At 36.2% G+C, this 72089-nt stretch overlaps 2 protein-coding genes across 2 annotated transcripts; both read left to right on the top strand.

Moving 5' to 3' along the window:
• The first annotated feature begins 16560 nt into the window (after positions 1–16560).
• Positions 16561–36715, top strand: LOC141288468 (synaptopodin). Its single transcript, XM_073820623.1, has 3 exons — positions 16561–17720; positions 27049–28949; positions 32733–36715. Exons 1-3 carry the CDS (start codon positions 17525–17527, stop codon positions 33474–33476), a joined length of 2841 nt encoding a protein of 946 aa, XP_073676724.1. The 5' UTR covers positions 16561–17524; the 3' UTR covers positions 33477–36715.
• Positions 36716–39219: 2504 nt separating this feature from the next.
• Positions 39220–67860, top strand: tspan17 (tetraspanin 17). Its single transcript, XM_073820556.1, has 8 exons — positions 39220–39642; positions 51928–51978; positions 53076–53222; positions 53463–53633; positions 53822–53947; positions 59301–59348; positions 60473–60589; positions 63003–67860. The coding sequence occupies exons 1-8, from the start codon at positions 39556–39558 to the stop codon at positions 63066–63068; spliced, it is 813 nt and encodes a 270-aa protein (XP_073676657.1). The 5' UTR covers positions 39220–39555; the 3' UTR covers positions 63069–67860.
• Positions 67861–72089: the final 4229 nt, after the last annotated feature.

The following is a 72089-nucleotide window of genomic DNA, read 5'->3' as shown; positions in this document are numbered from 1 at the left end:
CAGTGCAATCTGATTCCCAAATGAATGATTCTAATAAGTCATTTTTAGTGAATCAAAAACATACATAATCAGTGTTTATTGAAACCCAAACAAATGAATGATTCTAGTGAGTCATTTCTTTTTTTGTGATGAATCACAAAATAACTAATGCACAACCAAAGTTTGCAAAGTCTGATTCCTGAACGAGTCCAATGAGTTGGATATTTTTAGTGAATTATATACAATTGAAGTCAAAATTTTACATACACCTTGAAGAATCTGCAAAATGTCATTTGTTACAAAAATAAGAGGGAGCATACAAAATATATGTTAATTTTTATTTAGTACTGATCTAAATAAGATATTTCACATAAAAGCATTTACATATAGTCCACAAGAGAAAATAATAGTTGAAGTTATAAAAATGACACCGTTCAAAAGTTTACATACACTTGATTCTTAATACTGTATTGTTACTTGAATGATCCACATTGGTTGTGTTTTTTTTGTTTACTGATAGTTGTTTGCGGTTCTTCAGAATAATCCTTCAGGTTTTTCAGCATTTTTTGTGTATTTGAACCCTTTCCAACGATGCCTGTATGATTTTGAGATCCATCTTTTCACACTGAGGACAACTGAGGGACTCATATGCAACTATTACAGAAGGTTCAAACACTCACTGATGCTCCAGAAGGAAACACGATGTATAAGAGCCAGAGGGTGACAACTTTTTAAATTTGAAGATCAGGGTAACTTTAACTTATTGTTTATTCTGGGGAATATGTATCTTCTGTAGCTTTTGAAGGGCAGTACTAAATTATATTTAGGCAATATAATATTTAGGCAAAATAAGAAAAATCTACACATCCTCATTCTGTTCAAAAGTTTTCACCCCCGACTCTTAATGCATCATTTTTTCTTCTGAAGCATCAGTGAGCATATGAACCTTCTGTAATAGTTGTCCTCAGTGTGAAAAGATAGATCTCAAAATCATGCAGTCATTGTTGGAAAGGGTTCAAATACACAAAAATGCAGAAAAACCAAAGAATCTGTGAAACCTGAAGGACTTTTCTGAAGAACAGCAGGCAGTTTAACTGTTCAGGACAAACAAGGGACTCATGAACAGCTATCACTAAACAAATAACAGCTGTGGATCATTCAGGTAACAACACAGTATTTTCACAGTAAAATCAACTATTATTTTCTCTTGTGGAGTATATGTAAACGGCTTTTATGTGAAATATTTTATTCAGCTTAGTAAAAACTAAAAAATAACATGAATTGTGTATGATCTCTTATTTTGGTAAAATAATTCACATTTTGCAGATTCTTCAAGGTGTATGTAAACTTTTGAGTTCAACTGTATATACTTTTTCCAAATCAGTGCTGCAACAACTTATCATGAAGAAAAATTAGAACCAGCACTGTTAAATTCTTTACTATTTCTCAATGCTTTGTATTACAGACTGAGGGGAATTTGCTAAGAATAAATTAATCTTGAAAGCTTTGTTTATTTACAGTCACTGTCTTCTTGTTTTAACTCCTGATTCACTAAAGGCATTATGCAAATAGCATAACCACATAAAACACCCATATAATATGCTCATCCTGTATTGCAGGCGCTTAGTGAATAAGATACAGAGTAAAATATGGTATGCAAATGTTTAGTGAATTCACCCCAGGTCTCTGAGCTCAAATTCAATAAGGCAAAGCCAGCTTGTTCCTGAGAAATTTTGTTTATTTGCATCTTGGAATGATTTTGATTACAATCTAGGGAAAAGGGATCAAAACAGACTGAGAGGCAAATACTGTCCCACTCTGGTTCTCATCTGTGCTTTAGTTCTTTCCAAGGCCATGTTCAAAAACAACCCATCATTTTTCTGTTTGTTTCAGTTCATCTAGACATTTCTGCTTATTCTGTGGCTAAACACCATCATCTAGACATGTACAAAAATTAAAACAGGTGTATATGACTCCAGTATATTTAAAAAAATGCATTCTAATACCCGAAAGTATTTTGTAATGTATGAGGATGTATGAGCAGTATGCAGTCACTGGTTACTTAATGGTGATTTATGCCACGTCAATGTGAGTGTTACACCGGGAATTCTGAGGTGTCTGTGCCATTCTGAGGAAAAGCTCCCACCCATTTCCTGTCATTCTTTCTTGTATTAGCATCATTAAGATGTGTAACAGTGCAGGCAGCCATTCTTCAGTGCCCTGTAATGCTGTATCTGGGTGGAATTGCTGTATGACTATTGAATGCACAGTAATCTACCATTCCATAAATCAGATGTGTAATCGCCTTATAATGCAAGACAGTATTATGTGTTCATTGTAGTAGTTTTGATCATCATGTCCTGCCTGAATATTTTCTTGGCTTCTCAAGGAAAATTGGAAAAAAAAAAAAAACAGTCATCAGGAGTGCACACTGTCTTGATTAGCCAGAGACCAGTCAGCCAATGAAATAGCGAAAGAACACAGGATGGGTTGCAGCTTTTCCACAATCACCATCTTATTCATATTTCAAGTCTCTTTTAGGTTCTTTTTCTCATTCTGTGCAACATTCAGTTTTAAATCTGTCTTGCTCATTTTTGTCACTTTTTCAGGAATCTACTTTCTTGTTACTTTGTGGATGTGCACTTTGTAGAAATTCATTTTGCTTGCTAAATGTCATATAAAGCAAGTGTGAACTGAAGTCTTATGGATTTGTAATGATAGAATTTTCATTTTGGGGTGAACTGTCCGTTTATAAGTTAAATTGTACAGTAGGCTCAATTTTTTATTTTATTTTAAACTTACCATTAAATGTAACATATTGACATAAAAAAGTAAAGAGTAAAAGTAAATTTTTTGAAATCAACATCATAAAATTCATAAATGAACATTACATTACAGTACATAAGTACGTGTTTCACAGCTACTTATCACCAGTGCTTAGAAAATTGCATAATTCTTTCTCTAAATTATTGGTTTGCACTTTGCAGATTTATTTAAATGGCATTTGTGAATATAGTTCAAGCTAATTTGTATGACACAGTAAGGCTTTTAGAAAATTTAAAAGAGAAAAAAGAAGATTTAAGGAGAATTAATCATGTAATGTGATGTCATCCATAAAAAGTAACTGTAATATAATTATGAGCATTTTAAAATGTAATATACTGTAATATAGATTACAAACCCAGCAGGCACATAATGTCATAAGACGCTGATATTTGGTTAAATTTCAGTTTCGACAAAATGTCAGTTCAACTTTGATGTCCAATAATATTTGATGTCCAATAAGAGTTGACGGTGACATTTTGTTGCTTTTAGGTTGTGTAACTAAAATACAATGTTAAGTCAACGTCAAATTAGTCTCAGCCTCAGACGTCACGCCCACAGAACGTTGGCCGAACGTCTGATGCATATGGTACACTTAACTGGAAACACTTCAGGACTGTCGAAGTCGTCATCTGATTAGTTGAATTTGATCGGATTTCCGGGAGACGCAAGTGTCGCGTTTATTTTCGGTCCGCCGGGAAACAAAGTGCAGACTGATTTACTCAGCGTTTTGCTAAAATGTGCTTATGCAGACGCCATAGTTGTTATACACATTTGTGACATTTGCGAACAAATTACTGACTTACTGCTTGTTCTCCCTCTTCTTATTTAACTTTCAATGCTGCTCAAGTGCCTATGTCAAAACTTTAATATGCATCTGTATACTGGATCCAGCGTAGTGAGCAACAGCTAATGCAACATAGGGAAAGAGCACAGGATGGGTTGAAACATTTCCCCAACCACCTTCTTATACATATCTTAAGTCTCTTTTAGGTTCTTTTTCCTCATTCTGTGCAAAATTCAGAGTAAAATCAACTCTTTTTTTTTGGCACTAAAAACACTATCATATGTTTTTTACATTTACAGGCAAACATTCTGAAATTGTTTACTTATGCTTTGCGATGTACCAGCTGTCAGATCCAATACAGTTGCTTCATCCTTCAACAGATGTTTCTTTGCAAATTCTCTATTATACTGCGCCTTGGTTACAAAACAGTCTGCAGCCAAATGCTCTGAACAAACATGTCGGGATGCCATTAAAAATACAATATTCACTTGAGGTCTGTGCAACAAGATGTTTAAACAGGACGCGTCAAAGCGCCTTTACTTTTCCATTTGTCCTGTTGTCAGCTCAGAAATTGAACATGCATCTGTATACTGTATCCAGTTTAGACAGCGCCAGTAATTATAATGGGCTTCGTTTGCTTTTGCGCAACACAGATGTTAGCCATTAAGCAACTGAATGGCAGTGGGTGGGGCCTATGGTGTGATGATGTAAAACTATTCTTCAATGTCTTGCTCTAAAAATAAAGGTTCTTTGTTGCCATTGATGGTTCCATGAACACCCATGGAAACTTTCAAATGCAGAAAACGTTCTTAACTTCAGATTTTTAAAATGTTCTTCAAAATGGTTATTTTAAGAACTGTTCACTGAAAGGTTCTTTGTGGAACCAAAAATGGTTCTAACTTACACAATGTTTTAATGGTACAAATATCTCTCATATGATTAAGGGAATGTCATGACCCCTTTAAATGTCTGCTTAGTTAGGAGAATAAGTTCATCCATTCTGGATGTTGAATTTGAAAGCTGTACATGGACAAGGAATCTATCTGTGGTTGGGAGTGCAACTTTAGTTTAAAAGCCTGGATTGACTTCAAAGGTAGATCTTTGTGTCATGGAGATTTATCGATTAGTGGGAGGATGGGAGGAAGTGTTCGATATGAGATGTTTCAGTTTCCAGGTGCTGACTCAAAAGTGTGGTGGAAAAATCTCTCTAGAGCATTAACACCATCTCTTTTCATGTGCATTCGCCTGGAGACTGGTAAACACACCTGAGATTGGTGAGATGTCTGGAATAACATTGCTGCACCCATAGAAGGCCCGACTCTCAGTCTCCATTTATTGCGCAAACAATTTCATGGCCATATCTGCCGTTTGTTTGCGTTGGCCCGTGTAAAATCATATCTTATGTAGTGATGGATTACACAATGGAGCCAGTATGTGTCATATTAAGCGAGTTATCAAAACAGCACTAGGTAAGAAACCAAATAGCAGAGATTGTTTCCAAGTGTGTCTTATGATTAATCCAGACTTGTAATGCTGATTCATATCTTTTAGGGGTTTCTCTCACTTTGCTGGCAGAACCAGCACCAACCGCTCTCACCTCTGGGTTTGTTTGCGGTCTGGTTGGATACTCATCAATGCAGGAGCCCTGTAGGCGAAAGAGGGATTGGGCTTGATTTGTACTTCCCTCTTGACAAATGACATAAATACACATTAAGCAGTGAAAGCGTTTGTTTTAGGAACTCTTTAAAACACCTCCAGAGGCCAAGAAATGCTCCATAAAACAAAGACGTTGCAGTGCGTTTTAAGCTGGGATGGGGAGTGGGGTGCAGAGGCATGGAGTCTGGTTGAGGTTTTGGATGAGAGTCGAGGAACTCTGGCCACATGAAGACGCCCAGTCGCTTGCTCTCAGAGATTCTGACTTTGTGATTTCTCACGTCATTGCTCAATCGCACACCCACACCCTTCACCGCGTTGGGGCACGCCGTATGATACGCGCTTTGCTCTAGACCGCAGCTCAGCGGGCCCTGCAGGGTCTGCGGCGCTAGTCGCTCTCTGGCATAAATCAACACAAGCCATTCTAATGAAGATATAGTGGGAAAAGGCCTTGTGAAAGAAGAGAGGCTGTAAAAGCCCTGGATTCTGGAATCTGTCTTTAATTAAAACAGCTTTTCATTTGAAATTTCTGGTCTCAAAAACTCAAAAAATTCAAATGAGAGGAAATAAGTCCATATAATTAAAACAGATTTTAATACAAAAAAAGTAAATTCTCATCTGGATATATACTGAAAAATATGTATTTTTTTATTATTTTTTTATTTCAGGGTCTCAATGATCTTAGCTTCAGATGTCACACCCTTGAACTGGCAAGAGTATGTTTGATTTTGATGATTGTCTGATAATTACTGCGTACCAGAAAGCATTTATTGATCTGGTAACCTGTAATGTAATTTTTCAGAATGTGTGTGTGTTTTTTTTTTTTTTGGCTTTGAGAATGACAAATCACCATATTTCTTATTGTTTGCCAAGTTAGTGTTATCAAATCTTTGAAAATACAGTGTATGGAATATTTATTTTAAGTTTTGTTCAGGCACTGGAGTTAACCAGATATATAAACAGAAAAGTATATTCCACTTTGTCTTGTCTGTAAAAAGTTTTTTTTTTTAGTTTTTGTTATAATCTTTTTCATATGGAAACTCATTTCTGCCACTGAATAAAAAGGTTATTGTGACTTTCTCAGAATTGTGTGATATAAACTCACAATTCTAAATTTTTTTCTTGCTGAGTTTGTATCTTGCAATTCAGACATTTTTTCTTGCAATTGCGAGTTTGTATTTCACATTTCTGAGTCTTTTTCTCACAATTACGAGATATAAACACAATTCTGAGAAAAAGTCATAACTGTGATTTATTACTCTCAGTTGTGAGTTTATATCGCACAATTCTGAGAAAAAAGTCAGATTTGCAAGTTTGTATTTTACAATTCCGACTTTTTTCTCACAAATACGAGTTTGTATCTCGCAATTCTGACTTTATTTTCTCGCACTTGCGGGTTTGTATCCTGCAATTCTGACTTTTTTCTCGCAATTGCGAGTTTGTATCTCACATTTCTGAGTATTTTTTTCACAATTATGAGTTTATATACACCCAATTGCGTTAGAAAAACAGAATTGCAAGATATAAATACAATTCTGAGAAAAAAAAGTCATAATTGTGATTTATAACTCTGTTGTGAGTTTATATTGCACAATTCTGAAGTTTGTATCTTGCAGTTCTGACTTTTTCTCACAAATATGAGTTTTTATCTCGCAATGCTGTCTTTTTTCTCAGAATTGTGATACAAACTCATAATTTTGACTGTTTTTCTCAGAATTGCGTGATATAAACTCGCAATTCTGATGCTTTTTTCTCGCAAATGTGAGTTTGTATCTCACAATTCTGACTTTATTTTCTCACACTTGTGGGTTTGTATCTAGCAATTCTGACTTTATTTTCTCACACTTGTGGGTTTGTATCTAGCAATTCTGACTTTTTTCTTGCAATTGCAAGTTTGCATCTCGCATTCATTACTCCTTTCTCGCAAATGCGAGTTCATATCTCGCATTTCTGACTCTTTTTCTTGCAATTGCGAGTTCATATACACCTAATTGCGTTAGAACTGTCAGAACTGCAAGATATAAACACAATTCTAAGAAAAGTCATAACTGCGATTTACAACTCTCAGTTGTGTTTATATCACACAATTCAGAGAAAAAAGTCAGATTTACAAGTTTGTATCTTGCAATTCTGACTTTTTTCTCGCAAATGCACGTTTGTATCTCACAATTCTGTCTTTTTTCTCAGAATTGTGATACAAACTCGTAATTTTTCCATAGTTCCATAGTTTCAGATCTCAGAATCAACTAATCGCCCCCCCCCCCCCAAAAAAAAAAACAAAAAGCACTGAAATATGAAGGTTGTCACTTCACATGCTGGTCAGATGGTCTCTTCCTGTTTAAATTTGCAGTTTTTGGCCGTAACCTGGAATGCGGACTAGAACTTTTGCTGTTTAGTCACGTAGTCTGGCTGTGTGGGTCTAGGATATCTGGATAACATTGTTGTCATTGACCTCCTTGAAGTCCTGGACACCCGTGGGGCTTTTGCAATTGCCGGTGGAGCATAATCAAACATTTTTTAACTCCGTTGGATTTAGTTTCATCTCTCAACAGGGTTTTGGTGGTCTCCAGGAAGAGGGAGGACATAGTGGTTCACTTACAGGCTATGTTTGACTCCAATCAAATGAATACTCTGCTATAGCCTTCTCTCAGAAACAGACAGACTGAAAAGAGGAGAATGTAAACCAGAACACTTAGGAAATTCCACACACTCTTCAGAAGAAAAGCCCAGATTTGATGGAATGTGTTCTAACATTTCCTCCACTGGTCCGTTCAGCCACACATGGATACTGATGCTACAGCGAGACGTGCACACACACATCTAGACGTACGCAGACACAGCTGTATTTTCAGAAAGTCACGCTAGACTGGTGAAAGAAGAAACGCAATGACAGGCTGACCAGCTGTAAAGAGGGCGTTGGGAAAAAACAAATATGTTTGCAGAGACGGGAGGGATAGAATGAAGGAGTCAAAGAGAGAGAAAAGAAGAAAAATGGCCTGTTTTACACTGGGGAGTTGGCATTCTTGCTCTCTGTCTTTGCATCAACAAATGCATAATTTGAAAATCATTAGCAAACTATTTTAATGTGTGATGATGTAGGTTAGAAATATTGCAGAGTATGCAAACTAACATTGTTCATAGGATTTGCAGGAATTTACTTGGATTGGATAGGATTTGCATTCCACTTGTTGTGTAACAAATTAATTGCCGTCATTAATATATTTTAATTTTTACATTTTTAATTTATATATGTATATATAGTTGAGGTCAAAAGTTTACATACACCTTATCTGCAAAATGTTAATTATTTTACCAAAATAAGAGTGATCATACAAAATGTATGCTAATTTTAATTTAGATTTTTAGTATTTTTAATATTTACATATAGTCCACAAGAGAAAATAACAGCTGAATTTATAAAAATTACTCCGTTCAAAAGTTTACATACACTTGATTCTTAATAATGTGTTGTTACCTGAATGATTCACAGCTGTTATTTTTTATTTTTTTCATTTTATTTTTGTTTAGTGATAGTTTTTCATGAGTTCCTTGTTTGTCCTGAACAGTTAAACTGCTCACTGTTCTTCAGAAAAATCCTTCAGGTTCCACAAATTCTTAGTTTTTTTTTTTAGCATTTTTGTGTATTTTAACCCTTTCCAACAATGACTGTATGATTTTGAGATCCATCTCAACTACCAACTACCTCACCTACTCATAGACAGTTACAAGACTGCTCTGACACTTTTATACATTAGAAGCTCTGTTGCACTATATTGGTTACATGTTTACATGGTTTGCACTCTCTACCATGTGCCCTTACTTGTATATTGTGTTTTTCATTTTATATATTATGTTTATTTGTATTTATTCATATTTTTTTAAATTCTAACTTTGTATTTAATGTTACTGTTTGTATTTAATGTTACTGTTTGTATTTAATGTTACTTGTATGCACCATGTGTCTGAGAGTAACGCAATTTCAATTCTCTGTATGTCCTGTACATGTGGCAGAATTGACAATAAAGTTGACTTTGACTTTGATCTTTTCATACTGATGACAACTGAGGGACTCATATGCAACTATTACAGAAGGTTCAAACACTTACTGATGCTTTAGAAGGAAACACAATGCATTAATTTGAAGATTAGGGTAAAATAACTTATTATTATGGAAAACATGTAAGTGTCTTTTGTAGCTTCTGAAGGGTGGTACTAAATGATAAGAAATATATAAGAAAAAATAAGAAAAATGTATTCTGTTCAAAAGTTTTCACCCTTGGCTCTTAATGCATTGCTTTTCCTTTTGGAGCATAAGTGAGTGTTTGAACCTTCTGTAATAGTTGCATATGAGTCCCTCAGTTGTCCTCAGTTTGAAAAGATGGATCTCAAAATCATACAGTCATTGTTAGAAAGGGTTCAAATACACAAAAATGCTGAAAAACCAAAGAATTTGTGGGATTTCAATCATTTGAATAGTTTCAAATAATTGTATTATTATTAACATTTTATTAATAATATTATTATTTAATTCCACTAAGTTAACAAGTGAAATAACCATGAACTTGTTCTCTGACCCTTCTCATCATAGGTCTGACCCAGTTTTTCCTTACAAACGCCTTTATTCTGGATACGACCGAGACGGTGGTCTGAATATGGCCGACAGCCTCAAATATCACCCAGGTATGACATTTCAAAACAGAAGCAAATATTTGATGGCTTTACAAAGAAGCTCAAAGTTTCAGACAAGAACGACTTGCAGTGAGTGTTATTTCAACTGTGAGAAAGCACTTAGAGACGATACAGATCAGAGCTTAGTTTACACAGTTGCATACAACACTGAGATATCATAAAGATCGTTTTCACTAAAATAACCTTTAAACATGCTCAGAAGTCTGTAATCTAACCATAGTATTTGTCCCACGACAGATACCTTGTTTTCCATCTCACATGTCTGTTCTCAGACAGGCAGACATCTCTGTCGGGAGATCAGCGGGCTTTAGATCCCATCCCATTGAGGCTTTAAGTGTCTTACTTTGCTTCAACACACAGCTCAAGAATCATTCGTGTCTGTGAAACCAATCTGCAAAGCTCTTTTGTGTTACACTTTATTCTTCTCAAGAGAAAACACACGACACTGGTTACTTTTTATAACTCACAGCAAGCAGAAACAAGCACATATTGGCAGTTTTAGTGCATGCATGTGCTGCATACGTTGTATTCCCCTGCCCAGTGTAAAAATTTGAGCGGGACAAAGAGCAAAGTGCACTCAGATTCTCAAACACCCCTACTTTAAATATGAAAATATATAATGGTATAATGTGTTCAGTATGCATGCTTGAAGGAAACCATATGAAGAAGGCAGGCAGACAAAGAACTCTCTGTGTTCCAACTCCTGTTCGTCCACACCCCCTTTTCCCTTCTTTCAGTCTGCGAGAGAGAAAGAGAGAGCGAGAACGACAGCGTAGCTCCATGTGAGACAAAGGGGGAGGTGAACGCAAGGAGGACCTGAAAAGGGGCTGTACAAACTAGCCATCACATACACACCGAAGCATTTGGGAGTACAGGTGAGTCTACCATCAGCTCAAGACTTTTGCTGAGTTTGGGTTATCAACGAACAGCTTTATCACCTGTTGAATCTCAAACTGCATCTTTGAAGAACCTACTTTGTGAGGTAGCCAGCTGCAACTGGGAGGAATGCTTCTGAAGTCGATCTTTCTAAATATTTGGGTTGAATAATTGAGGATGTTAACTTCATTCTCCTCCCGGTGGAAGGATAATCTCACTGGCGATGGGCTTCATATGTTCCCTGTTTGGCTGTCCTTTGTCCTGCCTGCGTGTGGTTCTTATGATGATAAATTTGAGCTGCATGCAGTAACTGTAGAACGAATATCCGGTGCTGGAGTTTCTTAGCGACAGTAATGACTTATACATTAGGCAGGGGTTCTGTTTAGAGGAGACGTCATGCTGAGCATCTGTCACTGACCTTTATCTGATCTCAACTTTTATTGGGTGGCATAATTTGCAAGACTTGTTAAGTCGCAGCTTTTTAATGGTGATAAAGTTTTATCTGCTGTTTGGATTTGCTAGATAAGTTTAGTATTAGATTTATTGCTTTGTCAGAGTCCATAAAAGCTAGTTTTTCTTTTTTATGTGTGTTTATGCCTCTTTAATAAGCCATTTAAAATGAATTAAAGCAGTTACTGTATTTTCACTTTATCCCAAAGCACCTGGTAGCCTATTGTTATTTTTATCTTCTCTGATACTCTGCAGACTTTGTCAAGTCACCTTTATATAGTGTTACATTCAGTTGAGGTCAAAAGTTAACATCCCACTTTAACCTGAATAAGATATTTCACAAAAAGATTGTAATATTAGTTGAATAGTCATAATGAACTCAAAATGTGATTGCTTTTCCATCTCCGACCTGCATGTTACTCTGTAGTTCAGTTTCAGTTATTTCATTTTTGTCATATCCATTTCATTTACATATAGTCCACAAGAGAAAATAGTAGTGAATTTATAAAAATAACCCTGTTCAAAAGTTTACATCTCCTTGATTCTGAATACTGTGTTCTTATCTGAATGATATACAGCTGTGTTTTTTTGTTAAGTGATAGTTGTTCATGAGTTCCTTGTTTGCTGAACGGTTAAACTGCCTGATGTTCTTCAGAAAAATTCTTTTAGGTCCTACAAATTCTTTGGTTTTTCAGCATTTTTGTGTATTTGAGCGCTTTTCAACAATCACTGTGTGATTTTGAGATCTATTGACACTGAGGACAACTGAGGGCTCATATGCAACTATTACAGAAGGTTCAAACGCTCACCAATGCTTAAGAAGGAAAAATTATGCATTAAGAGCTGGGGGTGAAAACTTTTGAACAGATCTTCAAATTCAAAAAGTTTCACCCTGGGCGAAAAATGTCATTTTTATAAATTCAACAGTTATTTTCTCTTGGACTATGTAAACATCTTTTATGTGAAATATCTTATTCAGGTCAGTACTAAATAAACAATAACATGCATTTCGTACGATCCCTCTTATTTAGCTAAAATAACATTTTGTCGATTCTGAAAGGGGGTGTAAACTTTTGCCCTCAACTGCACAATACAGAACACACAGTAGTGTCATTATTCAACTTGCTATTGAACGCACAACCCAGTGAGACCTTGCACATCTCTGATTTCTCTTTTTTCTCTATAATTCATATATGTGCCCGCCATATACTTAGTACCCTTACCAAGCAAGCACCATGTCTCTGAGCCTCATTGAAGTTTCTAACTAATGGTGTTTTTGCTGTCTGTCACCAGCCTGTGCAAGCCAAGGCATGCTGGCTATCTGCTGAGAATTACTCTCAAAGAATGCCAAATGTAGAGTGCAACCCCCAAATTATTTTTCAGGCCACTTAAAGTTGCTTCAATAAGCCTTTGTGAGTAAGAAGCCGAGTTGAAGAGCAGGTCTCTGCATTGTGCCGTGGCGTAAGGTTGAAGGATCTGGCCCTGGAGGGCTGTAATGGATCTGGGAGATTAGAGAGACCTGTCGGGCCCCGGAGGTCTATCAAAACGCTGTGTCAGACACCGTTACGTACACTATTACTGCTCGTATTATGCACTGTAACGGATACAGCCCAAAACACACACAAATACTATCTCCCAGTACCTGCATCCGGTGCCTCGGGACTGATAACATATGGAATTTGATGGGTAGAGCTCAATGCGGCTCATTAGATTAGTGTATGAGCGCAAGTATGCCCTCATTGGATTGGAATGACTCATAAATCAAATGATGGCAAATCGTTAGAGATATGTGAGGGAGCTGTGCAGGTAGGCTGGTAAGTTGATGCTGTAATGTAAATACCAGGAAAGTGAAATCAGATAAGATAAGCATACTTTGACACTTTAAGACACTTAAAGATTTATCATTAATACTGATTTTTTACATTGGATTTGCCCTGTTCCTGTAAATTGACTCATCCCCATGTCATCCAAGATGTTAATGTCTTTCTTTCTCCAGTCGAAAGAATGAAAGGTTTTTGATGTAAACATTCCACGATTTTCCTCCATATAGTGGACTTCAATGGGAGCCAATGGGCTGAAGGTCCAAATTTGTAGTGTCAATGCAGCTTCAAAGGCCTCTACACGATCCCAGCTGAGGAGTAAGGGTCTTATCTAACAAAATGATTGATCATTGAACATTTCTATACTTTTTTAGCCACAAATGCTCATCTTGCATCTACCATTTTGTGCATTATGTACTCACGTTGGACGTCTACCTGACCTGATGAAAACAGAAGCGACTGTGGGCACTCGCAATGTGTTGTTGCATTCGGTATGGCTATAAAGGTCACACAAAATGATATTCAAACTCACATTAGACACATTTAACTATCACTGTTATTGGTTTAAATGTTGTTCTAGCCGTGACGTCACAGAAAAAGAAACAGTTTCTAAAATAGAAATTTTGGGTGTTGCCGTTGTGGCTAGTTAGGACAAAATCTCGGATTAACATGGAAAAGATACCTTTTATCATGTTGCGTGTAGTTAGGACATGGTGTTAGAGTTATAGTGCCACTCAATGGATATTTAAAGTCAGAACTGTGTTAACAGACAAAACCAGCATTACATAAAACATACTATGGCCCGGTTTCACAGACAGGGCTTAGACTAAGCCAGGATTAGCAGATAGTTCAATTAGGATATTTAAGTAATTTTTTATAAACATGCTTAGAAAAAAACATTACTGGTGTGCATCTTGGGACAAAACAAAGACACCGATATATTTTAAGATCAGTCAGTGCAAGTTTCTTTCAGTTCAAACAGCTCAGACTTACATTTTAGTCTAGGACTAGGCTTAAGCCTTGTCTGTGAAACCGGGCCTTTATGTATATTAATCTGTTCTGGGGGGGAAAAAAAACACTCATTTACAGTAGGCCCCCTTCAGTGGATATTTCTGTTGAAAACTACATTGATATGTACTTATTGGTACATATTTCACGTCTCACGTAAAAATTCTCACAGGTACATTTTTGTCATGAGATCAGGTTGACTACGGTTCAAAACTCTATCTTATTTTTTTCTTCCAACTTCAAAATCGTCTGACATAGTTTTACCTTTTTTCGTAAAGGGTGTTTGATTTTCTTTGCACGGTCGCTTTGTAAACACTGGGTCGGTACTTCCACTTAATGCATGAGGCTAGTGCAAGATGAGCATTTGTGGTTAAAAAGTATATAAAACATTTTTTTTTTTTTAGAAAATGACTTATCGTTTCACTAGATAGGCCCTTATTTCTTGCCTGGGATTATGTAGAGCTCTTTGATGCTGCATTTAAACTGCATTTTGGACCTTCAACCGGTTAATCCCCATTAAAGTCCACCATATGGAGAAAAATCCTGGAATGTTTTCCTCAAAAACCTTAATTTCAATTCAACTGAAGAAAGAAAGCATTAACATCTTGGATTACATGGGTTTGTGTTTGTTTTCATCAGAGCGTCGTCAAAGGTCACATTACTCGAAAGCATTACAAAACAAAGCAACCTCTCTTTATCTTTCGTCCAAAGCAGAGAAAGGCAGAGAGCCTGTGAGAGGCTTTTGTGGGTGAGAGTGTTTGTTTTGTTGAGTTGATTGTCTTTATTTGTGGAGGATGGCATGGAGGGCATGAACAGTGGGTGTTGTTTTTGCGGCCACTTTGAGTTGACTGTTGCAGTGGGCGGGACGTAAACTCCCAAACGTAAACGCACAGGGGTCGAGCTAATCACTGAAAGAGTGAAACAGACCGCTCATTTGTCATAGGTGTTATTAGTTAAAACAGTGTTTGAAAGGAGGTGATGAAGACTAATGGGGTCTTATTACCTCATGTGACCCGCGGCCTTGTTGCAGCCTACAGGATGTGAGAGAGACGACACTCAGCTGACAGGGTGATTCAGTGCTATTGAGACTAGACTGTGTTATTTGTACAATTGCCAATTAACACACTGTTCGTGTTTCAGCGTGTAGCTGAAACAGTCAAAGCCTTTTCTAATTGATGAGATATTTAGCTATGACATTGCAAAAAGCCTTGTCTCCACCCTTAAATCTTTACAAATCATGAGGGATAGTTTACCAAAAATTTTTACTTTAAGATTTTAGAGGTGATTCTTATGCTAGGCAAGGTTTTTAGGTGGTCCAAGTGAAATCTGTAAACTAAAAAAAACTGCAGTAAAAGTGAATTGTAAACTACATAAATGTATAAAATAGTGTTAAATAGCTTGGAGTGCTACAATAAATGTGACCCTGGGCCAGAAAACCAGTCGTTAATAGCAGGGGTATATTTGTAGCAATAGCCAAAAATACATGGTATGGGTCAAAAGTATTGATTTTTCTTTCATGCCAAAAATCATTAGGATATTAAGTAAAGATCATGTTCCATGAAGATATTTTGTACATTTCTTACCGTAAATATATCAAAACTTAATTTTTGATTACTAATATGCATTGCTAAAAACTTAATTTGGCAACTTTTTTTTTGCGATTTTCTCAATATTTTGAATTTTTTGCACCTTCAGATATGAGATTTTCAAATAGTTGTATCTCGGCCAAATATTATCCTATCCTAACAAACCATACATCAATGGAAAGCTTATTTATTTAAAACGTCCAAATGTCATTGACCCTTATGACTGGTTTTGTGGTCCAGGGTCACAAATGATTTAAAACATATATATTAAAAAAAAAATACTCAGCCAAAATTTAATTTTTGATTAGTAATATGCATTGCTAAGGACTTCATTTTCTCAGTATTTAGATTTTTTGCACACTCCGATTCCAGATTTTCAAATAGAAATTCGAATAGAAAATGATTTTGTGGTCCAGGGTCACATATATAATAAAACCTGTCTTTCTGCTTGGTTTTGTGGCACAGATTTCACATATTCCAGCTTCAAAAAATATTGACCTTCCTTCCTTTACAGTCTGTTTTATAAAATAAAAACTAATTGGGCAACACCTGTTCCTTTCATTATTTTGTCTCCTTGATATTAGTCAGGAGGAAAACGAGATCTGTATTGTTTCAACTTCACATGTAGGAAATGCAGTTCATTCCTCCCACTGATTTGACAATGGGTGGGGTGTCATTTTCACAAATAATATCAAGTGCGCAGTGCCAGAGGAAATACCCCTCCTTCATACAGTATAATAAAAAACAGAGGATTATTTCCTTCATGTGGTTTTCCCACCTCATCTAGTTCAGATTTAAAAAGTTGAGATATTTTGTGAAATATAATGCATTAGCATAGTATATGTTGACTGACAGTCTGCATCTTTTATGTTTCAGGAAGTAGCAGTCGAGAGGAAGATCACTGATTTTATGTACCCTGGCAGGAGTGGAGGTTCATCCAGTGGCCTTTCATTTCAACTACACAACTAGAGGTTAAGACATTAAGCCCTGTCTGGATATACCATATACTTGTCCGAGGAGCCTAATCTGAAACAAGCAAGTAAACTCTATGTCTGCTGTTGATGGTGGGATTTGGATTTTAAAACTACAATTTAAAATCCAAACATATGGATTGAGCACAATAAGGCTTTGCTTGAAAGTTCAGCGATTACAATAGCCGCAGTCAGAGCGTTTGGACGACCTTTCGGCTGAATGTGTTTTTTCATGTGCTAATGAAACGACAGGAAAGCACCAAGCACTGCCCTTCATCTTGACATTGTTGAAACATTTTGTAAGCAAAAGCTACGCGTGCCTTTAAAGAAACAGGGAGATTGTGATAAACTCGAGGGACATGTTTTGGTGACTTTGACTCAAAAAGAAAGACAAATATCTGGATAAGAGATCGAAAACAGACGAAAATAGAAGAGTCCTTCAGCCGTTGCTGCATTTGCAAAAGAGCATATCCCAGTTGTGAAATTTTCTTGGCACTTTTCCATGGGAACCGATCCAGGGTACATCGAAAAGTACCTCCAGGGAGGTCTTGTTAGAGTTTGAATAATATTGTGTGGATTGAAAGCAAAAGTACATTTCTCAGCTCATCTCTGGGTGGTAGCGCTTCTACTCCAAAGGATTACCGTGAAGAAAACGTCCAGCAAAATGTAGAGCTTTGATCCTGCTTTTGATCCTAGATTCTTCACAAGTTTGGAGGCATAAAACATTCACGGGATCCCAAAACCACCTCTTACAAGCCAAACGTACGCCCCAGCTGACAAAAAACAAAGCTTTTGTCACACCCAGGCAAGCGTGCCGGCTAAAAGAGGGATCAGCGAAAGAAGAGAGTCTCTTAAGCAAGGACGAAAGTGAAGTGGACTGGGATGGAGTACAAGCATGAGCCTGCTAGAAGAGGGGACAGCTGGGGTGGGCCTACCACTACAACATCCTCCACCCTCAACAAGCCTGGAGCAAACACATCCCTGGAGAGGCACAGCACTAACATCTTGGAGAAAGATGACCACTTCGGGGTCAAAGCAAAGCCAGGCTTGACGTCTTGCCAGATGGAGCGGAAAACAAGTAAATATTTTCTTCCATATCTTGTTTACAGCTTTGAATCTGATATATTACAGCATACTTTTATCCCTTGGGTGTATAATATGTAAGGAATAATTTACAAAAAAATAATTGGGACCCTGACATGGCTGCTTAGTAAATAAATATATAAATGCAAACAAAATTACCTCAGGGTTTGCCAAACTGGGGTTTTTAAGTAGATGAAAAGCTGAAATTCAGTTCACACTTTGTTTTTAAAAGTATAAAGTTAAAAAGCTAATAATTACAACAAACTAAAAAAACATTAAAGCAATTCATGTTAAACAGTAGCCAACTAAGATGCAATTTTATTTGTTACTTGCATGTTATGTAACTTTAAACCAGTATCAGAGAACTGTGAGAATATGAAAGTGTTTTTAAACTATTTTAATATTTGCTTAAAATTGCAGTGAAGGGTTCAACTGACAAAAAAGTTTGGGAATACCTCAGGGGATTTTCCTCTGAGAAAGCAAGGGAGACAGTGTCTCTCTCTCCAAAAATAAAACAAAGCAAATACTACAAAATATGACAGAAAAAGTGTATAAATCACTCGTTTTTCGCCTCCCATGAGTTTTAACAGCCCCCCTAAAGCTTGCAGCGAGTTTGGTGGGGGGTAATTGAGAATGAATGGGGGAAAGTCATGTGAGAGGATGCAATGCCTCCATCGCAATATGATTGGATATGACTGATTATGATTGGCTGGGATTGGTTCTTGCGATAAATCCCGCCTCTTGTGTTCATGCGCGTTTGCGAATCAGTCTGAATGAAAAGTATTATGGCGTTAATGGGAGGACTAATAAAAAATATGTAAACAACTCATACGCTTAGATATAACCACTTTATGTCAAAATCAAACTATAAAAATGTGATGGAGCGGAAAACAAGTAAATATTTTCTTCCATATCTTGTTTACAGCTTTAAATCTGATATATTACAGCATACTTTTATCCCTTGGGTGTATAATGTGTAATGAATAATGTACAAAAAAACTGATCAGGACATGGCTGCTTACTAAATAAAAAACTAAATGCAAACTCTGAGTTTATTTATTTTATTTTTTTATCATATCTGGGTTTCCTAAACTGGGGTTTTTGAGTTGATGAAAAGCTAATAATTAAAACAAACAAACAAAAAACAACAACAACAAAAAAGACTCCAGAATGTGTGATTAAGTCAGTTTAGACGTAAATGTTTTTAAAAGTATAAAGTAAAAAATCTGCAATTAAAGATGCAATTTTATTAGTTTACCTGGATGTCATCTTAGCATATAAACCAACAGCAGATAGGCCGTGAGAATGCAAAAGTGTTGTTAAATTATTTAAATATAATTTGCTTAAAATCTCATTAGGAGGGTTGAACTGACAAAAAAGGTGAATACCGCAAGGGCGTTTTCTCTAAGAAAACAAGTGAGCCAGTGCCTACAAAAGTAAAAAAAAGCAAATACTACAAAATATGACATTAAAAATAGCTTGAAAACATGATCTGTGTTTTTTTTTAGTGAGCAATCAGCTTGTTAAAATTAAAAGTACATCTCCATGTCTGTGACCTGATTTTACCAAGCTCTGGCGACTGATGATCTGAAAATAAGTTTAATATTAAAAAGAACAGCTGAATATCAGTTCATAAATAAAATATAGAATTGTTTAAATAAAATATATTGTTTAAATTGTTACAGGCTTGAGTTATAATTTAGGAATAAATGTAAAATGCTTAAAAACACTAACCTGTTTAAATTTATGCTTGGTCTTAATAAGTAGAATAGCCTATTAATTGCACTGTTAATGTACAAATACAAAATAGTAAATAGTAAAAGTAAATCATTTTTAGTCCAGTAGAAAGTTTATATAACCAAGAAAATGTGACTGGGACATGAATTTACATGTAATTAAAAAAATATATTTAAAGGACTTTGCCTGCTCATTTCAGATTAGCGCTGCACGCCACTGCTGTGTTATGACACGAAACTAGCAAAACTATGTGGAAAATGTGTTGCAAATTACAACAATGGTTAATTATACAGTTAAGTGTCATTAGTGTCTTAATACTGCAATGGATAAAGAATGTTGTGATTAAGCAATCGGAGTTAAGTCATATAATATATTTAAATAGATACGTGAGTCAAAACGAATTTATTCTTTAAAAGTGAATTGCTACAGACAGAGAGACGTAAAAACCATACTGACGTAACATGCTGCTATTCCCTAACTGTTTAGACATCAGTTCTTACTAAACCCTCAGTGACACATTTGTTTCCTCAAAGACGCAGATGAGCTGTACAGTAATAGCTCTTCGCTTCATACCCACTGACCATAATGCTCAAGCTGTGGGTAATGTTATATGGAAAGAATGCATAATAAGGTTTGCAGATGACCAGGCACCCACTGCAAGTGCAGTAGGAGGCAGTTCACACCAGTGACTCTGTGACAGAAAGGTTTTACAGCCCCGCTGATGAGAATTCAGACCAATTTCAGACTGTTTTTGCAGAATTCAAGAGGTTGCTGTCATGTTGTTGTAAAATGGCGAGAGGGGAGGATGTGGAAAGGCTGAGACGGAATAGCTAATTCAGACACTTTATATTGGTTTCATACCGCTCCTAGGAAGAGACGCTGAAGTAAACGTCAGCATTTTCTCTCTCTTTTTCTTTCTTTCGCTCTCTCCTTGTATGGGATTAATGTCTCCACACAGCATCATGATTTGATGAGATGCAGAATGTTTTGCTTTTCTTTCTTGCATCTCCAGATGCTGATAGCATGAATTTGGAAAATACAATAAACACATACAGTGTGGTCCAAAAGTGTGAGAGCACATTTTTGTTCCTCAGTAAGTTTTAGTACAATTTTAATAATGAACATTAATAGGAAATTTTCTCTATGTATAGTTATGGCCACAGCTGTAGGTTTCATAATAATATAGCAGGTCAATTAAAAGGCATTTTTCTGCATCACTGATCTGTAGATGCTATCCTGTGAACATCGTCCTACTTGAGAGTCAGGAAGCACAGTGAGAAGCATCTCCTCGTACAGGTTTTGTAGACAGTGATGAGTAATTGCACATTCATGGTTTTAAAGTTCTTAAACCTTTCAGATCTCATCACTCCACACTTGAACACATTTCCCAGAGGAACGCTGTCATTTTATCCCATCCTCCCAGCGCACCATAACATCCGACAGGGAAATCTGACCTTTGATATACAACCCTAGGCCTGCCAGGTCCCCAAATCCTCAAGCTGTGAGGGAGTTTCCCTCATCTGTCCAAATGAGAGCCCACATATCATACGCAGCTCAGTGCCAAGGAAATAGGCGCATTATTTCTTTCCCTGAATTCCTACAGCTTCTTTTTAGGTTTGAGGAAGTTCCTGTTTCATGTTAATGATAAGTTAAGCATGCGGGTTATGATTCAGGTACGATGGATCAGCTAAGCAAGCAAACCTCTGCGGTCTAAACTGAGCTCCACCCTTGAGGCTCAGGTGTCCATCTGCCCAGGCAAGCGTGTTTGCTGGATGGTTCTCTTCACTGACATCCAATCCTCTGAAAGAGCTGACACAGAGATTCTATACATGACACTGAAGAAATGTGTCCACTTAATTTGGCGTGGAACAGAATGTGCATACTTACAGATTCTGTATGTGATTATTTAAGTACAGTCAATTTAAATCGTTCCTACACTCTAAAAAATGCTGGGTTAAAAGCAACCATTTCTGGGTTATTTGGCAACCCAATGCTGGGTAAATATTGAACATTGGATTTGTAAGTTAACAGATTTGCTGGATTGTTTTTTGACATAGTGCTGGGTCAGTTAACTTATTGAAGTTTTTCATTTGAAATAAAAATGTACTCTAAAATCCGATTTACATATATAGAACAGTTCATATACAATATTTATTTAATGTCAAGTCTTTAACATTCATAAACTCCTCAGAAACATTGACAGAAGCAGCAAAAGCAGCCAATGGGAATCTGTGTTCCAGTTCATTAAATGGCATATTCATGACTTCTTATATTCATGTTTGTAATGTTACATAAAAAAACAGCTTTACATTGTGCTGTCTTGTCTGTCAGAATTCCAACTCCTCAAATGCATTGAGCTACAACAATGGCTGTAACAGTGAAGTCGCGTCGTGTTTTAGCCCTTGTATCGTTTGGCGGGAGGTGAAACTTCCTTGGTGGCACCAGCGCGTCATTCACTTTGAGTGTAGATCCGGTGGATGTTACTACTTAGCACCTGGGTAAAAAATATCAAAAATAACCCAATAAAATGACCGAACGAAGCTGAACCAAGCATTTGGGTTAAAACAAAACTCAGAATTTTTAGCATCCAGTAAAACTACCCAACACCTGAGTAAAAAATATTAAAAATAACCCAATAAAATGACCCCTATAAGCTGAACCCAGTGTTTAAGTAAAAAAAAAAAACTGCTTTTTTAACATCCAGAAAAACTACCCAGCACCTGAGTATAAAATATTAAAATTAACCCAATAAAATGATGCAACAAGCTGAACCCAGCATTTGGGTTAAACCCCCCCCCCCCCCCCAGCATTTTTAGAGCCCAGATAAACTACCTAGCACTTGAGTAAAAAGTTTAAAAAATAACTCAATAAAATGGCCCAACAAGCTGAACCAAGCATTTGGGTTAAAACAAAACTCAGAATTTTTAGCATCCAGTAAAACTACCCAACACCTGAGTAAAAAATATTAAAAATAACCCAATAAAATGACCCTATAAGCTGAACCCAGTGTTTAAGTAAAAAAAAAAAACAGCTTTTTTAACATCCAGAAAAACTACCCAGCACCTGAGTATAAAATATTAAAATTAACCCAATAAAATGATGCAACAAGCTGAACCCAGCATTTGGGTTAAACCCCCCCCCCCCCCCAGCATTTTTAGAGCCCAGATAAACTACCTAGCACTTGAGTAAAAAGTTTAAAAAATAACTCAATAAAATGGCCCAACAAGCTGAACCCAGCATTTGGGTTAAAAAAAATAACCAAGCATTTTTTAGAGTCCAGAAAAACTACCCAGCACCTGGGTAAAAAATATTAAAAAATAACCCAATAAAATGACCCAGCATTTTGGTTAAAAAAATAACCCAGCATTTTTTAGAGTCCAGATAAACTACCTGGCACTTGAATAAAAATATTAAAAATAACCCAATAAAATGACCCAACAAGCTGAACCCAGCATTTGGGTTAAAAAAATAACCCAGCATTTTTTAGAGTTCAGAAAAACTACCCATCACCTGGGTAAAAAATATTAAAAAGAACCTAATAAAATGACCGAACAAGCTAAACCGAGCATCTGGGTAAAAAAAAAAAAAAACTCAGCATTTTTAGCATCCAGTAACACTACCCAGCTCTGAGTAAAAAAATACAAAAAAATAACTCAATAAAATGACCCAAAAAGCTGAACCCAGCATTTTTTTTTGCGTCCAAAAAAAACTATCCAGCACCTAAGTAAAAAAAATTAAATAAAATGACCCAACAAGCTAAACCCAGTATTTTGGGTAAAAAAAAAAAATAACCCAGCATTTTTAGCATCCAGAAAAACTATCCAGCACCTGGGGAAAAATATAAAAAATAACCCAATAAAATAACCAAACAAGCTAAACCCAGGATTTTTTGTAAAGTGTGGTAGCTCACCCTCATGTAGTTTGAAACCCACATGATTTTCTTTCTTCTGTAGAACACAAATGGAGATGTTTGGCAGAAAGTCAGGAACTGACAGCTTTAGTCACCATTCTCTTTCCTTCCTTGCATATTTTTTCCATTAAATGAAAGTGAATGGTGACTGAGGCTGTCACTCTGCTTCTCCATTAGTGTTTCACATAAGAAAGAAATGGGTCATGTTTTTGGAACGTGTGGGTGATATAGGCTATAATATAACATTTATACTTAAGTGAGTTGAACTAAGTCTTAAAAACAACCTGCAAAACCACTGCTACAGAAATATTTGTCTCTAATTAGAGTTTTGGCTCAAAACCTCATAGTTTGTGACTTCAGCCCTTGTGACAACCTCCCCGCGTGACAACTAGCCCCGCTCTCCAGGTTTATTCTGTATCCCGGTTCTTCGCTGTTGAATTTGGAGTGTAGGCTACCAAACCAAAAAGCAGAGGAAGCAAAGTCTGCCAGGAGCGTCACACAGCATAGCCATCCTTAAAAAAAGCAAAAGGGGAACGCAGACCTCGTCCAGTGCCCCAGCCTGCCCGCCTCATGCTCGATGCGCATTTGGAGAGCGGGGAGATCATCATTCGCAACGACACGAAATCCGATCCAGGCTCTCGCTGCTAAAGGGGGAGTGTAGGAAACACATGAAGTTAAATTAGAAAAGCTCGTGAAGCAACAACAAACGAGACTGTATTCAGAGTTAATTAAGGTAAGAGAAGTTTAGTTCAACCCGGTGCTTCTGGAACTTTAATAACGCTATTTGCGTAATAAAACGTTTAGATTCGTTAAACAAGTCGTGTTTAAGTTTTGAAGTTTGATGACATAGATCGTTTAAATAAGGTGAAGCATCTTTAAAGCGAGAAGAGAGCAGTATTTTGCAGTGAATGCATGCAGTTTTAAAAGACCAAGCAGACTGGTTGCCACTTTGGGTTGTTTTTAGGCATAGACAGTTTAACATAGAAGTTTTTAAATGGAAAGTTGAATGACATATCGCTTTTTGTGGATCTCAGACATAATGTTTTTAAGTTATTTTTCGTTGTACACTATAAAAAAGTCTTATAACCTAAAATATGCGTCATGTGGTAAACATCTAAATTAACTAGTTTCATTCTAGAAAAAATGATTGCATGTGACCTTATTAATCTAGGTCATTTTCTTTTCACATTAATGTATGAAGAAAGCTCTCAGTGAGTAATACAGTTCATAACTGTATTAAATGAACTACTTTAGTCTGGCTCTGATATGACAGAATTTTATAAGAATAAAGGAAAAAATGAAATTCTTTTTGAAAAGTACTTTATTTGATGGGGAAACATTCATATTACATTCAAAGACAAGAAAAGCTGTGTGTATATATATGGTTTATTATCGGATTTTGCTCTACGTTTTTTAAAAAGAAAATCTTTTTAAAGACCGTAAAGATGAATGTCTGTAAAGAAGGAAAATTGAGAGTTTTTATCCCAGTGCTAGAGGTTGCGTTGCATGGCTTGACTAAATAAAGAGGTGTTTTTCCTGATGCAATGAAAGGCAGATGCACATTATTCATGCTCTATTATAATTTTATGCCATGTGATATAAAAGCTCCTTTGAGTCTGGCAAACTTGCATATAAAACAAACAGGATGGATTTAGAACTCTTGCTTTTTTACTACCTTTTTAACTCTGGCACGACAAAGACCTACCTGCTTGGATAGAGAAAAAACAGTCACAAAATTGTTTTCAGGTTTGGTGCCAAGTCTGAGGTTGAGGATAAAAGCTAAAAACTACCTCAGGGAAACCTAAAGTGGTTAATTATTCAAAGGTCTATTAGGAAAACAGATTGTGTTTATGTTGCACAGGTTAACCACGCTTATATTGAGTCAAGCCGTACAGCCAGTGATGTAATTGTTAACAGTCTGTTCCTCAGAATGTAATGTTCTGGTATGAGATTTTAAAAGTTCTGTTCCTTTCCTGAGGCACTCATTCTTTGGTAGGCATGCTTATTTATTTACTGAAACTTTGATGCCACAGTATATCACCTCAGGTCAAGGTTCAAGCATTTAAATGTAGACTTTGTCTTGTAAGTTGATGATGGAAAGGCATGAACCTGTCGAGATGTCAGCATATAGACCGATGGCTGCTGTGCCTCTAGATTTCTCAAGGCATGCTGCAGATCTCAAGCAGGGAATTTTCTCGGCAGTTGAGGAATGCTAAGGGAGGGACTAGAGCCCATGGTGAAGGAAATACTTTCTGCAGCTCGGAATGGGGCTTTTTAGCCCAGTCAATAAACCTTTGACATTTTAACATCCATCTTTGCCAAAGTCTGAACTGCAAATATCAGCATTACGATTTATTTACAGGAGGTTCTTAGAACTATAAACGTGTGAAAGAATTATATGCCCAACAAAAGTTTGCCTGCAGGCTCCGTGAATCACAGCTAACTGTGAAAAGGATAATTTTGACCACAAATCCTTGAAGTTTTTATGTCAGCGTTTCTTTTATAAGTCTGTCCGCAAAAAAGACGACAAACTAATATGATTCATCTTTTTTAAAGGGTGACTCATGGAAGCTAGAATTACTTGAAAGACATATAATACTCTTGACTTTTAAAATAATTATACTACCATTTGAGCCCATTGCTACTATAGCTGAAACTTAAATTGCAACAAAATGATTGTGACAGCGATGGTGAGGTCATGAAATAAAATGCATGCTAATATTTGCCAAAACCTCTCCAATTACTCTCTCTCTCTCTAATAAAAAAGGCCTGTGATATTATATGCAGCACTCTTTGTTTGCTACACTCTAAAAAATGCTGGGTTAAAATCTAAAAACAACCCAACTAGGGTTATTTGGCAACCCAGCACTGGGTAAATATTGGACAGAACACATGTTGGGTTATTTTGACCCAGCTAGTTGGGTTAAATGTTTTTACCCAACATGCTGGCTTGTTTTATTTAAAAATCACACACATAATTAGAGAGGCAACAGCAATAATCAAAAGATAAACATTTATTATTGGGGACTACGAACCTCAGAACCTCAGTGACTGACACCATAACCTGCCCATAAACAAACAGTACTGAGATTCGTGAACATATTTTAACATTAAATTAAATTAAATTCAGTATTATAACAAATAAAATCAGTTTTTATGTTATGCAAAGCAAAAGGCATTTTCATCATGCGAAACAACCGCTGCTGATGCAGCTGATGCAGTTCGTCCTTGTATGTTGCATTGTGTAAAATAATAAAATTTACATCACAGAAAAGACTTTATAACTGAAATAAAATTTATACAAACCTTTATTTTTTCTATAGTACTGCATGGTGGCGCTGAGAACCGGTTTCTCCTGTAGAGGACGCAAAAAGTCAGTGCTCTGACTGTAAAAGAGACAGGTTTAACCCAGCGGTTGGATAGAAAAAATAGGCCAGCAATAAAAATTACCCAGCAGCTTAGAACAGAAAAACTACTCAGCATGTAGGCAAGAATATTAAAAAAGAACCCAATAAAATGACCCAACATTTTTTTTGAGTAAAAAAATAACCCAGCATTTTTCGTGCTTTTAAAATAACACTTCCCTCATAAGACTTGAGCAATACTTTGCTTTGTGAATGTGTTATATAATTGAAATTTTCTCTCGAGTTGATTGTTGTGCTTTGTACCATTACAGACCTCAGCAGAAGTGCCAGTTTTTCTGAGAAAGAGCTCAAGGAGGCACGGACCAAGAGTCAGATCATCGCTGCTCAACTCCAGGCCAATTCCAACTCCAAAGGCGTCCAACTTTTCAACCGACGCAGACAGAGAGTGAACGCTTTCACACTCGTGAGCGTCGGAGGAGGGGGAGTGGAGGCATCTAAGAATGTAATTGATTCATCTTTTGAAAGTCCACGGACTTGGGACAAACGGTGCTCGACTGAGGACCAGGACGAGGAGTTGAATCACAGAAACCTCAAGACAGGTCTCACGTGGTCGGCCAGCAGAATCCACAGTACTGGGAGTGACATGGAAGATGCTAGTGAGGTTATACGGGACGAAGAAGGCGTCCAAGATAGACACTTTCTCCCTGTCAACGAGAAGGATGAGGAATTCTCAGAAGACCTCACAGAGCTTGTGAAGGATGAGGTTACTCTTAGTAGTGATGATAACCCTGCTCCTATGAACAGAACTGGTCGAGATGAAGCTGAAGCCAACAGATCACACAATAAAGAAATCCTAAATGGATACAGTGCGCAATGCAATGGAAAATCTGATAAGATGGCGGGTAAACAGCCCAGCATCATAAACAGAACAGCTCGGCCATTTTTCTCCCCGACAACAGTCGGATCCTCTGAAGCTACAAGTCCAGTTATGGAGATCCCTCCAGCCCCATCTTATGAGTCTTCAACTTACCCAATGCACCCAAGACCTATTTTCTCTCCACCACCTCCTCCACCTTCATATCCAACTCCTCCTCTCCCCAGCTACTCCAGCCCTCCTCCACCTCACACAGGTCATGCTCCCTCGCCTCAGCCTTCTTCTTCTTTCTACGTCCGCCCATTTGTCCCGAGGCCTACATTTGTCCCTGAGCTCTTGAATGAGAAGAGATCTGTAACTCCCATCCGAACAGGCATCCTCGAAGAGGGCAGGACTCGCCGAGCAACCCGCAAGTCGATGTTCACGTTTCAGGAGAAGCCAAAAGTGGCTCCAAATCCTGAACTCCTATCCATGGTGCAGTGTGCAGATGAAAAGAAGAAAAAACCCCAGCCAGATGCTGGACAAGAGGAGGAGCTGCTGGCTCTCGGGGCCGAAGCCTCAAACTTCCTAGCCAAGGAGGAGGACGTTCATGAGGAAGCTGCGGTGCCAGAGTGGGCCTCGAGTTTGAAAAACTCCAGGACGCGTGCCAGGATAGAGCACAAGCCTGAGCAAGCCCTGACCAATGCTTCAGGAAAAGGAGCGGAGCTGTTTGCCAAACGCCAGTCGAGGATGGAAAGGTACGTCCAGGACAGCAAGGATCCGAGATCACCTTCTCCAACCATGTCCTTGCCTCCTTCGTGGGTATATCCTTCCAACATGCCCGGTCGAGTGAAAGCCATAGTAAACTCCTCCAATATAAGTGCAGAAATTTCAAAGACACTTCAAGCTCAGAAGGCAAAGACTGTCCCAGCCAAAGCACCAGTACCTGCTCCAGCTCCACCTCCAGAAATACCCTTGGAGAATGGCTGCACTAAAATCGAGATGGAGCTGTCCAAACATCAGCCATACCAGCTCAACTCATCCCTCTTCATCTTCAACCCAACGAAAGATCCCTACAGCACTCTTCCCAGAGCGGCCCCTGCTCCTAAACCTGCTCACCCCTTCTCCAGACAGTCGTCTCTGCCAGCAAGCCCACTGCCATCGCCTTACAGCCCATCCGCCGCTTATCGGTCAGCCCATTGCTTTTCGCCTCCTATGACGCCTCTCAGTCCCATCACAGCAGGCGGCGTCAGTTCCCCAGTGTCGCCTTTAGCTCCAGAACGTGTGGCTTCACCTCGATCTGGCGTCCAAGCACCACGTCCTATGTTCTCCGCCAAAAAAGCTGGTATCAGCCCACAGGTGTGGAAACCCTCTTCATTCTTTTAAACCTTTCCATTTCTCCTCTTCTTTGCTTTATGTACTCTTCAGACCAAAGTATAATGAAAGAAAAGTAAAAGGGACACATATTGAACTGACTGTCCATGCAATGAAGGTACAAAAAAAAAATAGGCCTAAAAGAAACATCTTACAAATCTATCTTGGTCAGATTTGTTTGTTTGTTGTTTATTTTTTGAGTTTTGCTTGTGGAGGCAGTAAATGTCATGTCCTACATTTATCTGTAGTTCATAAACTGGCCACAAGAGGGCTGTAAATTGAACCTTACTTATTTTTTAATCAAAACGTTATAACTTAGAGCAGCTTTGTGTTTCAGAACTACAGTTTATTCAGTTTTGTGCTCATGCCAGATATATTTTAGGTACAAAACAGTGTGTCATTTTCCAATGCTTGCCTCCAAGTTTTCAGGTTGGAGTTGGTACAAACTCATAAGCAGTTTAGCAGATGGTGCCTTGCCTTTTATGATGTACGAAATACAATTTAATATGAGTAGGACAATATGACACCCTCTTCACATTATGGCACCTGTACTGTAGTTTTTCTTAATTAGTTCTGTGTGCTTCTCTTTGATTTATAGTTCTAGTTTACAGCTTGCAGTATGTACTTAATGTAGTGTGCATACACTACTGTATGTTCCACTGCAGGCATCTAATTAAACAAAGCCATAATTGAGTTTAATTAAGTAATTAAGCTTCATTCTAGTATCTATTTTTATGCTGGTTGTTTCTAAACAAACTGTTTCATTCTGGCTTCTTCTCTTTCAAGTGATTTTGACTACTCTGTTTCATTAAAACAATGAAACACTCAGCTTCTTTTCTGTCTCTGGTTTTCATACTATAAGTGACCCTGGACCACAAAACCAGTCATAAGTGTCAATTTGAAGGCTGAAAGCTGTATAAATAAGCTTTCCACTGATGTATGGTTTGTTAGGATAGGACAATATTTGGCCAAGATACTATTATTTGAAAATCTGGAATCTGAGGGTGCAAAAAAGTCAAAATACTGAGAAAATCGCCTTCAAAGTTGTCCAAATTAAGTTTTTAGGAATGCATAATACTAATCAAAAATTAAGTTTGGATATTTACTGTAGGAAATTTACAAAATATCTTCATGGAACATGATATATCTTCCAATATCGATAGAAAATTGATCATTTTGACCCATACAATGTATTTTTGGCTATTGCTACAAATATACCTATGCTACTTAGGACTGGTTTTGTGGTCCAGGGTCACATACTATCTTCTTCTGGTGACTAATCTGCTGAATTTCCTACAATATGTGGATTTCTTCTATTTTCAGCATCCTCTCTAATCAGTTGTTTCAGTATTTGCTAGTATCTATCCCACAATGAGAATCTCAGGCCGGCTTTCCCACAGAGTGGTTTTTATCTATACACATGTACCAACAAAACAAAGATATGCGTATCAGAGCCACTCGCCGCACGGTGCTCTGACCCAAAATGAAATTAGAAACTTTATTTAACGCTGACTGAATATGTGCCCTGCACATTCCTGGCCTGCCCCCTGAAAACGCACATCTGAGTCGAAACAGGCCCCTGCGGGCTTGGGCTTTAGGCTAACGGCCTGACCTCTGGCCTCGCTTATGCTTGGAAAAACACATTTGCTGGAGGTGAAAACATACCCAGCAGTCTCAGCAGTACGAATGCATATCTCAGTAAAGGTTAGTAGTGTTGGCAGCGTGTTTGCAAGCGATCTGAAGACGGCATGATATCTTGGTTTGCTGGGAAACTACTCGGACACTGGGCGAGAATAAACAGCTTGATGTAATCACAGGGTGCATGAGAAGGCCTGATATCGATAACATCACATCTGAAGTTGCATGCAATGCTGCTGGAGGTGTTTTAGATGTTTCAATGGCTTGTTTACATGCTAATCTTACCCAAACGTGTGCACAGTACCTGGCATGAACTTGGAAGGCTTGGATTTTTGAATGGTTTTTGAAATCCAGGATCGTTCTGCTGCTGTTATGCCTCGAGTGTGATGATATCTTTGTTCCTGTGCACTAACGTTCCTCACTATCTAGAAATGAATCATGACATGTTATGCAGGACTCAACAATAAGGATGGGTGTGCTGGCCTAGTGTTAGTTTTGGTCTAGGTGACTGAACTGTCACATGTCCTATTGGATGAATATCATATATATATACAGTGCTGTTCAAAACTTTGGGATCAGTATGATTTTACATGTTTTTAAAGAATTCTCTTATGCTCATCAAGGCTGCATTCACTTACAGTAAAAACAAATTTTGTGAAATATTATTACTGTTTAAAATAATGGTTTTGTATTTTAATGTTTTAAAATATAATTTATTTCTGTGCTGCAAAGCATAATTTTCATCAGCCATTACTCCAGTTTTCAGTGTCACATGATCCTTCAGAAATCACTCTAATATGCTGATTTATTACTTTTATTATCAATGTTGGAAACAGTGCTGCTTAAATTTTTTTGGAACCTGTGATACTTTTTTCAGGACCCCTTGATGAATAAAAAGTTAAAAAGAACAGCATTTATTCAAAATAGAAATATTTTCTAACAATATCAGTCTTTGCTATCCCTTTTTATTAATTTAACACATCCTTGATGAGTAAAAGTATTAATAAATTTAAAAAAAAGAAAGGATAAAAATTTACTGACCACTTTTAAATTGTAGTTTATATTGTTGTTTATATTGTATATTTTCAACATTGATAATAGATCAGCATATTAGAATGATTTCTGAAAGATCATGTGACACTGAAGACTGGAGTAATGATGCTGACAATTCAGCTTTGCATCACAGGAATAAATTACATTTTGTTATTTAACATTGAAATAATATTTTACAATAATACAGTTTTTTCTGGATTTTTGATCAAATAAATTCAGCATAATGAACATAAGAAAAACCATTTAAAATATTAAAAATTGGACAAATTCAAATTCTTCTGTAAAATAGTTCTAATACAATAGTATATATAATAATATAATAAAATGTATTTTTTAAAATGTGACCCCGGGCCACAAAACCAGTCAAAATGGTATTTTTTTTATTTAGCAATATTTGCCTGAGATACAACTATTTGAACATCTGGAATCTGAGGGTGCAATAAAATCAAAATACTGAGAAAATCATCTTTAAAGTTGTCCAAATTAAGTTCTTAGCAATGCATATTACTAATCAAAAATTAAGTTTTAATATATTTACAGTAAGAAATTTACAAATATCTTAATAGAATATGATCCAGAAAAAAAATCCAAGAAAACTTTTAGATAATTTTGACCCATACAATGTATTTTTGGCTATTGCTACAAAATATACCTGTCCGTGGTCACATATTATTAAAAAAAAAAAAAAAAAAAATTTAAATGATAAAACATTGTAAAATAATGTTCATTTTGGTTCAAAATGCTTTTATTAAATAAAATATAATTTTAAAATAAATATTAACTTGAGTTATACATTTAAAATATGAACTTTTAAATTATAAATGTAAATATAAAATGATATAAATTGATAAATTACTTAGTACATGAAACTTTGTGGATAAATAAATTTCAATATATTTTAAAATGTTGGCAAAGCTTATAAAGATTTGGACTATGACAAACAGAAAAATCCTTACTGTTGAGCCCGGTTATTATTCAGTGCGTTTGTTTGTGAGTCTATTTAGTGATACAGAGACACTAAATTAAAGTGATGTCTCACCTCTAAAAGTAATCTTTTCTTATCTTTCATCTTATCAGATTAAGGAGGAGACCCCGGCACCGTTCAATAGCTCCGGCTCCACCACCCCAACCTCCAGGACGCCCAACCTAACTAGACGCTTCACCAGCCCTGAGGTGCTTTCCAGCGCTATCTGGTCCCCGAGCAGCCCTCTAGTGACCTCTACATCATCCAGCCCAATCTACAAGCCCACACCAATCTCCCCTTCACCCCGACCCATCCACAAGCCTGTCACAACATGCCCTTCCCCAGGCCCTATCCACAAGCCCATTGCAACCACTGCATCTCCAGGTACCATCTTCAAGCCGACTGCCACCTCTCCTGTGTCTCCACCCTGGGAAACCAGGTGCCAGTCGCCGGCTGTCAGCAAGGACACCAAAGCCAACCACCGCATTTTGGCCAAAAACATCATCAATGCCGCCAAGCGTAAAAACAGTCCGTCTCCCGGGGCGCTGGGCAGCCGGAGTCTGCCCATGTCCCCGGTGAGCGGCGGGATCGTGCCTTATGAACACAAGCCTGTCAGTCCGTTTCAGCCACGGATGCTGGGGGCTCAATCGCCTACTCTGACCAGTCCCTCTCCCACCCGGATGATCCACTCTCCGGTGCGTTTATACAACACCCGTTCACTGACCGACTCTGACGCCTCGGTGGAGTCTGAGGATTCGGGTCTGCGCTCTCCTGGAGGGCGCAGCTACAACACCTGCCCCCGTGGCTGGGCCGGCGGTCTGCAGGTGAAGAGGGGAGGCGTGCCGGAAGATCTGTAGGAAGCACTTAGGAATGATTTATACTTGCCTGATTTCTTTGTAGACCAAAGTGTCCCTTAAAGGGATAGTTCACCCCCAAAAAAATCTGTCATTAATTACTCACCCTCATGCCATTTCAAACACACAAGAACTTTGTTCATCTTTGGAACACAAATTTAGATATTTTTGATGAAATCCATGAGCTTAATAATGACTTAATATCTGGCTCTTGAATATGTCAATTGCGTTGCTGTCTGTGCAGGATCAGAAAGCTCTCGGATTTCATCAAAAGCATCAAAAAGGAATAATTAATGACAGGATTTTCATTTTTGGGTGAACTATCCCTTTATATATTGAATGTAAAGCATTGTGGATTTTGCAGTACATTGCATACAGTACAGTTTGTTGACTGTGTGATGGAATCTATACATGTTGAAGAAATGCATTATCGTTCAAAAATTTGGGTCGGTAAGATTTTTTTTACGTTATTTTTCAAAGAAATTATTCAGCAAGGACGGATTAAAATGTTCAAAAGAGACAAAAAGGCTTTATTGTTACAAAAAATCAAATAAATGCTGTTCTTCAGAACTTTTATTCGTCAAAGAATTCTAAAAATGTATCACTGTTTCCACAAAAATACTAAGCATTAATAGCTTCAACTATGGAAAAATTTCAAATTCGTATGTAAAACAGTTCTAATACAATAGTATTAGACAAAAACCGATAAAATATATATTTTTTAATATTATAAAAAATTTAAATGACACGATTATTTTTGGTTCAAAATGCTTTTGTTAAATATAAAATATAAATTTTAAATATATATTAACTTAATTTACACCTTTAGAATATGAACTTTTGAATTGTAAATGTAAATATTGAATTATAAAAATTATATAAATTAATAAATATGAAACTTTGTGGATGGCTTTGTGGATACATTGATACATTACAATTAGTTTCTGCTGGCAAAAAGCACAAAATTAGCATATTAGAATTATTTCTAAAGGATCGTGTGACACTGAAGACTGGAGTAACGATGCTGAAAATTCAGCTCTGCCATCACAGAAATAAACTGAATTTTAAAATATATTAAATTAAAAAATAGTTATTTAAAATGCTAAAAATGTTTTATAATATTTCTGTTTTAGCATATTTTTGATCATTGCATTTACCTTAGTAAGCATCTTTCAAATACATTAAAATCTGACTGACCCAAATTTTTAAATGGTAGTGTAGTTGAACATTGAAAAAATGAAAAATGAAAATTCTGTCATCATTTACTCACCTCACATGTCCACACAAAAGAAAGTGAATGTTCACATCTCTTTTTCAGACAAAAGTGAATGAGGCTGATGTTGAAATATGTGACCCTGGGCCACACAATCAGTCATAAGGTATACTTTTTGAAATTGAGATTTATACATCATCTGAAAGTTTTCCATTGATGCATGGTTTGTTAGGATAGGACAATATTTGGCTGAGATACAACTATTTGGTACATCTGGAATCTAAGGGTTCAAAAAAATCAAAATACTGAGAAAATCACCGTTATAGTCGTCAAAATGAAGTTCTTAGCAATGCATATTACTAATCAAAAATTAAGTTTTTATATATTTATGGTAGGAGGTTTACTAAATAACTAAAGGGAACATGATCATTACTTAATATCTTAATGATTTTTGGCATAAAAGAAAATCAACTATGTATTTTTGGCTATTGCTACAAATATACCTGTGCTACTTAAAAGACTAGTTTTGTGGTCCAGGGTCACATATGAGTAATATGTGCCATTGTTGGAGCCTGACAGCGTCTGTCCCTATTCACTTTCATCTTCTTGTGTGTTCTGTGGAAGAAAGTAAGATTTTATCAAGGTCATAATTTTACAACAACATGAGGGTGAATGAATGAAGACTGAATTGTTCCTGTTTCCATCTTGGATATCTATGCAGCTGTCTGTAATCTAATGAAGAAGGCATTACATGGACAAGGTGTACCAAAGAACTTTTACGTGTATTACCAAAGAAAAAGTAATGTGCAAGACTTTTCAAAGCAGTATTAGTTATTAACCTCATTTTTTAAAAAATTGATATAAATATAAAAGGAATTGTCCCTTTTGCTTTTTTGTACAGTATGTTTTGACAATGTGTTAGAGTATTGGAATGTGACGATATTCGAACTTGGAAGGACCTGACTGCTTATTGCTGATTGTGAGTTAATGTAGATGTAAAGACAGAACGACACAGCAAGGTTTTTATGGTATGAGAGAGAATGGTAAGAAATTCTCAACATTACGTATACTATTAATGGAAGCTGCTGGTGATTTGAAATCCAATGCGGCTTCCATATTAGTTTAGCGCTGACATACCTGATGGAAATAAAATGTTCTGATGCACAACGGGAGAGGTGAAATAAAGAAATAAATAAAGCATTAGGAGGTTTGTACAGTGTGGATTCACATATAATGTAGGAATGATTGAATTTCAGTGTTCAGTAATGCACCTTGCTTAGACTGCTTATTATTAGTTATATTTCGGTTTCCCAAAAGGGCAAAAACAAGAGAAGAGAGAATTTTTTCTGAGGTTGTATACAAGTTAATCTTCACATAGCATTTCAGTATTTCGCATAAAAGGGACTGAGTGCTCTGTTGGTACAGTTAAGGTGAGATAATTGCTTTTTTATACATTTCACACAAATATATTTCATGGTGCACTTTCAAGGTTTATCATATATTCAAACATCACCTCTGACATTGTCAGACTGTCTACAGCATGCTTGTAATTCACACTTAATACCGAATGTTGGTCTGTCGCAGTTCTGAAATTACATATTGAAATCTGTCTGAGCTGATCACTAGCACTCATGTAAGGATTAAGTCTCAAGGGTCATGCATACCAAGTGTACTCATGTTATCCTGTGCTCAAATATTAGATCACCACACATGAGAAAATCATTCTCTGTGTTGGTGCATCAGCAGATTTGTGAGTATTTGCATATGGGGGATTTTGATTGACAGGGACATCAGCTGTGAAGTGACTTGGCACCTTTGGTGAGAATAATGTTATCACTTACATGGATGCTTTACAGCCCCTGTGTACATGTGCGATCCTTCATTTGGATTATGGGAGATGTTATGCATGGTTCAACTTACATATACAATTTCTTTGAGTTTGATATCATGTCTGAATAACCAGCCTCAATATTATCTCTGTCTGTTTTTAAATTAAGTGAATAAACACAATGTCATCATCTTGGATAAAGGTCGTCCTTTCTTGATTCTTTTGATTCTGAAAACACAATCTGTAATTTCTTTAAAATTACAAATGCATACAGTTTTATACTACTAGTCAAAAGTTTTTTTTTTTTAAATAATAATTTTTTTTTAAAAGAATTATCTTCTGCTCAGCAAGCCTGCATTTATTTGACCCAAAGTACAGGAAAGATAGTAATTTTACAATATTTTTGCTATTTAAAATAACTTTTCTATTTGAATATATTTTAAATTGTAATTTATTTCTGCGATTTCAAAGCTGAATTTTTAGCATCATTACTCCAGTCACATGATCTTTCAGAAATCATTCTAATATTATGATTTGCTGCTAAAAAACTATTATTATGTTGAAAACAGCTGAGTATAACTTTTTCTTTGATGAACAGAAAGTTCAGAAGAAGAACAGCATTTATATGTTACAGATTTTGTAACATTATAAATGTCCTTTTCATCACTTTTGATCAATTTAAAGCATCCTTGCTAAATAAAAGTATTTTCTACAGTTTTAAAAAGAAAAAAAAAAACGGAATGGTATGAGTATAATATTTCAAAAGCTTTTCATTTCAGATAAATGCAGATTTTTGGATCTTTCTATTCAGCAAAGAATCCTGAAAACATTTACTCAACTGTTTTATATATTGATAATAATAATTATAATAATAATAAATGTTTCTTGAACAGCAAATCAGCATATTAGAATAATTTCTGAAGGATCATGTGACCTTAAAGACTGGAGTAATGATATTGAAAATTTAGCTTTGATCATAGGAATAAATTACATTTTAAAATATATTCAAATAGAAAGCAGCTAATTTTTAAATAGTAAACATATTTCACAATATTACTGCTTTTGCTGTATTTTGGATCAAATAAATGAAAAACTTTTGACTGGTAGTAACTGATTTCCTAACTATTTCAGATAAATGCACACTATTATAACCAGAAACTTTATTATAGTAGGTTTATAGGAAAGGAATGTAGTTTATATTCTGACTTCTTTTACTGGTATGGTATGTATAGGACTTGGGAGAAATATTTTAGATCAAAGAACATAGGATATTTTTTGTATTATTATAATTAATACTAAAACTACTACTACTTTTCCCACAACTGAGAATTGGACAGTATACAAAGTTATGAAAATAATTTAATCTAGTCTGTTAATTGCATTCACACACTAATATAAAGCAAAAAAAAAAACAAAACAAAAAAAAAACACTTTTTTACTTACAAAGTCGGGCCTAATGTTTCTTGAAGAGATCCAGTCAGAAAAGTCCACAGATGCCTGGCCAATACCGCCACCTATAGGACTTAAATGGTAAACTGGTTTCATTCCTGCTGTATCCACTGCTGCAGACTCAAGATATGAGTTTTAAAGAATATGTCAAATAGCAATTATACAAATACGAACATTAGTCATTATTATATAAAGTAATTTTGGGGGAAAGATCGGTATCACGTGTGCAGACATTATAGGCTATACACTGTGTATTTTAGTAGCTACTTAAATAATGCAAACTTCATAAAAATATTTTAAGTCTGAAAAATAATTAATTATAAAATAATAAATCATTTTGTACAATTTCATCTGTACCGCCAACATGGCCCCCCATAGAGTGACGTCAAGGAACATTTTGTTCTTTTGAAAATAGCCTTTTCATACTAGAATTAAATACAGAATAAAAACGAGAAATAAAATGGGTGTCCATTAGCCAATATGGGCTCTCAGAAGCATGTTTACATCCTGTTCAGAACATGTACTCATGTAAACAAGGTAACATGCTTCACATTCTCCAGAGAGGCCATCAGTGCTGCAAAGATGCTGCATACACAGCTCCAATGGCAACAATAAGCGACGATAAATAACAACAACAACCGGAAGTGACAAAATAAAATAACCCTTCAGCTTACACGATTCAAAGGAATGATTGTTAGCTATTACAATATAGCCAAAGTATACATTTAATAACAAACAAAGGCGATTAAGTAAATACAGAAATATAGAAAATGAAGAGTAAATTAAATAGAAAGGGACAAAGCAAGAATAAAAAATGACATGAATTTGAATGAATTTGCATAGGAGATATGAAATATGCAAAATACAGTCTCTTGTTGCAGGGTGGGAAAGGGTTGAGGTGAGGTAGGGAGGGGTAATATACTAAACTGAATAGTAATATATATATATATATATATACACAGTACATTATATGTATTATACAAATGCATTATGAGTTTGTGTTTGGAAAAGCAGTGTTTACTTAAGACGACCGAAACAGATCGTAAAAATATTTTTAAAAAGGTTAAAAACATATATTTGTGAAAGACATTGTATATTTAACAATGAGGCTTTGGTGAAATAAATCAATAATATATACTGGCGCTGACAGGACTTTTATTATGAAAGCTTGTATAGTTGACAGTGAGCTCGTGTCCTCCGATTGCGGTGTCGCGCTTCTCTGTTCTTGCTGGATTGTTGGATTGCTGTGGATTGTTTTCCTCGGGACATTCACAACAAGGTTAAAATACAAAACACATCTCATGACACCAATTCAAAGCGTTCGGGGTTTATCAGGGGGGACCCGGAACATTAATTTCCCCACCCATTTAACTCCTGATTCGTTGTTGAAAGACTGAAGAATAGATTCAGCTCAGGGGAAAAGCGTTTGTTGATGCTGCATTGTTGTGGTTTGCGATGTATTGCTGGTTCGCAGCCGTTTCGGCTGAAGTATAGATGCATGAAAAGTTTTCGAGTCGTATTTTTGCCGATCCGTTTAGTTTTTCGCAGCTGATCGTTGAATCAACACAACAGCGTTAGCTGGCCTGGACAAAATGAGCAGAAAACAGCATCATTTTAAAGGAGCAGAGGTCAGCTGCTGTGTTAAATACTTCCTATTCGGCTTCAACATCATATTTTGGGTAAGTTTTGTGGATCTGCAGTCTCTGCATGTTTCTCAAAGTTGAATTAATTGCCTCTATAATCTTTCCATTGTGTGCTTCCATCATCTAAACAAAACGGGATTGCAAAACAAGTTCAGCAGGATAGACATATGCCTGATTCATTTCACAGCATGTAACATGAATGTGTTTATATATGAGATATATCGTACCGGTTCTATATATTTATTTTTTTGTAAGGTATGATCTGATATGTATGATGATGTTGGAGACATTCTCAAATACTCATCCAGGTAAAACAAAACACCCAACTGTTTCCCATGGGAATGGATTATTGAAACCTCGTTTTCTTACTACCTTTCCAGATCTGAAATCTAAAGAATACATCCCACTGAGAAACAAGGGGAGTAGAGGGTAAATAGGATTATCCAGGTCTCATTAGTTGGGGGAGCTTGGGTCAATTCACAGGTTTAACACAGATTACCTCACACCATTCAGTTTTTCCATGTATCTGTTGGAAATTATACTTTTTTGTATCTACTCCCGTGTTTCTCATTTCCACAAACAGGTTTCCCATGTCTCTGAAGTGATTTTAGAGGAAAACTGATTGTATCAGTTTCTCAGAGGCTCATTTGTGGTGGTGTTGATTGTAATGCTAAGTCATGAAATGTTTTTATGCTTTTATCTGCTATCTGTTCTTAGTCTTTATCTGATATTCCAATCAGAAAGAAAATTTTAAATCTGTAAGGTATCTGATTTTATTTTTGTTGGTTTTTGTATTCCAGCCAAACATATTTCATGAAAACATTGGTACTGATCCAAGTGTTAAGAATATTTCTTATTATTACATGGGAAATGGGATTTCATTTTGCTTATGGAAACTTGGACAGCCATGTACACTAATTGTATGAAAATGTAATCAAATTTAATTGTGATGAAACCATATGAGAGTGAGTAAATAATGAAAAAAATGTTTTTTTGGGTGTATCTCTCATAAGCCTTAAAGGGATAGTTCACCCAGATATGAAAATTCTGTCATTAAATACACACCCTCATGTTTTTCCAAACCCATAAAACCTTTGTTCATCTTCAGAACACAGATTAAGATATTTTGGATGAAATAAGTTCTCTGATCCTCCATAGACCTCAAGGGTCCTTCCAACAAAAAGCAACAAAAAGTATTCTTGTAGCTACGTAAAATTACGGTTGAACCACTGTTGTCACATGGACTATTTTGTCGATGTTCTTGGTACCTTTCTGGACTTTGAATGTGGTAGGATTTCCTCAAAAATATTTTAATTTGTGTCCTGAAAATGAACGAAGGTCTTATGAGTTTGGAACAGCATGAGGGTGAGTAATTAATGACAGAATGTTAATGTTTGGGTGAAGTATCTCTTTAAGTATTGTTGTTTCTCCATTACATCAACATGAATAATCTATCATGTTGCTCAATTCCACTATGGTTTTCTTGTAAGAGAGTGATAAATTGAGATAAAAGGAGCGGGAAGCTTCCATGAGTCATTTCTGGGGTGAACACATTGCCTGGAGTGTGATTCTGTTAAGCTTCTTGATGTCATAAATTCCAGCCTTCATTGGTTAGTATTGAATGGGGTAGTGTAGACCCCTCTGGAGGGTGTGGGGGTAATTGGTGCCCCCTCATTCTGTCTGAAATGTTAACCTTGCATAATGATCCGCTGTCCTCTGTAACAGCTAGCCCTCCTACTGCCATTGTTCCCACGTTATAGAGAGCCTGTTGTGTTTTGTTGGAACTTAGACGCTTGTGTTTTCACCAAATCATGGCCAGAATGTCAGTCTATACTCCTGGAAGCTGAAATCAACCCTGTTGTAGCTAAATCAACCACTTGACTTGATCTTTTCAGAAGCAATTCACCCAAAGTCAAATCTGTTTCTTAACATTCACCTGAAAAGTTCTGTCATCATTTACTCAAACCTTGTTCTTCCGTGGAACACAAAAGAAGATATTTTCAGGAAAGATATTTTGAGAAGTGTTTTTTTTACACACAATGAGCGTCAGTGTTGTTTTAACTTTCATTGTACGGACGAAAATGGTTAACTTCCTTTTCAGGTTTGCTGTGTTATTGTTAAAGGATATAGTTCACCCAAAAATGTGACCCTGGACCACAAAACCAGCCACAATGGTCACTTTTTTGAAAATGAGATTTATACATCATCTGAAAGCTGAATAAGCTTTCCATTAATGTATGGTTTGTTAGCATATGACAATATTTCGAAAATATCTGATGGTGCAAAAAAATTTAAATATTGAGAAAATTGCCTTGAAAGTACTTAGCAATGTACATTACTAATCAAAAATTAAGTTCTCATTTATTTACGGTAGGCAATTTACAAAATATCTTAATCGAACATGCTCTTTACTTAATATCCTAATGATTTTTGGCATAAAAGAAAAATTAATAATTTTCACCCATACAATGTATTGTTGGCTACTGCTACAAATATACCTGTGCTACTTATGACTGGTTTTGTGGTCACAAATAATAATTACCCCATGATTTACATAACCTCTCAAGCTATTCTAGGTGTTTATGACTTACTTCTTTTTAGACAAATACAGTCAGAGTTATATTTAAAATATCTTAGCTCTTCCAAGCTTTATAATGGCAGTGAATGGGTGTTGAGATTTTGTAGTCCAATAAAGTGCATCCATCATAAAAAGTACTCCACATGGCTCCTGGGGGTTAATAAAGGCCTTCTAAAGAGAATCAATGCATTTGTGTAAGAAAAATATCCATATAATAAGAACATAAATACATTGGTTGTCTAAGCTTGAGAAGGAAAAGTGCCTTTGAACTAGATTTTTACATTTTGACTGGTGTTATTTACCCATGCAAAAGGCACCACTTTTGTGGGTGGAGGTCAAGGTGAATGTGTTTTTTTTTTTTTTTTTATGTGGTCGTTTAGTCGTTGCTCAGTAGGCGCTGCAGATATTCCATCATTCAATGTAAATCTAAGCCATTTTTGCCCATTTTATTCTCTGCCAGGAGAAAATTGTCCATTTTACAGCTTAGAAAAGTAATAGTAGGCTTCTCCAGAATAACTGCCATGATTGAAGGCATCATTCATGTCTGTAGCTTGAACCATTCTGGATGAGTTACATACTTGTGTTATGAGTATGTTCAAATCTCTAACCCAAGTCATGAGCAATAGCATCAATAATTAAGCATCTGATCTCCATGCCTCTTATTGTCATTGTAATGTCCCCTGGTCATGTTTGAAAAGCCTTTTATTGTCTCTCGACTCCTTTTGTCTTAGCAGACTGTTTGACCCCTGCGCGCCCATACTGTCTAATGCCTGTCTGATTGGTTTAAAGTGGAGACAGCCTGATCGGGCAGAAACCTACCTGATCCCTACAGAGCACTCACTTTGCCAGCCTCAGACTGGGGCGAGTTGATGGCCTGTAATTACAGACGCCTCGCTCTGTAATCGCAGTCTGATATCTACCCGGGAGGCTTTTGAAGGGACATCTTAACGTTCCCACCGTCAGACCTCCCCCCTTTCCACCCCAACAGCCTTTAATTCCTCTTCTCCAAATTCTCCTCCTTTCCATTTGGAAGGCTCGCAGCCCCCTTGTCTTGTATTCAAATGAAGACGTTTAGGGGTGAACAAATGGCGTGTGTGAGGCGGGACGTGCTGTTCCCACAGTGTCCGAGGGGCCCGAGTGCGAGCCACAGCCCTGTGTGTCTCTCGCTATGGAGCTGATGGGGCCGTGCGGCTATTGTCTCACACACACTGCCCCTGATGCGACAAAAGCATCGACTGCTGTGTTTGTTTGCACACTTAATGTGTGTGGCTCGTGTACAAAGCAATGCGCATTTCTGATTCCCAAAGCGTTTAGTGTGTTTGTGTCCTTGCTTGAGCTCGTGCGGACCTCATGTGTTTTTGTATGTTTTTCCTTTTCATATCCTCCAGGTTCATACGGCAGATGGGAACCACATGTCCGTTCCCCCTTCTTCCTCTGTTGCTCTGCGAGGGAGTTTATTTCCATGCCATTTCCCAGCAGGCTCTACTCTCACTCGCATACATTGACTCATTCTCACTAAAACACAAACGAATCAAGCCAGAGTCACTCTCGCTGTTCCATCAATTATTAAAAATGACTCTAACGTGCTGATATTGAGTCGCTGCTGACATTCAGAAATTACGTGGTAATAACAAACTGCTATTGTTTCATTGTTTTATAGTTTTTGATTGGAAATAGACTAAAGCTCACGTCAAGTGAGATTCGTCTCCTTGATGAGGTCTAGAAGTCACGTTCATGTCCCTTTGTAAGCGATGAACTTTCCATTTCCATAATCTAGGCCAGAGAAAGATCGTTTCTACAGCTGAAAACAGGCTGACTTTCATAATGTGGGCAAAAACAGTTTATTAAAAAGGGAAATCAGATGCAAAATTTACTTTTACATGTTGTTTGAACATAAATGTGTGTACACATCCACCCTATAATGAAAAAAAATACACCCAGTATTTTTTTTAAATCCCTATAAATAATAACTCCTTTCTCAAATCAAGCCATTCTCAGATTCTTGACTGTGTGATGTCACACAGAACAAGGACACTCCCATGATTGTTGATTGAAACGCTGTCTTACCTCAGACCCGCCCTGAGTGAGCTGTGAACTGTCCTCCATTGTTTTGGAGCGGGAGTAGACAAGAATGTTTCCTAAGCGATTGAGGTGTTTTGTTGTTGGATAAAATAATGAACATAGTAGTTGTCATTTACTCCCAACTTCCGAGCTGCTGAAGACGCAGAGGATTACTTTTGTTTTTGAAGGGAATGCGCCGACTATCTACCTAAATGCGTTTCGCGCAAAGCATTTGTGATCCAGCTTTACATATAGAAGTGAGTGTAAGGGTTTTTGTAATGAATCTTTGCAAATCGCCTTTCTTAATAATGCTAGTTAGCAAGTACTTTGGCTGAATGCAGCTAAAGTTTACAGTCTCAGAAAGAACCACTCGTCACCTAGTCTTGCATAGCTGAAGGTCTAGAATCCATTGAACCCATAAGGCCGTTTGACCATATAAAAATGACCACATATAAAATGATAGCAATTTGGCAACTGGTAAATTTTTTTTGAATAGTCATAATGGTTTATGTAACATATGTGCTTTTGTCATTTTTGAATTAATATTAATATTTCTGTTTAGATTTATATTAATTTTTCTTTTAGTAATTTTAGTACTTCAGCTTCGCCCAAAAAAGGAAAATTCTGTCATTAATTACTAACCCTCGTGTCGTACCAAACCCGTAGACCTTCGTTCATCTTCAGAACACAAATTAAAATATTTTTGATGGAATACGAGAGCTTTCTGACCCCTGCATAGACAGCAATGCAACTGACACATTTAAGGCCTAGGAAGGTAGTAAGGACATTGTTAAAATAGTTCATGTGACATGAGTGGTTCAACCGTAATTTTGTGAAGCTGCTTTTTGTGTGTGAAGAAAACAAAAATAACAACTTACTTCAACAATTCATGTCAGTTTTCGACACATTCACAAGAGTCATCCCTGACGCAGGAGCCAGCGTTCTGACATAGAACCCAGATGCGCTAGGCTGTTCGCAGACTGTTCATAACACAGTTTTCATAAACATGTCTGAAGATTTCAACAGAAAGGATGACAATTTTTTTGCCCAGCCTTACATATTTGATCTAGAATATGCAGATGATGAACTAAAAGAGATGGACCCTGGCTCCTGCGGGGTTGCACCACATGTGTGCGTTGTGGTACTGATATGGATAAGAAAAAATTGTTGAATAAAGTTATTTTTAGGGCTGCCCTTGACTAAAGATTTTTCTGGTTGACTAGTCATTAGTTGATGTTTATTAATAAACCATATAAGTTATAACAATGAGCCTTGAATTGCCTACAAAGCCTAATAAATGTAAAAAGATATAATAATTATGAATATATCTGGAAAAAACAGCAAGGAGACTGCATTAACATTTTAATAATTTATTGATAAACTAGTGCTTTCTTTGTTTTCGGCTTAAGAGATGAAGCCGGCGACACTGATTCGTCATCTCCATAGTAGTGATGCGCCTGAATGCATGTTTCATACGGATTTGTTTTCTATTTGAATTGGTTCATTTTAAACTAAGCATATCACTCTCTATAGATATGTTTTCATGTCTGTAAGGCAAGTATTCACAAAGTTTCGTGCTGAATTTCACAGAGAGAGAGAGACTGTAGAAAGCACATCCTGTTTGCTTTAAGTATTTTACAAAAGCGCAATGTTTCGTTGTTATTGTGAGTGCACACAAATAAACATAATCTTTACAGATTCAAAAGATGTATTACTTTTATCTGTATGACCAAAAATGGCACAGTATTTTAAGAGCAAGTGACCGCACCGGTGCCTCCATCTGTCATGCAGTAAGCACACCACTGTTCAGCTTCAACACTCCTCACAGACACTTGAATAGCGCACATTTGTCTAGGTTAACATTAGATTGAGCTGCCATGTAAAGTTTCTACCACATACATCTTTCAGATAAAAAGCCATATTTGAAGTCAATGAATGATAGGTAAGGATTTGGATGTCCTCCCTGATGTACTATATTACCTCATAGACCAGCCGTTAACAAGCTGTCCATCACAAATTGCGTGAATTTTTTCATTGACTAACAGTTAGTCAATTATTAGGGGGCAACCCTAGTTATTTTTGTTTTCTTTGCACACAAAAAGTATTCTTGTATTCTGTTTGTCCAAACCCCTAAACTTAAATACTGTGAGCAAAATGAATACTGATGCTTGTCTTTGCAAGCAGCACTAATAAAGTCAGAAATACTACTATGTACTGAGTCAGACTTTCCAAAAGTATATGTTACCATGGCAATGCAGGAGTTATTTAATCAAATAAAGATAAAGATGTCAGAAGATGGCTCAAGGAGAAGAAAAGCAAGAGCTATTCTTATGGATGTAACAGCTGGTGGAAAAAAGTGGTTCTGTTCACTGTCACAGTGCTAAGAGTTTAAGCCAAGAGTTTATTTGGCTGCTGTTGATAATTCAAAGATACTGTAAGTCTAATCATCCACTGTGTGATAAAGCAGCTGTCCTCTGATTGGCCGGAATAACTAAATAAGCTGTTTAAGTGCTCTGTGATGCTTGAACGTGTCTAATCCCGATGTCCATGTGGGTGACACATCACCGGCTTCCTCTGGATCAGGACCAAGAGGAGTGGTGGCGATAGGCTGATGTCTTCATGATAAGAATGAGTGGGAGTCAGTGGTACGTATTGACAGAGAAAGTGTGTGTAGTGAATGACTGGCCCTTAGCTCTGTCCCAGCCATCCATTGGATTAGCCGAGACCACGGGGAAATGGGATTATGGGATTTGCGGCTGCTGATACCCGACCTCTGACTCTCACCATCCGGCTCTCACATTTCCCCTCACGCTGCTATTGCTCTAACCTGCAGTCAAACACACACCGCTGAGAGCCCAGTGGGAGTTTGACAGGGAATCTGTAGTTTTGATAACACATTAGAGCAAGAAGGTCAGTCAGTAAATCAGACTGACAGAGAAACATCTTTTATTGCATGGTTTAGTCCAAGTCCAATTGGATTCTAGTTGGTGCCATGGTCTAGTGGTTGGTGCATGTGCATGAAAGGTGAAATAGGATGAGAATTTGCACCAGAGCACCACATCTTAAAATGTCTTAAAGGGATACTTCACCCAAAAATGAAGATTCTGTCATTAATTACTCACCCTCATGTCGTTCCAAACCTGTAAGACCTTTGTTCATCTTCAGAACGTAAATAAAGATATTTTTGATGAAATCCAAGAGCTTTCTGACCCTGCTTAGACAGAAATGTTATCACCACGTTCAGTGCCCAGAATGTGCATTGAAGACTGACATAGAAGAGTTGTTGTTTTTGTTTTCTTTGCACACAAAAAAGTATTCTCGTAGCTTCATAACATTACGGTTTTCACATGGATTATTTTACCAATGTCCTTATTACCTTTCTGGCCTTGAACTTGGTAGTTGCATTGCTGTCTACAGTGTCTTGCGAAATTATTCATACCCCTTCATTTTTTTTCACATTTTGTTATGTTGCTGCCTTATGTTAAACTACTTTAAATTACTTTTTCCCCACGTCAATCTACACTCCCTACTCCATAATGGCAAAGCAAAAAAATAGGTTTTTAACATTTGTGCAATTTTTTTTAAAAATAAAAAACTGAAAAGATTGCATATCCCGTTGCATAAGTATTCATACCCTTTTCTGGGACACTCGGAATTTAGCTCAGGAGCATTCATATTGCTTCTAGATGTTACTACACTTCGAGTGGAGTTAAACTGTGGCAAATTCATTTGAATGAGTCTGATTTAGAAAGGCACACACCTCTCAGAAAAGGTCTAACAGCTGAAAATGCATATCAGAGCAAAAACCAAGTTCTGAGGTCAAGATAAATGCCTGTAGAGCTCAGTGACAGACTTGTGTTAAGGCAATGATCTGCTGCATTGAAGGTTCACAGAAGCATGTAGCCTCCATTATCCATAATGGAAGATGATTGGAACAACTAGGACTCTAGAAAATGTCTGCCAGCCCCCATCCAAGCTGACAGGTGAAAAGGTGAGGCAAAGAATAGCAGATAATTGCAAATGCAGATGTGCAAAGCTTGTCACATCGTACCCAAAAAGACTTGAGGCTGTAAAGGTGCTTCAACTATGTACTGAGTTAAGGGTATGAATACTTATGCAATGTACTTATTTCAGTGTTTCATTTTTAATAAATTTGTAAAATTTGCAAATCTGGTTTTTGCTTTGTCATTATTATGGTGTATGGAGTGTAAACTGATGTGGGGAAAAACTAATTTAAAGCAGTTTAACATAATGCTGCAACAAAACAAAATTTGAAAAAAAATGAAGGGGGTTGAATACTTTTGCAAGGCACTGTATGCAGGGTCAGAACGCTCTCGGATTTCATCAAAAATATCTTTATTAATGCTCTGAATATGAACAAAGGTCTTAGAGTTTTGGAACGACATGAGGGTGAGTAATTAATGACAGAATTAAAATTTTTGGGCGATCCCTTTAAGACATGTTGAGATGCTCTGGTGAAAATTGTTATCCCATTTGCCTTTCTCTATCGCTTCCTATCTCTCTTTAGTCATTTTGTGTACCGTATCTTCTGTTTCTGTCTAATAAGAGTGTTGTATGACCAAATGAAATATGTAAATCACATTCCAAGTTTTTGAAGCTGTACAATAGCTTTGTGAAACATGTTGTTATTCACTGAGCATTGTCCTCTATTCTGTAGGGTTTAAATCTTATTCACATATGTACATTCAAAAATCATCATGACAGATCATGGTGGGTTTGAATTCAGTAACCAGTGACCTTGACGTGAAATCTGGTGGGATGTGTTTTGGCGTTGTATGCAAACACATGATATATGAGTAACTGTATTATGATTTAGGTGGAGGGCTGCATTCCTGCGGGACTTTACGACAAAGTGTAAAAATTGTGGATGGGAGCAGAAAGACATATTTCACTTCTTTTTAGTGAGGGCAGTCAGAAGTGGGACTGAAAAATCGATCCACGCAGAGCTTTAGAAGGAGTTGAAGATTTTTGTGAATAACAATTAGGTGTATGCAATATTGACAAATTTGTCAACAACATGATATTTTACTGATTTAAAAAGTGTTGAATGGTTTATGCTTGGTTTAGGCCTGTTTAAAGCTTTTCATATTCTTTGTGGTGTTTAGTTCACAGCAGAGATGGAAAATAATTTTTACCTTTAAGAGTGATATTTGACAGTTCTTTTAAAATGGCTTAAACTAATGACTGTCTTTATGAATGGGTTATTGAATTGTTTGCTCACTCATTAATTCAGTAATGAAAGCCTGTTGTGTGTTGCTCAGAGATGTGCAGCAGTTCTGCCCTGGTCTTGTTTGCAACTATTTTTGTTTTCATTGTGACTACATCAAGCTGTGAATGCATGCACTCTCAAGATGTGTTTTTGTTTGTGAGTTATTAATGTCAGCTTGCACATTAGTAAAATAACAATACATAAGACAATACAGTACATATTAGGGATGTAACGGTATTATCAATATCGTGTTATCGAGATAGCAAAACTGTCTCAATATCAGGCAAAAAGTGTCCTTTTTAACATATATTCATTATAACTTCTTATTCTAACATAAAAGGTCTTAAAGTTGTGTTTTGGGCCATTCTGCTTTGTCACAGCATCTGTCAAACTAAAACCGAAAGCACAATGGCTTAATCACTTTGAGTCTGTTTTCACTGCACATTTCAGAGCGAAGCGTGCACTTCGTTCAGACGATCAGCTCATGATCCGGTGTTTTCCGCACCTCAGAGCGGCTCAGTTCACAGTAAATGCAGTAAACTCATTTATTGCATGTGCTGTGAGTTTAGCACGTGTTTGTGAATGCAACTGCCACCAGTGATGCTTTATTTTCACGGCAGATGATTACAACAATTCACTAGATTTGTAGTGAGATGTGTTTTATAAGCCTGTTTTCACTGAAGCTGGTTTCACTAAATGGTTAACGTTACTGCAGCCCAAATTCTAAATATCCCTTTTAAGTGTAGAAATTAGGAAAGAAGTATTGTAATTTTAATACTGTAGTTTAAAGCAAAAAAAAATATATACCTATGAAATTTTCATTTATTTTACAGTGCAATAGTTTTACAATATATGTCTATTGTTGACATAGGAATAACAGTAATACACCAGTGTGAATGTAATTTAGACTGAGGCAGTATACCATAAATAAAAAGAGGGTTGAGTCCCTTTTAAAGCACAAGTCAATTCTTCTGACTGACACTGCTGGTCAAAAGTTTGGATTTTTAATGTATTCTAAATGCGTTTCTAATGCTCATCTAGGCTGTGTTTATTTGATCAGAAATACAGAAATAAATGTAATATTGTGAAATAATATTCTGATTTAAAACAACATTCTTCTATTTCAATAAACATTCAAAATCTAATTTATTTCTGTGATCAAAGCTGAATGTTTCAGCATCATTACTCCAGTGTTCAGTGTCACATGATCCTTCAGAAATCATTCTAATACAGTATGCTGATTGATTATCAATGTTGGAAACAGTTGTGCTGTTTAATATTTTTATGGAACCTGTGATACATTCTTCAGGATTCTTTGATGAATACAAAGTTAAAAAACAACAGTATTTATTTAAAATAGAAATGTTTTCTATCAATATACACTACTGTTCAAAATTTGGGGGTCAGTAAATTTGTATTCTTTCTTTTTTAACTTTTATTCAGGAAGGGTGTGTTAAATTGATAAAAAAAAGTGATAAAGACTTAAACATAAACTTATATTGTTAGACAAGATTTCTATTTTGAATAAATGCTGTTCTTTTTAACTTTTTATTTATCAAAGAATCCTGAAAAAAGTATCACAGGTTCCAAAAAAATATTTGGTAGCACAACAGATAATTCCAATAATAAATCAGCATATTAGAATGATTTCTCAAGGATCATGTGACACTAAAGACCAGAGTAATGCTAATGATAATTCAGCTTTGCATCACAGAAATAAAAACAATATTTTAATGTATATTAAAATAGAAACCATTATTTTATATTGTAATAACATTTTGCAGCATTATTGTTTTTACTGTATTTTTGATCTTGATGAACGTAAGTGACTTTTAAAAAAAACAAGTTCTACTGATCCCAAACATTTGAGTGGTAGTGTATGTTTTTTTTTTAGTTAGGAACATGGGTTGGAACTCTTAATTTTGGACTCTAAAAGTACATTAGAATTTTAACTTTAAAATGTACTCAGTTTTAATTTGTTTCTGAATCTTCTTCATTTGTCTTTTTGTAATATTTTAAATATTGTATCGTGAGATTTTTATATCGTTACATCCCTAGGACATATGTCAAATTCCTAATGAATTTACAATTTTGGTCCTTTGCCATTTTCGTTCTGAGGAAAGTCATACAGGTTTGTGACATGGATACACATGCCAAAACAGTAGAAAAAAAACCTGTTTCCTGTAAGCAATATAGCATCCAAGTGATTTCTCTCATTCAGGTAAAAACAAGTCTTGGCTCCCTCTCAGGGAACCTTATGCCAAAGATGGCAGTGCATGCAGGGAAATCTCTGCTTTCCGGATCTTTGATTGAAACCCAGCCAAGGCTTTTTTTTTGCCCTCAGATAAAGAGAGCAGTGCTGTCTGCACATAGCAGTAACCTCCTGCCATTATGTAGCAGGAATGAATTGTATAAGTACCGTAAATGTGATGAATTCTGTTGTGTGTTGCAGTTGCTGGGAGCTGCATTCCTGGGTATTGGACTTTGGGCCTGGGCAGAAAAGGCAAGTTGGAAACACAAATACAGAGTAACACAACCATCGGTGACATGCCTCAGATTCCTAATATTATTATCCACGCGATTGCCCGAGCAACATAATCATAGACCTAAACACAAGACAACCGCACACTTTAGGAGTAAAAAAACCTACAAATACTCTGTCTCATTCGGTCTGGCAGTTAAAGCGTATAAATTAATATTTAACATCTTTTGCTGATGGACTTTGTTTTATTTTATGTAATGTTCTTTTTGCTAAAAGCTTTTCTGTGAATCCCCCATGTTGCTTTTTCCTCTTTTGATGTCTGTAGTCTCCCTTTTAATACCCTTAAACCATGACATTTGAGAGCATACGGGTGGCATCTTTTATTTATTTCCATGGCAGTTTAATGTCTCTGTTATTTTGTAACCGTACCGCACAGCTCAATAAGGCTTTGTATTTATTGCAACTATTCTCTCCCTGATTTGTCGTCCCTCTCTGAAAAGGTCATCCTTGCTGTTATGTATTCAAGCATGGAAGGTGAATGTAATTTCTTCTCACTAATTTGAGGCGACTTAATGAATGAAGTCAATTGGCTGATTAATAACCTGGAAATGGCTCCATTTCATTCGCTGATTGTTCTGCTAAAAGACACGTGTAGGCCATATGGCACTTTGTATTAATGTCAGCCGATTAAGGAACATCTCGGTAACATGATGTAAATAATTAATAAAGTGGTTCCACGTTAATTTGCAAAATGTTAATCACAGAAATAAAACATTAAGAATTGAACTAGGGGGGTTGAATCTGATTGGTGGATTGGTGTTTATTTTAAATGAGTGTTTCAGAGCCGCCTTTTCTTACAGCGTCATAACAAACCAGGCAAGAACACACAGAAAAGGAAACCTTGTTTATATTCCCTGTCAGATTGGTCAGAAACCTGCTGTTGGTTCTGGGGTTGAACTGAGATTCCACCCTGATGTGGAAATCCAAACGTGGAAGGCATGAATCACTGCTAACAGTTGCCCAAACACCGTCAGTTGTGGCGGCTTGGCAGGTGGTGGAAGATTTTAAGGTCAGGATGTGAACTTACAACAACTCTGTCTGATGTGTCTGGCCCACAGGGAGTGCTGTCAAACATTTCCTCCATCACAGATCTGGGCGGCTTCGACCCTGTCTGGCTCTTCATTGTTGTAGGAGGGGTGATGTTCATCCTTGGATTTGCCGGATGCATCGGTGCACTCCGGGAGAACACATTCCTGCTCAAATTTGTGAGTTCCACCCTTGCGTCCGGCCTACGAGCCCTGCCTTTTATTTTTCTGTAACCTGTTTTCCTCTCTTCACTCATTTCAAGGTTTATTTGTTCGTCTAAATGAAATGAATTAGCTATCACACAGGCATACGCCCTGAAAGAATTGAAACGCCTCCTGGAGGCTAACTTAGAATCTTGGAAGTTATTAGAATGATTGATTGGATAATTATTTCCCTTTAAAAATTGTTTTCTCTTCTAGTTTTCAGTGTTTTTGGGCCTCATCTTTTTCCTGGAGCTCACAGCTGGCATTTTAGCCTTTGTGTTTAAAGATTGGATCAAAGACCAGCTGAACTTCTTCATCAACAACAATGTTAAAGCATATCGGGATGACATTGACCTCCAGAACCTCATTGACTTTGCTCAAGAATATGTGAGTCAGCACTTCCCGTCCCCTCTCATTTTCTGCTGCGCTGTGGGTGTGTTTAGAATGGGATAGATATATAAGTGTGTACTTGAAAATATGAGACATCCACTGAGTCATTAAGCTTTCTTTTATATGAAAAGCTGTGATGATGATAATGATAGTGATATCATCTCTGTTGTCATATATCACATCAGTGGTCGTGTTGTGGTGCTCATGGGCCGAATGACTGGAACCTGAACATATATTTCAACTGCACAGACTTCAACCCCAGCCGGGAAAGGTGTGGCGTTCCTTTCTCCTGTTGCGTCAAAGATCCTGCTGTGAGTGCCAGAAATGATAATTTCATCTGTTTGTCACGTGCACTTCCCTGTTTTACCAAGTTAACAGTGTTATTCCTCACAATATGTGCTGCACGCTCTGAGCTTTGAAGTTTATTCATAGAGCTCATTCAAAAAGGTTTAGCATAATATGTTGGTCTGTTTTATGAGAATGACAGAATGTAGCTAGGTTAAGGTTTTTTTCTGTGTATATATATGTGACCCTGGACCACGAAACCAGTCTTAAAGGAACACTCCACTTTTTTTGGAAATAGGCTCATTCTCCAACTCCCCCCGAGTTAATAAGTTGATTTTTACTGTTTTGAAATTCATTCAGCCGTTCTCCTGTTCTGGCGATATCACTTTTAGCATAGCTTAGCATAAATCATTGAATCCTATTAGACCAGTAGCATCACGTTCAAAAATGACCAACGAGTTTCGATATTTGTCCTATTTAAAACTTGACTCTTCTGTAGTTATATCGCGTACTAAGACCAGCGGAAATGTAAAGATACGGTTTTCTAGGCCGATAAGATTAGGAACTACACTCTCATTCCGGCGTAATAGTCAAGGAAGTTTGCTGCCGTAACATGGCCGAAGCAGGCGCAGTAATACCACACAGCACATGTGCAAATGTTTACTTCCGTCAACATATCCAACGTGCATGCACAGCACAGACAGCGTTCCTCGCCATGGAGACATTTGTGAGAGACGATTTAGAAGATATTTACTTTGGTGCAGATCCTAAACCGTATCAATTTGAACCAGAATTCACTGAAGCTAAGGTTTTGGTACACGAAAGACAAGAAAGTGTGTCTGAACTGCCTGGGACAGAAGGGATGAGGAGAGCAGATTCGCGCTGGTGAGGCTTGCCAACCCATGCCAACTAAAAGTGAGTGCCTGTGTTGTCGCGAGTGGGACCAGGTATTGCCATCGATGGCAAGGGTGGATCTACCTGATGAGGAAGTGTCAGGTCGCAACATCCGAGGACTTGGATGCAATGCTGCATCCTGCAATAGTTGATTTTTTTTTCCGGTTTGACAAAATAAACTAGAAAAAACGTCACACGCCGAGTGGACCTAATGGCCAGCTGTCGCAAGAGTAAGTTATTCCTGCAACCACTACATTATATAATATAAAGATTTTAAATGCATACTGTCAGTTTGCATTTTCAGGCTTACATTCATGATGTACACTTTTACTCAAAACTGACTTTAAAACACCACCGACTGTTCGCAATAACTTTCTTTTGCAATCACACATGGAATTTGGTCATAGCAAATACTAAGCCAACTGTTCGCCCAAACCTAGTCGTCAGGGGTTGCATTTCACAGGTAACGTTAGCAATTAATCATGTTTCACTTACAGCCGTGGGCGATGCTCCTTTTTGTCCTGTCTGTAACGTTAGTTTGAAGATTGTTGGGATCGCCGTGTCCTTTAGACGCCGTGCTGTAGTATCGGTAAAACTATCCAAATAGTTATCTGGTTCAAAATCCTCGGAGCAAACACGCCATTTCTTGATCGTTTCTAACGGTGTTTTGAGATCCATGTTCAGAGCAGCCAGCCATTGATTCATTAGTCGAAATTGCTTTTTTTTTCGTGGGAATTCTATGAAAGATGGTAGTAGATTACGTCTTCGACTTACTATCACAGCCCCTTACAATGCACATAACCATAGCTAATAACACACAGGTAAATCCAGCCACTAACAATTTACCAGCTGCAACTCTGACAGCTGCAACAACCGGAATTACACAAACTCAGCACCGGTCACATTGGAAGTTACCTAGCTGGGATCTAATTTCAGGCGCTGTGTGATATTAATGCGCCTGCTTCGGCCATGTTACGGCAGCAAACTTTCTTGACTATTACGCCGGAATGGGTGTGTAGTTCCTAATCTTATCAGCCTAGAAAACCGCTGCTTTACATTTCCGCTGGTCTTAGTACGCGATATAACTACAGAAGAGTCCAGTTTTAAATAGGACAAATATCGAAACTCGTTGGTCATTTTTGAACGCGATGCTACTGGTCTAATAGGATTCAATGAAAAAAAAGTGATATCGCCAGAACAAGAGAACGGCTGAATGGATTTCAAAACGGTAAAAATCAACTTATTAACTCGGGGGGAGCTGGAGAATGAGCCTATTTCCAAAAAAAGTGGAGTGTTCCTTTAAGTAGCATGGGTATGTTTGTCAAAATTATACATTTTTCTTTTTTTTAATGCCAAAAATCATTAGGGTATTAAGTAAAGATTATGTTCCATGAAGATATTTTTGTAAATTTCCTACCGTAGATATATATAAGCTTAATTTTAGATTAGTAATATGCATTGCTTAGAACTTAATGTGGACAACTTTAAAGGCGACTTTCTCAATATTTAGATTTTTTTGCACACTCAGATTCCAGATTTTCAAATAGTTGTATCTCGGCCGAATAAGACCCTTAAGACTGGTTTTGTGGTCCAGGGTCACATATATAGGTTATTCTGTGTCAATTCAACCAGAAGTCCCTGGGTCAAATTTTTGATTTTACTCATATTTTTTTCCTGAAGAAAGATATACATGTGTAGTGATGAAAGCCAAAATATTTAATGTCATGGATGAATATTTACTGAGTGGTCCACTATTTTGTAGAGGGTCAAAATGGCAATTTTCACCTGAGATTCAGAACCAAAGTACAAGGGGTTAAAAAAGACTTTGGAAAGATGGCAGCATCATAATTTTATTTTTACACAGAGATTAGTAGGTCTGTTAGTAAAATCTGACTTTAGCAATCTTTGTTGCATTCCGTGCCAGTGGTGATCATTCAAAAATAGGGAAACAGCATTTTACTCAAGTTTGCATGTTTGATCTCAAGAAGTATTAAAGATATCTTAATGGCCTTTTAGATAGTGGGCCTTAACAAACTTTCCTTTTGGTATCTTTATTTTTAAGGCCCTGTATGGTGCAGTTCCAGAGATATTGGAATTTCAATATGGCTCCATGAGTAAATTTTACATATTTTCAGTGGTCAAAAACACTTTTTGCTTTCTGTAATCTATTCATAAGATTCTATATTTAAATCAGTTTCAGATATATTTGGAAGAAAAGTTTTTGTTCATTTTTACAGCTTCTGAAGCTACAAGATAAAGCCTGCTTTAAATATAATAAGTACCAGCTGTATGCAGTGTGACTAAGATTTGGTTTTCAATCACTAAAAATAGGTATTGTTCAACAATCTGGACATGAAGTCTCATTGAGGTTCCGATATCTCTGGGACTAAACGAAGTAGGGCCTTGAAAATGATGATTCCAAAAGAAAAGTTTATTTAGAACTAGAATCTACAATCATATTATAGGCATGCAAACTTTGGAAAAAGAGTATTTATGGCACTCAGAAAGGTTTGTTTAATTCAGTTGTCTCGACAGAAGGAAATGAGATGCATCTCTAGTTTCAACATTATTTGTTCTTCAGACATTCCTCTTTAATAGAAAAGAAGTATCATATTTTTGCAAAGTGACCCACATTTGGTTTTTGACCGCTGAAAATGTCTACAATTAATTTTTTTTTCTCCCTGGCTCCATATTTAAATTCCAGTATCTCTGGAACTGAACTATACAGGGCATTAAAAATTAAAATGCCACAAGAGAACTTTAAGACCCAATGTCTAAAAGGCCATTAAGATATCTTGAATACTTCTTGAGTTAGAGACATGCAAACTTTAGAGTAAAAACTTTACAAAAAAAAGTGCTGTTTCCCCATTTTTGAATGGTCAGCATTGGCACATAATACAACAAAGATTGCTAAAGTCAACAGATTTTTCTAACAGACCTACCAATCTCTGTGTAAAAATAACATTATGATGCTGCCAGATTTTAAGTCATTTTACCCTCTTGTAATTTGGCTCTGAATCTCATGAGAAAAATGCCATTTTGACCCCTCTCTACAAAATAGTGAATTATATTATATAAAATATTAAATGTCATATTCATCCATGACGTTTAATATTTTGGCTATCATCACTATACATGTATATCCTTCTTCAGAATATAGTTCTTATCTTTTTAAAGATCTATTCTATTCTATTATATTCTATTATATTGTTCTATTTAAAAAATCTATTCTGCCCCTAAAATTCTGTTCTATTTTTGAAAATCCTGATGATTCTAACATTCCGTCGTATTCTAGTTTTTTATACTATGACATTCTCTTCTGTTCTGTGCTAAAGATTGTTTTATTCCATCCTAATGAATTCAATTTTATTCTAAACATTATATCAGAAAGTTTGTATTCTGTTTTATTCTATTGTCAATTCAATACTCTTCTACACAGAAAAAGAAATTGTTGGGGGAATTATTTTAAGACAGAATTCACTCAGAAATTGCTTGAAAATGGCACATTGAAAACATTAAATTACACTGCAAAAAATGCTTTTCTAGCTTAGATTTTTTTGTCTTGTTTCCAGCCAAAATATCTAAAAATTCTTACATCAAGAAGGATTTTCTAGATGAGTAAAAATTATTGTCTTGTTTTCAGAAAAAAAAGTCAAAATTAAGTACATTTTTGCTTGAAACAAGCAAAATTATCTGCCAATGGGGTAAGAAAAATAATCTTGTTTTCTGTTTGAAATAAGATTTTTTTTCTTACCCCATTGGCAGATTTTTTGGCTTGTTCTAAGCAAAAACTCACTTAATTTTGACTTGTTTTTTCTGAAAACAAGAAAATAATTTTTACTTATCTAGAAAATCCTTCCTGATTCAAGAATTTTTAGATATTTTGGCTGGAATCAAGACAAAAAATCTAAGCTAGAAAAGCATTTTTTGCAGTGTAAACGCAAACATTTGAAGAAAGACTAAAATTGTATTTCCTTGGAAGATGTACTGAGTACAGAGTGTACAGAGTTCTGCTTTGATTCAGCCTCCCAACTTTTCTCTTTTTTTAATCAAAATGTGCTTTTTACCTTATCATCACTTATTTTGCAATCAGGATGTTTTTAACATTTCAAAACATTCTCATTTTAGCAGATAGATTACATTTTCACGTGTGACCAATATAAAAATATAAAATACTGACTAAAATTACTTAAACCACAAAATTGAAGATTTCACGCTGAATTTGAACGTCTTTAGCATATCACCACCATGAGACAGAAAATAATACAGTGGTGACATTTGAAAATGTTGACAAATTTGGCATTTCTTTCGCAAACAAATGAGTTCATGTAGTAGCCATTTTGTTTTGTCTGTTGATGCTAGATGCCAATAGAGCCTGCTTTCAAATAATTTCCTCTGTAATCTTTGTTTTATTTACACCTTCGAAAAATGCAGTGCATAGAAATGTATTGAAGTAAATTGAGGATGTTCTTTTGTTCTCTCTAGGAGGATGTCCTGAATACACAATGTGGCTATGATGTGCGGCTTCAAGGGGTGAGTCTTCTTACTAGTTAGAAATGTTACAGTTGTGCAGATCCATAGTATATAATGATAAACAACATTCTAGTGTATAAATTGTTGTGTCAGACCAGAAGGGTTAAGCGCATGAGAGATTCAGAGAGCATTTGAGTTCCTCTTGTTCGCCTCCTTAATAACAGTTTAAGCCTTTAAAAGTGATAATTAGCTTCTAGTTTTAGCCACGGGAAATTGTGGAGCTCTGTAATTGGGAAGTCAGCGGCTTATGCCAGCCCAATGCCTCTCAGTATGGGTGGAGTGACACTGCACCCACGGTTCACCACGGTCGCTCCGTGGTACAGAGTACTTATTCTGTATCCATGGATACTCCTTCTCTCACAATCCACCTTTGGAGAGATTTACTCTGGTTTTGTTTGCTTTTATGGTGCTTTCCATGGATTTGTTGTTGTGAACAATAGGAATTGAATACAAAATAAATGTTTGCTTAATGTTTGCTTTATTTAACTTCCGTAGGAAGGCATTGGAGAAAAACAGAAAAAGAGAAATAGTTAAGATCCGCAATGAATTAGTTCAAACAGTTAACTGTAATACAGCCCTTCATTGGCTTTCTCTAAAGCCCTCTGACTTCCTACCGGTTTGGCGTTACGTTTCTAAAGTCTTTTGTGTCATCTTCCCTGGGGGGGACAAAAGATTCTTTGGAGAACGTGTTTATATGGTTCACAAAAGCTGAATTGTGTGGCTTTCTCTTTCTTCACCTTCAAATGTCACTGGCAGCCCCAAATTACACCTTTTCATCTCCCTTCCTTCCCAGAATTCGATAGACAGTAGTTAAGACATTCCTGTATGGCTGTGTAATACAAACTGGATCTTCCCTGTGTTAGGTTATATGTGGTGAGCTGGGTGACATTTCATCTACTTAGCGTGGGAGTGAGATCTTCCAGTTTTCCAAGGAGGATATTTGTTCTCAAATAGATTAATGCACAGGTCCAGCCAGGTGAAGGCCTAATTGTTTGTCCTGGACTTGAGTAAAGATTAAAGGTCAACTTAAGAGGAGTGAACACTGATATGCTACACGGTGCTCTTGAATTAAGATTTTTACTTTTCCATTAAGTGCTGTTCTATTTTGATTAATATTTTAATAGGAGTTGGATCAGCAGAAGTACATTTATACAAAAGGCTGTGTGGGGCAGTTCGAAAAGTGGCTTCAGGACAATCTGATCGTTGTTGCTGGGATTTTTGTGGGGATTGCATTATTACAGGTAAGCACAATGCTAAACGAAATGCTTTAAAGCATGCAGATATTCTTTGAAAATGCAGTAAGAACTGAACAGATTTGCTTGAATGAGGCCTAAGTGTGAAACTGGTCCCACATGAATAAATATTATGCTGCCACCTTCTGGTTAAACATTAAAATCCAGCTTTAAAGGAGAAGTTCACTTCCAGAATAAAAATTTCCTGAGAATTTACTCACCCCTATGTCATCCAAGATGTTCATGTCAAGAAATTTTGTTTTTTGAGGTGAACGTTCTAGGATTTTTTTCCCATATAGTGGACTTCAATGGGGATCAACGGGCTGAAGATCTAAATTGCTTGTTTCAATGCAGCTTCAAAGGGCTCTGCACAATCCCAGCAAAGGAATAAGGCTTTTATCTACGAAACGAATGATCGTTTTTTTTTAAAAACAAAGTGCATTTATATACTTTTTAACTACAAATGCTTGTCTTGCACTAGCTTGACATCATGCATTACATACTTACGCCCACTTGACATAGACGGAAGTACCGACCCAGTCTTTTTAAAGAAAGTCAAACGCCCCTTACAAAAAAAGGTGAAACAACATTGTTGGACATTTTTGAAGTTGGTTGAGAAAATTAGATTTTTTGCCCTCCTCTACTTATTTTAAACAAAGTACACAGAAGAACTAACCGTGCATGATTTTTCCAATGTGATTTCGTAAAAAAGTATAGAAAATGACCAGTTGTTTCGCTAGATAAGAGACCCTTATTCCTTCGCTTGGATCATGTAGAGCACTTTGAAGCTGCATTTAAAAACTGCAATTTGCATCTTCAACCCATTGGCCAACACTGGGGTCTACTACATGGAGAAAAATCCTGGAATGTTTTCCTCAAAAGACTTAATTTCTTATGACTGAAGAGAGAAAGATATGAACAACTTGGATGACACTGAGGTGAGTAAATTATCTGAAATTTTTTATCTGGAATTGATCTAATCCTTTTATGGGTGGCTATGTAAATCTTAAAATTTCCAGATCATAATTTACCCTAAAATCAAAGAAAAAAAATAAAATGTAAATTTGCGTTGTGGTATTTTTATACCAATACTTCTTCTCATTTCTTCTCAAAATAATTATTACTGTAATGCAAAAAACTTTGTACAATAATGAATGTGTCCCTGTTTTGTTTTTTTTAATTAAATTACTTGTGGTTGAGGAAGGGCAGGAAAAACATTAATTGTCATAAAAATGGTCTAAATGTTCTAAAATTGTCATGAAAATGTTCTAAAAAGTAATGAAAATCCTACTTATAAGACCTCATTTTATTTAGTTTTTATTATTTATTATTTTTATATATGACTCCATTTTTTTTTTTTTACTGTTTTTGTATAATTCAGCTGTAGGCTAAAGGCATATTTCAGCTTGTCAGGTACAGTTGAGGCCAAAAGTTTACATCCCCTTTTCAGAATCTGCAAAATGTTAATTATTTTAACAAAATAAAAATCATACAAAATGTATGCAATTGTTAATTTAGTATGGACCTGAATGAGATATTTCACATAAAATTTGTTTACATATAGGCCACAAGAGAAAATAATAGTTGTTGTTACCTGAATGATCCATAGCTGTGTTTTTTTGTTTAGTGATAGTTGTTTGAGTCCCTTGTTTGTCCTGAACAGTTAAACTGCCCGCTGTTCTTCAGGTCCCACAAATTCTTTGGTTTGCCAGCATTTTTGTGTATTTGAACCCTTTCTTGTGTATTTGAAATTCACAAAGTGTGAATTTGAAGTTTAGGGTAAATTTAACTTATTTTGTCTTCTAGGAAACATTAAACTATCTTCTGTAGCTTCTGAAGGGCATTACTAAATGAACAAATATTATATTTAGGGAAAATAAGAAAAATGTACATATCTTCATTCTGTTCAAATGTTTACACTCCCTAGCTCTTAATGCATGGTTTTTCCTTCTGGAGCATCAGTGAGTGTTTGAAACTTGTTTTTAATTGTTGCATATGAGTCCCTGAATAAAAAGATGGATCTTAAAATCATCGAGTCATTGTTGGAAAGGGTTTAAATGCACAAAAATGCTCAAAAACCAACATAGTTGTGGGACCTAAAGGAGTTTTCTGAACAGCAGGTAAACTCATGAGCAACTATCACTAAACAAAACAACAAAAAAACAGCTGTGGATCATTCACACAACACAGTATTAAGAATCAAGTGTATGTAAACTTTTGAACTGGGTCATTTTTATATGTTTTATGTGAAACATATTATTTAGGTCAGTACTAAATAAACAATAACATGCATTTTATATGATCCCTCTTATTTTGGTGAAATAATTAAACATTTTATGGATTCTGAAACTGTAGTACATAAAGTCAAGTGTGTATTGCACTTTTTCTTCTCTATAATGCCGTCTTTTTAAATATTTTTCAGATTTTTGGGATATGTCTGGCTCAAAACCTGGTGTCCGACATCAGAGCAGTCAAAGCCAACTGGTGACCCACTGCAGAGGGCGACAGGTGACACTGACCTCTGATTATGGCAGAGAGCTAGTTGCAAATCAGCACTGTTTACACACCATTGAGCTGGGAAATTCTGTCCTTTTAACCCCACAGACGTTGTATGTTAGCTGACTTTACAAAACAGACTGCCCATCTGTGTTTTACTTATTTGTGATTCCTTATCTGAAAACAAGCTCTTACGGAGACTATCTCGAAGGAGCTTAACGTGAGATGTCACATCAAGATCAAGCTATCTGCGATCTCGCAGCTGTCTCTTGATCAAACGCTATTTTCGTTTGCCCTTATTAAAACGTTCGCCAGACTCTCCTCCGTGATGTCAAGCGGAGGGTGTTTTCATTAACCTGTGGATGACTTTCTTAAAGAGAAACACAAATCAACCACTGGGACTGGGACAGAGGAGCCATGAACTAAACAAAAGCCTTACAGCAGTGCATTTCACTATACACTTGTGTGGCTTTTTACACAATATTCTGTCTGTCAGTCATTCGAGACTATGGACAGTAGGACTCTTACCACTGATTGGCTCTCTGTTGCACAGGGCAGCCAATCAGAACTACGTACTTGATCATTACACGTAATGCATTTATTTTTTGTGAGTTCTACCACTACTGTTGTGGAGGAGTTGGAGAAACGTTCTGTTATTTGTCTATATAGCTATGTTTTATTCATTTTCTGTTTTTTTTTTTTTTTGGTTCTCTGTGAGTATAAATCGACTTAACCGCTTTCCCAGACTTGCTTATGAATCTTTGTTTTCGCTAGATAGTGATATGCTATAGTGACACTAATAATGTATTATTATAAATATGATGCTGCTTTAACTCTTAGAAGATATACATCGCTATACTAACCAACTGAACTTTTTCTAGAAATCATGCGGTATACATTCCCTCTGGGAAACACACTTCAGCTCATGCAGAGTGCTTTGCGAACGAATCTGACCTGAGTGCACGTGAAGTGGACAGTGTGTTTGATCACATGCCTTATTGAGCCCTATACAGATGGTAGCAGAAGCTGACGACAGTTACACAGCACATCAACCTTTAGAAAAGATGTTTTACTGTTCAGTCTCTCTTGCTCGCGCCATATGCATGCAATCATCTATTACGAAAAATGCATGGCAATGCAGACCTCTTTAAACACATGCACACACATGCGTGTGTGAATGTGTGTCCGTTCCATTATGAATACCATACCAGTGTGTTTTCACCTAGCTGTGTTAATCCACCTGTGTTCAGAAGGTGTCTGCATTGAGTCACAACCTTAACGCTGATAATGTGCAAAGTAAGATAAATGATGTACTGCCGACTGCGTATGTAGAATGTGCTCGGATGGTTTTAGCGGTGGAGTGTCATGTCAGCCAGACTGATCTACGTCATCTGTTTAAAAAGCTTTGCTCTGTTTCAAGGGTGTGTATAACCCCATGTTATCAAAGCGAATAGTAAAATGTGAGATTTCTCTTCTGTGGTTTTTTTGAGAGATATATAGTGTATATAAGAGGCAAATATTTTATGCAGATACATGCTGAAGATGATGTTCAACCCCCTTTTTGTGCATCCAAATTGATGAGTCTCAAAAAAACTATCAAGAACGTATCCAGGTTGCATTTCAATATCATACATAAAAGAAAAAAATGGAAAAATACAGCTTGCTTAAAGAAAATGAAGCAGATTTATGCTCAAATTCTCATGAACGTAATTAAAAAAACTATATATATATATTGGTTAATTTATTAAATATTTATATATATGATATTTTGTTGTATTTTAATTGTAAAAATCTTTGTATTACTGTAATACAGAAAGAAATTAATAAATCGGAAAAAAGAGAATTAAAATAATTTCAAAAGTAATTCCAGAGGCAGTGTTATGGAAGCCTGTTTCCGCCATGAATAATAAAAAAAGTAACTGACTTTTGATCTCTCAGTTGACTTTTTTCTCGCAATTTACAGTTTACATCTTGCAATTCTTTTTTCTCAGAATTTCATGATACAAACTTGCAAATGCGTGTTATAAATTCGCAATTGTGAGACATAAACTCAGAATTCTGACTTTTTCTCAGAATTGCGAGTTTATATTGCAATTGTGGCTTTATAACACACAGTTGCAAGTTAAGTCAGAATTGTGAGACTCTCCTCAAAACTGGACTTTATAACTCACAGGTTTATAGCTCACACTTCAGAATTGCGAGATACAAACTTGCAGAGAGAAAAAAGTTGGAATTGTGATTTTTGTATCTCCCAATTCTGACTTTATAACACGTAATTGCGAGTTTATATCACTTCTCCCAATTCAGAGACAAAAAAAGTCTGAACTGCGAGATACAAACTCACAACTAAAAGATAAAAGTCAAAATTGCTTTGTTTTTATCTTGCAATTCTGACTTTATTTCTTGCAAATGTGAGTTTATCATGCATCTCTGAGAAAAAAAGTTGTAATTGTGACTTTGTATCTGGCAGTTCTGACTTTGTAACTTGCAATTGCGAGTTTATATCACAATTCTGAGAAAAAAAAAGTCAAAATTGGGAGATTTAAAGAAAAAGTCAGAACTGCGAGATACAAATTCACAATTCATTCACAAAATTACGTTTTTATCTTGCAATTCTGACTTTATTTCTTGCAATTGTGAGAAAAAAGTTGTAATTGTGAGTTTATATCTCGCAATTCTGACTTTATTTCTCAGAATTACAAGTTTATTTATGAGAATTGTGAGTTTATATCTCACAATTCTGACTTTATTACGCAGTTGTGAGTTTATATCACAATTCTGAAAAAAAAAGTCAGAATTGCAAAGTGTAAGCTCATAATTGTGAGAAAAAAAGTCAGAATTCTGAGATAAAGAGACGCAATTACCTTTTTTTTCAGTGGCAGAAACAGGCTTCCATACAATATGGTGGTTTATATCACGACACAAGAGAAAAAAAAAATTACAATTGCAAGACAAAGTCAAAATTGTGAGTTTTTATCTTGCAATTCTGACATTATTTCTCACAAATGTGAGTTTATCATGGAATTCTGAGGAAAAAGTTGGAATTGTGACTTTGAAATGTAAACTCGCAATTGTGAGAAAAAAAAAGTCGGAAGTGTGAGATAAAAAGTTGCAATTAACTTTTTTTTATTCAGTGGCGGAAACAGGCTTCCATACAATATGGTAATGAGAATTTAGGATGAAACAGTTTTTAAAAACTTAATAGCTTAATTTTCTTTATGCAAAATGACATATATTCTGAGGCGAACTTCAACCCGGACAGGTTTTTGTGAGATTCACCCAAAATATATAGTTTATTATTTCTCTCCCTCTCATTTTCTTCTTCATGCAATGGCCTTTCCTGTCTTTTCTCCTTTTTTCCTAAAGAACTCTAACATTCCCTTTTAAGGGAGCCTCTTCCATATCATGAATGTAAAGATCATCTCTTTCTAATGTTATGTCATATATAACTTACCCTTCAAAGTGCAATGCACAAACATGTGAATAAAATTAATGTTTGTCTGACTTTTAGGCACACAACTGAAAAACATTGCAAATCTGTGTTCGTGTAGTGAATTAGACATTCCTTGTGCATGCGTTGGCTACAGTTTTTTTATGAAATGCATTTTGCATTTCAGCGTTTTTTCTGTGCTGGTTCATCAGAAACAGTTTTGATGATTGGTGTTAAAACCAAATTGAGCCTTTTTGCTGGCCTTTCTCTGTACCAGCTGTGGTAGTTTGTACATTACAGTCATTGGAAATATTTGCAAATCTTTAAGCACAGTTTTTGTCGACCAATCGAAAAGAGTTGCTGTGTGGATGGTAAACGTTTTGTGATTGTGAAAGAATATCAGAATAGTTTTGATTTTTTTCTTCCCAACGTAATTCTTGACATCACACTTGTCACTTTTAATGCGCTTTGAAATATGAATTGCGTAAGCCTTTAAGATTTTAGTTTTAGTTTTTGGTTTTGTTTACATTCCCATACTAATTTTCAAAGTGTCTTCATAGAAATGTTTGGATTCTACCTCATCATGGAGAAATGACTTTAAACGTGGTTATTTGGGGAGTCATGACTCTAATGCAACTGTTGTGAAAGTTTTTGGAAGAGTTGCAAAAAATGTTTTGAACCCAACTTTAAGTATCTTGGACACAAATAATGGTAGCAGGTCTTCTCTCACAGTCTCAGCTTTTCTTGCTTTTATTCAATTGATGATTTTGTTTATATGTCATTGAATGCAAAAATATAATGTGGATTTGTTATTTGAATAGTGAGAGTGACACTTGTTTTTAGACACTTATCCAGTCCCATTATGGGCAGCACTATTTCAGGACTTTGCAAACAAACAAACAGTTATTAGCTGTAATCAGATGTCCTTTAACTAGTTTATTGACTTAGTGTTCATCTTCTGATAATTTCATATTGGCATAACTCAGAATACCCTCTTAAACTGGATAATAAATATTGCACTTGCAGATCTAAAGCATTTTCTTGTGCTTTCCATTGTATGAGTCAATGATTGTACTAACCTATAATAACACTCATATTTAATGTGGGATTTTCATTCTCTATAAAAAGAAATTAATAGGAAATTATGATCGTGTTTGGAAACATCCTAGCAATGCCACTGTTTCGTGGTAGTTTTGGTTTATTTGATGTTATTTTTGTTTTGTAATTCTTGTCCAAAGGTTCATTTATTGGTGGCATCCACAAATGGACTTTCCTTGTGGGAGATGGTCTGTTACACTGTATACTATGATACAAGATATGCTTTTTCTTTTTCATAATAAAAAGATTTATGACATTCCGAGCTCAATTTCTTTCATCTGCGAGTTCTTGTCAAACATCTGACTGAAAATCAACGTTCGCTGGTGCTTCACAGATGGATCATTCTACAATTATGATGACATTCCCAGCTGTTTTTTATTTTCGAAATGAAACTCATCAATCATGCATTATACCTAATGTGCTAGGCTATTTATTTATTTATTTATTTCTAATTTCTGACAAGGTCATACAAAATTAGGATATTAAGAAAGCATTTAATTTACCATTGGCTTTAATTGACCATTATATGATTTAACATGTAGTGTTTATTTTTGTTTTGTATGTGTGTTTATATTGGGTTAACATCACTAACTTAAAGCATCACTAAATAAGGAATTTTCTGCACAACACAACTGATGGTCCCAACCCCAGTGATGATAAAGACATTTATAATGTCACAAAAGATTTCTATTTTAGATAAATGCTGTTCTTCTGTTCTTCTCAAAGAAACCTGAAAACATTTTTAACATAATAATAATAAAAAATGTTTTTGAGCAGCAAATCAGAATCTTGGAATGATTTCTGAAGGATCGTGTGACTGTAGTAATGATGCTAAAAATCGGCTTTACAATCACAGGAATAAATTACATTTTAAAATATATTAAAATAGAAAACAGGTATTTTATAAAGTGAAATTATGTTTTCAGCTTACTGTTTCAGCTGTACTTTGGATCAAATAAATGCATACCTTTGACAGGTATTGTATGTATTTTTATATTGAGTTAACATCACTACCAATTAAAATTAAGCATTTTAGTGTTTACATTTATTGCATTTTTATGTTCATTTTTTATTTACATACATTTATATTTATATGACCTATTTGTACTATTACTAAACTGCAAAAATGTCACATTAGCCACATTATAGAACAGTGAGACATATATTTCCATGCCAGAGTTTAAACATTAAAAAAACTAATTCACGCAAAAATGAAATTTGCTGAAAATTGACTTGTCCTCAGGCCATCCAAGATGTAGATAGGTTTGTTTGTTCATCAGAACAGATTTTGACAAATGTTCTGAGGAAGTAACAAACTAATTTACATCTTAGATTGCCTGAAGAAAAGTAAATTTTTTAGCAAATGTTCAATTTTGGATGAACAATTTCTTTAATCATTTATGCCATTCCAAAAACTGTTCTAAAACATATTTTGATTTCTGCATAAATTGTGGGTACTGCAGTTTGAATTTTACTAATTGAGTGACTCACAGCATCCGCAGTCAACGTGTCATTTTTACTACGACCACTAGATGGTGACAAACCTTCACCGTTTCCAACAGCCGCAAATCCTTGAAGTTCACCCAAAAGCATTTTCTTCATTATCTCATCTTTCTTTTGTGTAATGCTGACACAAGTAAGCCAGAAACACTGCATGAGCACCATTTACCAGATGCTTTAATGCGCTTATGTGCTCTTTGACATGGTCTCTCTGCACATGCAGCATTAAATACTGTGTCCGCCATCTGCTGGTTTTCTTTTAGCATATTTGTTTGTGGTTTCTTTGTTTATTTGGTACTCCTTCAATGGCTTTTGGATGGTTTTCTGTACGGAATGATTCAGTTGTGAAGCTTTCAGTAATTACTTGATAACCCTCTTCTGAAGTGTTTTGAAGGTGCCGCCATGCTGTGCATGTCAATAAGCAGTATAGTGACATTATCAAGACCTCTCCTTAAAATGACGCCCCCTGCAGATAAACAGACTCAATTAGATTCCATACGGCTTTTCTAGCATGTTCCGCCAATTGAAGTCAAATCAAATAATGATGAAATATTGAGCGTATATGACTGGAGGGGATTATTTCTGTCAATGTGTCCCTGTACCGAGCAAGGCCCTGCATTTGATATTTTCCAGAGAGCATGTTTCCGATAGGATCAGCAGATTGGAGGTGCATCACAGTGTTGCCTAAAGGCAGGAAGATTCCTTGTAGCTTTTTTCCCTTGGAAAACTTCAGATCTGTTTTTCCCCTATGTGCCCTGTGTCCTTTCAGCATATGGCTGAACCTTGACTGGATTACTCAAAGTCTCAAAGCAGGAATGTGACATTTCAATAGGACTTTAAGATGTCTTTGGCTCAATCTATTTCTTTGGTTTAACCTTCAAGAAAGCCTGGTTTGAAGATAGATTAACTTCTGAAACAGACGCCTCAGTTTCAGTATGCTACACTTTTTGGTAGTGATTCATTTTTAATCTACTTTAATGCTCGAAGAATCACCTTATTATCGATTGCTAGTTTCACTTATATTTTTCTTAAAAGCGACAAGGGCATCTGTATTGATTAAATTGGCGCAAGATGCTTTTATTTGTTTCGTATCATCTAAACAAGCTTTTACTCTTGCAATTACAGTGTGACTTGTGACAGTAATCTTTTGTTAGGCAGCATAGACATTTAACACTGGAAACAGTATTCAACAGGTTGAAAAACTTTGAGTAAACTCATTACCTCAAATTAAATAATGGTGCTTCTCAAATGTTCACCCAATGTGGTCATTACAAAACATGAACTTAACCATTTAAGATAATTGGCAGCAAGTAGACTCAGGTTTACCATGAAATGTTGTTTCTAACATGATTCAGGTTTTTCAGTAAAAATATCTAAACAAAAACAAGATCGAATTGGTTGTGAAGCAACTTTTTTTTTTGTTAAAAATGGTCCAAAATCAATTATTGAGTGTTCAAATCGGTTCAAAACTATCTCTTTATTTTAGCCCAATTCACAAGAGTAAGTATGATAAGCTTATAATAATGTTTTATCATTTCAGTGTTTCGGCTTGTTCGTCTTTGTGTCATCACATCACGTCTGAAGAAAGAAGAAGTAAATAAAGAAGTAGTCCCATCTAGTCTAGACTATATTGCGTGTGTGAATGCTGCAGGTGGCGGATCATTTGTAGCCGCTTCTTACAGCAGCTGGAATAATTAAATTATATATATAATATATTGAATAATAATAATTAATTAAGAAACGTGTGTGGTTAAAAGAACAATTTATTTCAATAGCATTTGAATGGTAGGCCTATAACAATAGAGTGTTTTCATGACACACCATTAATCGGCCATATTGGTGGCAATGAATGTAAACAATGCCAATGAACGGAAAAAAACTTGCATATTTTGCTGATTTTTGCTGTTGAAAATGGTCAATTATTGTCATGTTTTGGGCTGTACTAACTGGTCAGACTTTGAAAAACATTTGGAGTACTATAGACTACCAAAAGGTATAACAAATTAAGGAAAAGAGTGCAAAAAACTGTCTGAGGAACAAAAGGTGTTTGTGGTTAGCCAAACTGAATCAGGATTTCCTAGGGTAAGACAACATTCGTGTTTGTTCTTATAATTTCCGGTCAGGTAGGTGAAATATTAGGCCAATATCTTAATTAATACTGCTTGTATGTATCTTTACCATCTATTAACTTTAGTTTGTTAAAACATTGCGCTCTTTTCTCCTAAGTCCTTCTCTATATGATTTAACAGCTTCCACGTTTTTCTGTGGTTTAGTGGCAATGTATTTAGTCGTACATTAACCGTGTAATCTCCTAAAGGGCATTAGCTATGGACTTGTAATGAATAAGAGTAAAGATGATCTTCTGGTAAATAACACCCTCATGTTGGGTAAATTCTATATACATAAGTCAAAATACTTGAAAGTAAAACCAACCTTTTGTGCATTTCATAATGAGTTTATTCTGTATACAAAAGCCCTAAAGGTAATGAAAGGTAAAAATGCAGTCAATTTGTTTTCAATTATTATAGAATATGATTTACAAGAAAAACCCTAGCCCCCCTGCATGGAGTTTTTTTTTTTTTTTTTTTTTTAATAATTCTTCTTCTTTCTTTCTCTCTCCGTTCTCTTTCTATTTTATTTGTATGCACCTGTTCTGTAATATAATGACGTTTTGATATTGCCAAGTTGTCTGTACATGAATGATTGTTCAATAAAAAAAAAATAAAAAAACGTGTAATCTATGCTGTTGTTTACATCCGTTTATTGCCAGTATGGCCTTGCATCCGGGCAACTGACCAAATCGTGGCAAAAGCAAACCCCCTATTAGAGATTAAATTGTAAAGTCAAAATCAACTTTATTGTCAATTCTGCTATATGTACCGGACATACAGAGAGTTGAAATTGCGTTACTCTCAGACCCTAGGTGCATACACATAACATTAAAAACAAAAGGTAGGAATTTAAAAAATACAAATAAATACAATT

The sequence above is a fragment of the Garra rufa genome, chromosome 16, assembly GCF_049309525.1.
Source record: "Garra rufa chromosome 16, GarRuf1.0, whole genome shotgun sequence".
NCBI lineage: Eukaryota > Metazoa > Chordata > Actinopteri > Cypriniformes > Cyprinidae > Garra > Garra rufa.
Note: the sequence above shows the minus strand (reverse complement) of the source record. Positions and strands in the feature narration are given on the sequence as shown.

Bases quoted from the DNA above. Each gene is read 5' to 3' on its own strand.
- LOC141288468 (XM_073820623.1), top strand. From the start codon at position 17,525: ATGGAGTACAAGCATGAGCCTGCTAGAAGAGGGGACAGCTGGGGTGGG. The intron at 17,721-27,048 runs GTAAATATTTTC...GTACCATTACAG, and splicing joins CCAGATGGAGCGGAAAACAA to ACCTCAGCAGAAGTGCCAGT. The intron at 28,950-32,732 runs GTGTGGAAACCC...TCATCTTATCAG, and splicing joins AAGCTGGTATCAGCCCACAG to ATTAAGGAGGAGACCCCGGC.
- tspan17 (XM_073820556.1), top strand. From the start codon at position 39,556: ATGAGCAGAAAACAGCATCATTTTAAAGGAGCAGAGGTCAGCTGCTGT. The intron at 53,634-53,821 runs GTGAGTCAGCAC...ATATCACATCAG, and splicing joins TTGACTTTGCTCAAGAATAT to TGGTCGTGTTGTGGTGCTCA. The intron at 60,590-63,002 runs GTAAGCACAATG...AATATTTTTCAG, and splicing joins TGGGGATTGCATTATTACAG to ATTTTTGGGATATGTCTGGC.